The 72089-nt window shown below is 42.5% G+C and overlaps 1 protein-coding gene and 1 long non-coding RNA gene across 6 annotated transcripts; one reads left to right on the top strand and one right to left on the bottom strand.

Annotated features, from left to right (window-relative positions):
• Window positions 1-14733: 14733 nt before the first annotated feature.
• On the bottom strand, window positions 14734-48286 carry SOCS2 (suppressor of cytokine signaling 2). Of its 5 annotated transcripts, none has more exons than XM_027842505.1 (4): window positions 48190-48286; window positions 47886-48057; window positions 18591-18971; window positions 14734-16343 (listed from the first exon to the last, which is right to left on the bottom strand). In XM_027842505.1, the coding sequence occupies exons 3-4, from the start codon at window positions 18727-18729 to the stop codon at window positions 15886-15888; spliced, it is 597 nt and encodes a 198-aa protein (XP_027698306.1). In that variant the 5' UTR covers window positions 18730-18971; window positions 47886-48057; window positions 48190-48286; the 3' UTR covers window positions 14734-15885. The 5 variants fall into 5 exon arrangements, with proteins under 5 accessions (XP_027698306.1, XP_027698302.1, XP_027698305.1 ...); XM_027842501.1 differs by lacking the exons at window positions 47886-48057; window positions 48190-48286 and adding exons at window positions 19413-19543; window positions 21198-21556; XM_027842504.1 differs by lacking the exons at window positions 47886-48057; window positions 48190-48286 and adding exons at window positions 19413-19543; window positions 20472-20494.
• Window positions 36854-41152, top strand: LOC114028248. The gene is made up of 3 exons (XR_003567341.1): window positions 36854-37296; window positions 39453-39873; window positions 41014-41152. It is a non-coding gene; the product is annotated as an uncharacterized LOC114028248 (long non-coding RNA).
• Window positions 48287-72089: the final 23803 nt, after the last annotated feature.

Raw genomic sequence — 72089 nt, forward strand, 5'->3', positions numbered from 1 at the left:
CCTGGGAAGACTTTTGTGAACTGATGCAAAGTGAAGTGAGCAGAACCAGGACAACATTGTATACTGTAATAGCAATATTATATAATAATCAACTGTGAATAACTTGGCTATTCTCAGCAATTGAATGATCTAAGACAATTCTGAAGGACTTATGCTATCCATCTCCAGAGAAAGAGCCGATAGAGTATGAATGGTGATTGAAACATGCTGTTTTACCTTTCTTTATTATTCTTGGGTTCAATCCCTTCACTTTACAGATAAGGAAACTGAGGCTTGGAGAGTTGCCCAAGGTCATACAAGTAGTCATCATCAGAGATGGAATTAGAACATAGGTCCTCTGACTCCCTAGCCACACTATTTCCTTAGAGGACATGGAATCATAGTTTTACAAAGAGAAAATGGGATCATAAATCTAGACCTTGGAAAGGACCTTAGGGGGACCCCCAGTCTAACTGTCTCATTTTAAAGATGTGGAAACTGAGTCTCAGAGAACTGAAGTGACTTGCCTGAAGGCATACAAATAGTAAATAGTGGAAAAGGAATTTTAAATAATGGTACTCTGACTACAAAATCAGTATTCTTTAGACTGAGCTGTCATCTAGTGGAAGCCTCCAATTTTACAAATGGAGAAACTGAGATCCAGAGGTGAAGGAACTTGTTCAAGGTCACACACAAGGAATAAGCTGCAAAGCTGGAGTTCAATCCCAGGGCCCTATATCTAATGTAGTTTCTACTTTTCTGTAATTTTTACTTGTTAGAATCAGTCTCAAAGATCTCTTAGAGGATAATCAGTGAATATTTTCTGTCAACAGGTATTTATTTTTTCATTTAATTTTTATTTTGTTTTTTCTCAGTTACACGTAAACAAAAAAAATTTTGTTTTTTTTTAATGTTGAGTTCCATAATCCTTTCCTCTTTTCCTCCTTCTCCTCCTTGAGAAGGCAAGCAATTTATATAGATTATAGATGTGCAGTACTGTAAAACATTTCTTTATTAGCCTTTTTGCAAAAGAAAATGCAGACCAAAAACAACAAAACAAAACAACACCCAAGAATAATATATATGCTCCAGGTGATCTCAATCTTATTTCTCTTGAATTCCCATGACTTAGAAGTGAAGTAAAGGACTACAATGTCTATTTCAGTCAAGTCAGTCAATAAATATTTAAGTGGCTACTACATATCAGGCACTATGCTAAGCCCTGAGGATACAAAAAAAGCAAAAGATAGCCCCTGCCCTCATGGAGCTTACAGTCTAATGTGAAAGCCAACACATAAAAGGAAGCTGAAAAGCAGGTGAGAGGAGGAGGAGAAGGAATGTACACTTCAGGGCATGATGGAGAAGTCCAGAGGAGGATGTATGTGTGTATACACATACATATATATGGATATATACACATAATCCATACATACACACATGTATATACATATGGGTTCTATATAAACGTATATTAAATAGAATATATTTTACTAATTTTAGTGCATAAATTGTTTATATAGAGATGTGGATACATAAATTATTTATGCATCCATTTAACATTATATATTATATGATATATTAATATATGACATGTGTGTATGAATATGTGCATATACATATACACATCACCAGTATTTGTGAAAAGGTCTCTGCCCCTCCCCATCCTTCCCCTTTCCTCCCCCCAAAAATTTTGTTTTGTTTTGTTTTTTAACAACAGGAATAGTAAGCAACTAGCCCTGTAGTAACATCAGGGCTAACCCCAGGGTAGCCCTGCACCAGATCTCGGGTAACCAGATGGCTGATTTTTACTGAGAGAATATCAGAAATACCAGTTCAAATGACAGTTCTCTTTCTATTCATTACTTCACACAGTGCCTAATTTATGGCTAAATTAGAAGTCCTGCTCTTCTCTGAGTTAAGGTGCTTTTTCATCCTCAGCTTTATTAATGCATAGCTGAGGGGAACCCAAAATGAATGCTTTTTTTTCCCCTCTAAAAAATTTTTTTATGCCCACTTAAGAAAAAAGAAAAAAAAGCTTCAGCCCACAGCTTGGACAAGCATGACACCGAGTTCCTACAAACCAATCTAGAGACATCAAAAGAAGTTTTTTTCCTCGAAAGTGTGCCAAGGTAAGCCAGCCACCTGTTTGTGCTGGCAGCCATCACAGCAGACCTGACCTCAACACTATACATCCTTAAACCTTACAAGGATCATATGGGCTCAGTGTACATAGCCACGGCTCCAGAGTTAAAGAACCTAGGTTCGAATCCCACTTCCGACATTTATTGTATGTGTAACCAAAAGCAAGTCACCTCCCTGAGCCTCAGTTTCCCCTTCTGTTAAATGAGAGGGTTGGACCAAATGGATTCTGAATGCCTTTTTAACCCTAGCTCTATAATCCTTAATTTTAATTATTCTTAATAATCCTTAAATAAAAATCTTAACATGTATTCAGATATAGATATACATACACATATACGCATATATATTTAATTTTGCCTTCGAAATAACCCTGGGAAGTAGGTGTCATTATTATCTCCCTTTTATAGATGAGGAAACTGAGGCACACAGAAAGTAAATGCCTTGCCCACGGTCATAAAGATAGAAAATGTCTGAAGTTGGATTTGAACTTAGGTCTTCCTAACTTGAATTAATCCTACTCACAAAGTCACCTCAGTGCATCTAAATATTGGCAACTCTGAGAGAGATGTTCCCATTTTTTCAGAAAGTCTTCTCCACACAGGGGTGTGCTGGTAAACGTTTAACAGACAATTCTCAAAAAAAAATGTATGCCAGACATACTTTTAAGTTTAATATTCAATATTAATATTTTCTCTATCACTTAAGTCTAGATAATCAACAAAAAAAAGAAATCAAGCCCTGATTTTGCCAGATTCCAAGGTCTAAGTGCTCATGGTGAAAATTTAACCACTGACTCTTGCAAACTGGTGTGAGCTGGGCCCTATACGTTCCCGTCTCCGTGGACAAGTAACAGCAAGGACTTTCAAACTCAAAACCCACCACCACCACTAAGTTCCATGTTGGGGGATGGGAAGAGCTGGGGAGATCAAATACAGCAACTTCCAGGAGATATCTTAAGGTTGGTTGCAGAAATCTGGTCAGTCCCATATATCTTCTCTATCCACAGTATGATATGACACTGTGATAATTAGTAGTCATGATATACCTCTACAGTATTGCTCTCCAGAACTCCAGCCCTGAATCACCAGCTGCCCATTAGTTGTTCAATGACTGGTACCCAAAAATAGACAATAATAACAGAAGTAGCAATAAAAGTCAAAAAAAAATTTATTATAGCAACTATTATGTGCCAGGCACTGTGCTAAATGCTTTACAAATATTACCTCATTTGATTCTCACAACAATCCTGGGAAGTAGATGCTATTATTATCTCCATTTTCCAAATGAGGAAACTGAGGCAAATGGAGCGTAAGTGACTTGCCCAGAGTTACACAGCTAGTATCTATTTGAACTCAGATCTGCTCTATCTACTACACCACCTACCCGTCTATTAATAGTAATATGCCACTAATAAGTTGATCATTATTAATGCCATTAATAAGTTGATGTCAGTCTAGAGGGAAGTTACCAATGGAGTGCCGCAGGGACCTATCCATGGCCCAATACTCCTCCATATCTTTTATCAGGGACTGAGATGATGTCATAAATGGCATTCTTATCAACGCATGAAGTATAGAGGGAAAGGGAAACATGTCAGACATCAGCCAGGACCCAAAGAGATCTCAACAGATTAGAGCATCAGGCTGAATCTAACATGATGAAATTTAATGGGTACAAAAAAAAAAAAACTAACACTTTCCTAGGCTGTATTAAAAAGCCCAGAGAGGGTTGAACAAAGAAGAGATCTTTCTGCTGTCCTCTACCCCATTTAGGGCTTATGCACCCAGTTCCTGGTGCTCCATTTTGGGAAAGATTCAGGAAGACTTTGAAGTAGGCTCAGAGGATGATACCATATGGCAACTGCTTATAGAAACTAGGGGTATTCAGCCTGTAGGAAAGTTCCCATATCTGAATGGTTATTACATAAAGGAGAATCAGACTAGAAAGGACAGAGAGACCCCTTTTGGCTCTGAGACAAGGGATAATGAGCTGTCCAAAAGCAAAGTGGGTTACTGCCAGAGGTAGTGAGTTTCTCATCATTGGAAGGTTTCAAATACACCCTTAATGAATACTTTTTGAGAGACATTGTAAAAGGCCTTCCTGTCCAGGTTGCTTCCAGCTCTGAGATTCTGTGATTCTATAATTTCCTATTAAATATGGAACTGAATTACAATGTGGAGATGAAGAATTTAGAGCCATTAAGTCACATGAGAAACCCAAAAAGGAACCGTTTCACTTAGACAGCATGGAAGATGTTGGTAAAGTGGAAAGCACGTCTTGGCTTCTGTGTAGATATTACCAGGAGGATGCTTCTTCTGGCTTAAATATGACAGCATGCAGGGCTGAGGTTGAAAAAGAAAAATCACAGAAGACCTAAAAGAAAGGGAAATTTAGGAGGATTTATACACAATCCCAGGCCATAGGATCATAGAATTCAAAACTGGAAGGGACCTTAGAGGTTTTCTGGTCTAATTCTCTAAATTTGTTTTTCACAAATGAGGAATTTAAGGCTCAGAGAAATTAACTTTTCCCAAGGCACACACCAAGTGGTCCGATCTTGAATGAGGATCCTCTGTCTCTAAATCCGGAGCTCTTTCCACTGTACAATGTAATGGCAATGCTAGAAACTTGGGGACCCTGGAAAAAATGTCTAATAAAAAAAGTCTATAAAAAATGTTCCCTGGGTCCAAGCAGATCTATTAAGGAGTCAGGAAATACTCCAAGAGAGTAGCCTGAGGTCCTCCTTCTGCATATTGGCTCCTTTCCTTCCTGAGTTTTCCTTAAAAAAAAAAAATTAAAAAGTGATTAAATAATTAACTAATGATAATAGTAGTAATGAAATAATTATTTAAAAACCGTGGATAACCAGTTTCCCTGTGGCAAAGGGGCTGCTTATGTGGTATTTGTGGTATCTCTCTGGAGCAGGACATGCCTGGCAGTTTTCACTTTCTTCTCCTGCTCTGACTTGTTCCTAATTCTATACATTTGCCTAGGCCGTGTCCTATCCCCAAAGTCTACTCACTTCTGCCTCTCAGAGTCTCTGGTTTTCTTCAAAGCTCATCTCAAACTCTAACTTTTCCATGAGGCCTTTCCTGATTCCCCCAGATGCCAGTATCTTCTCTCCCACCCCACCCACCAATTATCTTGTATTTATGTATTTGGCTTAAGTTTAAGCTTAAGGGAGATGAGATGTATATCTATATAAACATAATTAAGATAAAGACGTGTTAAATACATAGATACAAGATAGTTGGGGGTTGGGGGGGCGTGATGATACTAACTGATACATAACAAACATCTAATAAGTATTTAATAAATGTTTTTGATTGATTGACCAATTATTAACTCATTTTACAGATAAAGAAACTGAGGCACAGTTAATGATGGTCTCATGACTAGTAAATATCAGATGGGAGGGTTAGTTTAAACCCAGATCTCTCCTGATCCCAAGTCTACTGCTCTCCATAATATTATGTTGCCTCTCATGTAGCTTTAGTAAGCAAATTCCTCCTTGGAAGACAGTTTCCAAAGGCCAGCATGTAAACGTGGTAACCCACAGACCTCTGTCTGTGAGAGCAATGCCCCTCAGGGAATCTGCTGAGCCTGAGAGAAATCAATTAGCTTTATTTCCAAGACTCCCGACTCTTGGAGTTCCTCCCACCCTGGGACATCTGTCTGTGCCCTTTCCTAGGCTGCTTTGACTAAGACCAAACCTGACAATTTGACAGTGAATAATGCCCTGAGAGTTTGGACTAAGATAGAAAGGAAAAGAAAACAGAAAACTAAAGAAATTGAGAAGACAGACTAGAAGCCAAGATAGAAATACATACAGTTGCTGGAAGATGCCTTCAAAAGTGCCTCCTTAAAGCTATCTGGGGATCATGCTCCTAATTAAAAGATCAGTTGTGAATTTGTATAATAATCAAATATGTGTAATGAATATACTAATAGATTAGATTTTTCAGAATTGCCTCTCTTGTGAGTCAGGCTCACAATTTGGGAAACCTGAGATGGGCAGGGACAGGAAAGAGATAGCATTCCAAAGATTATAGTAGAAAGATCAAATCTGGAGTAAGAAGAACTGGGACCCAATCACATGATCTCTTGGGGCCTAAGTTTCCCTCTCCCAATAGAATATAAGCCCCCTGAGAGCAGGGACTGTTTCTCTTTTGTCTTTGATCCCTCAACAGTCTACAAGCATTTATGGAGCACCTGCCATGTGCCAGGCATTGTCCCCCCAGTGCCTCAACTTTGCAGGGTACTATATAAATGTTAGCTATTATTATTTCTATTAGGTGAGGAGAAGGAGTTTAATAAAATGCTTGTTGGTTGAATGAGCTATAAAATGCTGGAAGTGGCCCAATGGCTGTTTTTTTGATTCTAGGTAAGGTATAGTTTAACAGTAAATAACAGGAAACTTGGTCAAACAAAGGAATAATGCCTTTCTTGCTTTCTTCTAGCCTTACTTCCTTGGTTTTCCATTATTTTCATGTTATCTTCAGCTCCCATGTCCAAGGTAACTGTGAAATCTCACATATGGATTTGGCTCATTACACACTTAATTCGATCTGCAATTTCATTTATGTGGGTATTTCCTCCAAAAAGCCAGATAGCAGCCCACCCACCCATCCTCTGCAATTTTTATCCATACCATCTAATAAATCCTTCAGAGGGCTCCACTCAACATGCTTTAAGCCTTCCTCTACTCTAGGGTTCCTTAACATTTTTTAATGTCAGCATCTCTGACAGTCTGACAAAGCCTATGGACCTCTTCCCAGAATCATGTTTGTTGCCTACATTCATAATTGAGGGAAATTATATTTTAGTTTGAAGGTTAGGGAAAATAAAGATGCAATTTTTTTCCCATCCAAGTTCAGAGACCCTCTGAAATCTATTTGTGGAACCAAGGTTAAGAACCCCTATTCTAGATTTCTTAACATTACCTGGGTACCAATGGAGTAGTCAGGCTGTCCATCGGTTGTCCCTTGACCCTACATAACTAACCAATTGTATGTCAATCAATCAACAAACATTTATCAAGTACTTACTATGTTTCAGGCACTGTGCTAAGTACTTGGGGTCTATAAAGAATGAATAAAAATAGTCCCTACCTTAAAGGAGCTTATATTCTAATGGAGATAACATAAATATAAATTTGTACATAGAGAATTATGGAAGGCAGCCTTAGAGAAGGCACTAACATGTGGAGGGACCAGGAATGATTTCTGGAAGAAAATGATGCTTGGGATATCTTTCTTTTTTTTTTTTTTTAAGGGAAACAATTGGGGTTAAGTGACTTGCCCAGGGTCACACATTGAGTATCTTAGGTCAGATTTGAACTCAGGTGTTCCTGACTCCAGGGCCGGTGCTCTATCTACTGTACCACCTAGCTGCCCCCTTTATATGAGTCTTAAAGGAAGTCAGGGATTCTAAGAATCAGAGGTGAGAAGGGAGAATATTCTAGGTGTGGGGAAGAGCCAGAGCACAGAGACAGATGTGTTTGAGCTATCTTATTTCTCTCTTTATGTCTTTTATATCACCTCTGGTATGGAATTCTTCAATGGTAATAGGCCATAACCTACTTACGCCCATCATGTGTCTTTCCATTCTCTTGTGGATGAAGCATTTTTTAATTCTTGGGAGATTGTGCTCTTCCATGATTTGCCTATTGTTCAATCTAGGATTTGCTAAGGGATAGATGGCCCAGAGAGCTGGTACAAGAGTACATGTCTTGGGCTGAAGGAAGAGAATGGACCAGGTATGTGGAAATGGAAAGTGACTCTGTGCTCTTAGTGGCCCTATGCATTGACTTGAAATAAACACTCATCTTTACAACACCAATATTCTGAGAGTGAAACTACATGGCTATACAACATGGAACCACGAAAATTTCACATGTATAGTAAGTACTGACATTCATATAGAACTTGAAGGTCTGTAAGTCATGTTTACTTAACATTATCTCATTCTATTCTCAAAACACCCTTCAATCTAAGTATTGTTCTCTCCAACTTACAGATGAAGAAACTAAGCCTCAGAAAGATTTAATGACTTACCCATATGGTGATAGTTAGTCAGAAACTGGATTTGAACCCTACTCTCTCCAGACTCTAGGTAATAGTGGCTAACACTCCGACAGAACTTTAAGCTTTGTGAAATATTTTAAATAATATTTTATTTTTCCCAATTGCTTGGAAAGACAATTTTTAACATTTGTTCTTTAAAATGTTTGTGTTCTAAATTTACAAAATATTTTAAAATTTTAATAAAATAGTACATTTTAAAATAAATAAAATTTTTAAAAATATTATGTCATTTTGTCCTCACAACCACACTAGGCGGTAGATGCCATTATTGCTTGCATTTTACAGTTGAAGAAACTGAGGCTGAAATAGATTAAGTGGCTTAGCCAGAGTCACACAGCCTCAGTATCTTCAGCAGTAAAACAAGGGAGATGTGACTCAGTGGCCGGACTTCCATTCTAGCCTTATATTTATGACCCTATGATACTCTGGTGACATTTACTGCCTTTTGCAGCTAAATCTAAATGAGAAAATACCTCCTCCCCATCTAGCAGAGACGTGCAACTCTCCCCCAACAGAAAATGACCCAGAAGGCTCCATTGCAGCTAGAAAAAAAATTAAACAGTCCTTGCCTCAAAAGAGCTTCCATTCTAACGAAAGAGATGACACAAATATAAATTAGTACATACGAAGAGAAACAAGCAGACAATGCTAGACTCCTTCTCACCTATATGTTACTTCATCATCGTCCAGGACATACAAGGTCACATTGAACAAACAGACTGCAGTATTTTCCCCCAAAGTAATAAAGTAATATAACTTTCTTTTAAAGCAGGGGTTCTTTTTTTTTTTGCTTTTGCTTTTTTTAGTGAGGCAATCGGGGTGAAGTGATTTGCCTAGGGTCACACAGTAAAGCAAGATTTCTTTATTTAAATGGATGTCTAAGACCATGGATACATCTCAGGGAATCCGTGATTTGAACAGGAAAAAAATTTGCATCTTCATTTTCACTAACTTTTGGTTTCTTACATGTTTTATTTTATGCTTTTATAACATTATTTTGAAAAATGGTTCATAATATAAATAAATAGAAGATTCTTGCTTAGAGTACTTTCTCATTCTACTACGACTAGGGGTTACTGGCATTGACTCTTTTCTTAGTTAGGGTGACCCCCTAGGCTGAGCATCCTTCTAACCCCACTCAAATAATGATGGAGAATGTTCCTCACATGCTCACAGCCTTGTCTCTACGGGACCACCTTGACTGGTCCCCAGTTCATTCCCACAAGGCACTATGGGACATTATGCAAATTTAGTATGCTCAAGAGAAACAAAGTATCTCCCCCACCTCACATTATTACGGGTCACACCAAAAAACAAATATAAAAATACAAACGCTGCATTTGACATTAGTTTGCAGGCTTCAAAGCCTGGAGAGAGTGAGTCTTAAGGTGTTCTAAATCACCCAATTACTTACTCAAAGAAAAATGTAATTAGCCCTGCTCTCTGCTGGAATACAGTCCTGACAGCTAGGCTGCATCAGAGGCTCCAAAATGACAACTCTGTGATTCAGGGAGGAGAAAACATAAACAGAAGGAAACTGTGACATTAGCAACCTTGAACTGGTGAGGAAGAACGGGAGGAGCCAAAGAGGATGGGTGTCACTGTCTGTCTCCTCTTTACATCTGGCAGAGTCCAGAATGAGACCACAAGGCCGCTCAGGATGGGTCTGAGAGCTTGGGAGAACAAATTTGGACAGATTAAGGTCTCGGATGAGTCATAAGCAAAGCCAGCCCGAGATAATGGAATCTGGCCAAAGATTCTGCTGGAAGGGAGAATCCAAAATCATCTCATGCATTCCCCCTCCCCCTAAAGCCCTGATTTCTTAATTGATAGTTAAAATGATTGCCTACTATATTTAAATAGCTGTCACCTATAAGTGATAGAAAAGGTAGACACAGGTAGTGTCAAATTTTTCTTGATTTTTCTTTTAAAGAGGGAAAGGATAAGGATTTTATAAATTTATTTTATTAAATTTGTTGTATGGTCATTTTCAGTCATGTCCGACTTTGTGACCCCATTTGGGGTTTTCTCGGCAAAACTACTGGAATCCTTCTCCAGCTCACTTTACAGCTGAGGAAACTGAGGCAAATAGGGTTAAGTGCCTCGCCCAGAGTCATACAGATAGTTAAGTGTCTGAGGCCACATTTTAACCTACTTCTTCCTTAGTCCAGCCCCGGCACTTTATCCACCAGCTGCCCCATTTTGTTAAATAAATACAATCAAATTCAAAAAAGCAAACATTAAGTGCCTACAGCGTACAAGAAAAAATACTGAGGACATGGGTTCAAATCCTGACTTGCCACTTACTATGTATATGGCCTTTTTACCCCTCTGTGCCTCAGTTTATTTATCTGTAAAATAAGAGTCAGATTCCATGTCCTCTGAGGTCTTTTTCCAGTTCTGAATCTATAAGCCCACTATGTTCCAGGTACTGTACCAAAATGAGTCTCCGTGTCCTCCAGAGGGATCCGAATCCTTGTTCTAGCTCTGCGATTAGCTAGCTATGTGACTTTGGGCATTTGGGCTCTCGGGGTAGAGCTGATTCCTTTCTCCAGACCTCAGTTCCCTCATCTGCTAGATGGGAAGTTGGACCAAATGATCCCTAGGAACCCTTCCTTGGACCCTAACATTCTGCGAGGGGAAAAGCGGACGGAGCAGAAAGCAGGTCAGTTCTGTAATCAAATGAGAGGTCAGAGATTAAGGAGAGTTTTGCCTCGATCCAGGCTTCGTCTGGCTCCTATCCCAAGGGCCATTAAGGTTTGTTAAAGGATGTCTGCAAGGTCACTGCTCCCTGATCTGAGTGTGCCAGATCTGGACCAGCCATCTAGGAGGAAAAGTTCTTCTTGGCAGGACATTCCATCCCTAGGATTATTTTTATGATGCCTTCTATCTCTGCATGATTTTTGTTATCAGGCACAATTTTCTAATACTTTTAAAGACTCCAAACCAAATGTACTCTCTAGCCAATGTCATTTTATTTTAGCCCGGATCTTCCATGTACCACCTGCATGGACTTGGGCACGCCACCTGTAAAACGGGGAGATTAGACGACATAGCCTCGAAGGTCCTTTCCAACTCGTGACCTAGGATCCCATGATTCTCTCAGCCTCAGTTTCCTTATTTATCAAACAAGGGGGATTGGACTAGATGGTTTCTGAAAGCCCACAATCCTATGATTTTCAGCCTCAGTTTCCTCATTTTTAAAACAAGAGGGTTGATGCCTCCGAGGTCTCTTTGAGCTCTAGATATAGTACCCTATGACCCCAAGACCGAGTCAACAACATGCCCGGCAAGAAATGTTGTCATTAATGGAACTTGTTTATTGACATTTTAAAGTGTTCCAAAATTCCTACATCACCAAAACAAACGAAACAAAAACAAAACAGGATCCAGGCTTTGTTTTTAACCTTGTTTTAAAACTAGACCAGAGATTAGCGTTAGCAAGAACCTGAATATCTGTGACCTTGGTTAGCAGAAACGCAAGCCAGGTATGTTTCAGTTTTAATGGAAATCTGGGTTCCCTATTGTATACTACTCAATAAATACCATGGGAAAGACATAGCTACATTGCAGACTAGATGTTTAGAGAGCTAGGCTCTGCCACTAGTTAACTGCATGACCCTAGAAAAATAATGTTCACTTCTCTGGCCTAAGTTTCATCTGTCAAATGAGGTTACTGGTCTATGCTATTGCTGAGGTCCTACATAATTGGACATTGTATGAGCCTCAAGGAAAAAATATTAGATATTCTCTCTTGCTCTGCCATAAACTTACTCTACGAACTCAGACGTACTCCTTACCCCTTCTTGGCCTCCATCTGTCATACGAGGGGCATCAATGCTTTGGGTCTCTGACATCAACCAAGGTAGCATTAGTAACTTCAGCTCCAATAGGTAATGGGGGCAGCTGGATGGCGCCATCATGGATAGAGTGCTGGGCCTGGTCTCAGGAAGACTCATCTTCATGAGTTCAAATGTGGTTTCAGACGCTTACTAACTGTGTGATCCTGGGCAAGTCACTTAACTCTGTTTACCTCAGTTTCCTCATCTGTAAAATGAGCTGGAGAAGGAAATGGCAAACCACTCCAATATCTTTGCCAAGAAAACTCCAAACGAGGTCAGGAAGACTCATCTTCCTGAGTTCAAATCTGGTTTCAGACACTTAACTAGCTATGTGACCCTGGGCAAATTACTTCACCCTGTTTGCCTTAGTTTCCTCATCGGTCATACGAGTTGGAGAAGCAAATGGCAAACCACTCCAGTATCTTTGCCAAGAAAACTCCAAAAGGGGTTAGGAAAAATCAGGCATGACTGAAAATGACTGAACCAAAAAAAAAAAAGGTTTTGACCCCAAATCAACAGAACACAAGAAGAGGAATTAACAACAAATCAGTTAGTTAATTGTGCTACCCTGGACAAGTGGCTTCAGCAAAATGGCTTTTATAGCTTGCTCTAACCTGTTCAACTAGACCCATTTAAAAATCCCTGGCAGCTCATTCTGGAGAGGACCTTTCCAGGAACCCAAGGGCTAGGACATGACCGGACTGCCTCTTAGATCTCAAATCCAAAAGGCTTCTCCCCAGTCAGGGGAGGGGAGCTTGAAATAAGAGAGTACCCATTTTCCAAACACGTGGTAGAGATAGGGTATTACAAACCCTACCCTACCCCCCACCCCACTCCTCTCCGATGTGGTCATCAGTCACTTGTCAGCAGGACACAAAACTCTGTTCATCCTTCCTTTGGATGCTTCTGCCCAGCAACCATGAAAGGCTGTATTGGGAGCTGCGAGTGGCATGGCAGGCCTGGTCTCCTGTCACCCACATACCCTCCAACCTGGAGACCCTCAAAAGAATAGGTGCTAACAAGAGGGAAAGAGCTACAAAAAGAATCAGAGAACATAAAATAAAACAAAAGAAAAACTAAGTGGCACAAAATTTGGGAAATTCTCACCCGGTTACCCTTATAAACATCCCATGTCAGACAATTCAAGGGTCCAAGGGTGGAAATATAATAAACTAAACATGAGTCCCACATTCTTCAAATCTCTCCACAGAAGGAAAGAGGGTTAGTTTAGAATACAAAGGACCTAGGTTCAAATCCTGACTCCAATACTTACTACCCATGTGGCCTGTCATCTCACCTATACAGGTGAAGCCTTAGCTTCTTCATCAGTAAAATGAGCTAGACTAGATGGTCTCTTCCAGCTCTAAATCTATGATCCTAGGACCTGGGTTCAAATCAAAAAGCACTGCATTTGGAGTCAGAAGGCCTGGGTTTGAATCCTGGCCCAATTTGCTATTTATTACCCATGTGACCCTGGGTAAGTTAAATAATTTTTCTAAGTTTCAGTTCATATGTAAAATGGCTTTTAAGCAAGATGGCTTTTAAGGTCCCTTCCAACTCTGAATCTATGATTCTTCACATATTCCCAAGATAACATCAAATTGACGGTCCCATTCTAACTTATTAGACCACAACTTAAACTCCATATAAATCCTTAAGAGTAAGGATTCTTTGTTGAAGAATGCCATCTGCACACACAGAGATGGATTTTCCCACTAACCCCACAGCCCTTTATAAAGAAACATTTCTCACAGGAGCCAAGGAGGATTACAAAGGGAAGGTATCATTCAACCCATTTCAAAATTGGAAATACTAAGGAAAATGACAGGAGATGTCCCTCCCAAAAGAATGTAATCTCATTGAGTGTAGAGGGCATTTTGTTTATCTTTTCATTCCCTGACCCTAGCACCGGCACATAGTATGAACCTAATAAATGGTTGGTGATTGACTGATAAGCCAACCCTTAGCACCCTAGTGCCTAACAGCTGAGCTTTCTAGGGTAGGTACATCATGATTCACCTACCATACAAAGTAGTAAATTAGGAAAAGGAAAAGGGGGAATTGTTAAGCACCTCAGATAAAAAGGAGTCTTGGGGTACACAATAGTCAAGGTAAGACCATTTAAAGAAAATGAGTAACAACTTTTGATTTTTATTTTGCTACCAGAACACATTTCTATTAAATTATTCTGTTAAATTTCTATTTTATTATTATTTTCATAAATATTTTATTATTATTTTATCACCCTATCTATGGTGCTTAAAAAAAAAAGCACAAGCCACTTCTCTCGGTCACAGCTAACAACCACAGACTACTAGACTTAGATGAGTCCTGCCTCGGACACTTACAAGCTACGTAACCCTCAGACTTGCAAAGTCTGTCTCCTTATCTGGAAAATGGGCATAACAATACCAACTATCTCATACGACAGTTGCGAGGCTCAAATGAGAAAACGAGGTAAAACAATTTGTAAACCTTAAAGTCCTTTATAAACATAAGCTACTATTATTATTATTTTTGAAAAGCCCTATCCACCTGGAGCTTTCCAGAAAGCCCGAGTCCCTTTTCTCTCTTACTTCTCAATGTCTGTTTTGAAGTGTGACCAGGACGGAGATTGGTACAGCCAGACTTTATTTGTGCGACGTTCTCTACAATCTCTACAACTCAAAAGGAAGGAGGGCAGCTTGTAAAAGGCGTTTGTTTTATTTAGTACATTCTAATCAAAGTTGGATACTTAGTAACAGCCGTGGATAAACACTTTGGGAAAAATAAAACAGGCCCGTTTTCCCCTGCATCTGGAAGAAAATGAAGTCCAAAGTACTCGACAGGGGAGAAGGCAGACAACTGCCGATTCTGTGTGGCCAGACAATTCAAGGACGACCCGCACATTGATTTTTAGAGCCATTTCCAAAAAAGTGAAAATGGCCACAGGTCAGGACTTTGGCTACCTCAGCAAGGACAAAACATTGTTTTCATCACCATGGTCTCAGTTGCACCTGTGGAGCGTGACATTCTTGTATTTAGCCTTTTTTTTTTTTTTAACAAAAACAAAACAAGGAAAATCAAGGTCCGTTTGCACCAGTTTGAAATGTTTCTGAAGTAAGGCTCCTTTTTTTTTTTTTTTTTTTTTTTTTTTAAATAAAGGGCTACAGTACTCTCCTACTCACACGAGATCGTCGGCCGTTTGGAGTCAGAAGACAAATACAAGATTTCACGGTCACTGTTGGATTTGGTGAATGGTATAAAACAAAAGATAAATACTGACAAGCATGTTCTGTTTAACAAGAACAACAAAAACTCTAAACAAGTACACCAGAATGTAAAATAAAGACATTCTAAGACACCACCAGGCAAATAAGTTGTGAGCAGCCCCATCTCGGCTTCTCCCTTTCCAGTTCTTTTGGCGCCAGCTCTGAGCTTTAACATCAGCTGAACACCTGGCAGCATGTACCCTTGACACCCCGACAGCTAAGAACTCACACACAAAAATGACCTATTAAAAAAAAAAAAAAAGAGGTTTCCCTGACCCTCAGGTTGGCAAATGTACCACCAAACACTGAATCATAAAAAAGGGAGAGAGAAAGACTCCTCTTGGTGTCGGGGTAAAGTCACTCAGATGAGAAAAGTGATGGAGATTTTAATATAGTTGACTTGTTCCCCCCCCCCCCCAGCCTTCCTTGGACAGTTAAATTAGTTTGACTACAGTTGTTCTTATGAGGAAATCCCATTTCTGAGTTGGACACGTGGCTAGCCAGGGCTATGCCGATTTGGCTCTCTTGACATAGCTGCATTCAGAGAGATTCTACATGAGGCGTGTTTAGAAAAAAGAGAGAAATTTATACCTGGTACTGATAGTCTTTCAAGTAATCTTTTAGTCTTGTTGGTAAAGGCAATTCCCAGATCTTAGTTGTACATTTGTTTATACAGAGTCTGCAGAGATGCTGGAGGGTTGGAGTGGACGTATAGAGGGGTTTTGTCAAATAGAGATGCACGGTTCCATTCCGAGGGGTTTCGGCACCCGTCCTCTTGTCCTTGCAAGTTCGCACGTAGTATTCAATTAGATGGACCACGCTGTCAAATTGTTTCAGCCTGGATTTGACGCAGATGATGGAGTCCAATCTAAATTTCCCATCCTGGTATTCTATCCGAAGATTGGTTGGTCCTGCTGAGGTTTTGACAGATATAGTAAGCAAGTAGTCCGAGTGAGAACTGTCTCTGATCAGGAAGGTTCCTTCTGGGGCGTCTTTTAATTTCTCTTTGGCTTCATTAACAGTCATGCTTCCCCAGTACCATCCTGAGGTTGATGTTTAAGAAGAAAAAAAGGAGAAGAAAGGTGAGGGGACTATTCTAACCAGTTATCACGGGAGAGAAATTGCTGCTAGGAAAACTCCTCCTCACTTCTACAGAAAGTTTGCAAGGGGAGAATGTGTTTCCTGCAGAGGCTGCCAGAACTTCAGCTTGGGAAAACTTTAAGGAAGTTTGGAATCTATTTGATTTTCAGGGATGCCGAATGGAGACTTTCTATCTCTAAATAAAAGCCTTCCTCTTAATGGACTTTTTCAAAGTTAAAAACTTAAAAAAAAAAAAACTTTTCAATGCTGAAGTTACTTTTCTTGCTGAAGACCTCCAACAGCCCCCAGTGCTTTTCCTACTCATTTCTGTGAAGTTACTAAGCTCAAAATTCAGTGACACATAGGCACAGAAAGTCCATTTTCCAACACTGGTAATTCTGCTGAAGACCCCCTGCCCTATCCTATCATCAAAGAACCATTTCACATTACCTCTGCTTTCATCTCTGGGGAGAATTCTAAGTTGTTCTATTTTTCTCCCCGAGAAGGATGTTTTAGTTATTCCTGTCTTTATTCAAGGAGGGCTAAAGCTCATTTCTTTAAGCATATCTCCCCCCCCCCCAAAAAAATCTATATATAATATACATTGCATATTATTATATATTATCATATGGTCTATATATCATGTACACATATGTATATTATACATATTAGAGAAAAAGAGAGCATAGAAAACCATTTTTCATTATTGCTTCAATTACGGCCACTTTTTTCTTTTTTTAAATCCCTTATCACTCCGTAAGAAAAAGCCCAGCGTGCAGCCTCCGAGAAAGCTCAGTACTTGCTCAGAACATTTTTACTCCTTTGGACTTTGCTTGGCTTCACCTCTTGTAAAACCCGACAGTAAACCAGGGCGGTCTCCTCTTTTTATCCGCCTGCACCCAGTTCTGCTGCTATAGCAGACGTAAACCAGAGTGCCTCTATGGTTTAGGAAGTTTGGCCTCTGTCTCTGTTCCCCTCCTGGCAGGCCCTTCTTCCCCTGCTGGAGGCTGAAAACCCTGCATGATTTGCAATGGAGAGGCTGCAGCAGCAGCTGGTTCTGCTGCAGGATCACCTACCTCTCTCCCTCCCTCCCGGGTGCTGCAAAAGTCTCCCAAGACCTTGGAAAGACACCACGGTCAGGCTCCCCACCCCCATGGTCAAACTAAATACCTGGGCTCAGCCAGGGGCAGAAAGAGAAGGCTCAGGCTGCAGGATATGTTGCAAAATAGTAATAATAACAACAACATATGTAGGTATAGATATTTTTGCTTTCTCTTTCAGATGCCAAGGGGGGATGATGAGCAGCACTTTAGGAAGGGGGTAAGGGGGCAGCAGTGAGAGGCACTAGCTTTTCCTGCTCTCCCCACCCTTATAATTCCATCCTAATCCACCAGCGCCCGACTGCAGACTGCCCCACTTCTGCCCGGACCATCGGGCTGGCCACAGCTCCAGCCCAGGAATTCGGCAGCAGCCTGGAAGCTGGAGCTCCAGGGAGCACCAGCACCTCCCAGTCATCTCCCAGGCTAGGCACCCGCCAAAGGGGCGGACGGCCACGGAGAGAGAGAAGCTAGGCAGACGACTCCTTCCTGCCCAGTTTCAGATTTATTTCTGTCCCCTCCCGGACACAAGATTCCTGGGGGAATGAGGCTATTCTAGGTCAAAGGGATGGCACGAGGCTGCTCTGTTCCTAAGCAATTCCCTCACACCCCTGAGTTCTTCCCCAGGACCTAATCTTTCTCTAACTGCCCCCTTTCTAGATCCCCAAGGATAATGCATGTAGACCTGCCCATCATTTTGCAGAAACTAAAGGCCGGGCAGTTTAGATGACTTATCAGAGTTGAGATTTGAACCCAAGTCTTTGGACTTCAAATGCTTTTTGGCATGTACCTTGGATCAAGCTGAGGAGAGGAGCACTTTCTCTTCCAGTTGCTAGAAGCTCTGAAAGTGGGCCGTCTCCCCCCCTCCCCCACCTTCTCCAGTCTCCCTTGATGTGGAGGGTGGGGCTGAGTGGGAGGGGGGTGGCGCTGCAAGGTGAAGCTGTGACTCTATCTCTGCCCTCTTACTCCCTTCACACCTTGATCCCGTTTCTCTGGCTAGCCCCCCTCAGTTTCCTGAGATGTCCATGTCTTTGCCCTAAGATTATCTGACCTGGAGTTCAGCAGACTGGAACCCTGACCCTCGCTCTTTCTTTGTCCCATCCCCTCACCTACCTGCCTGGCTCAATTCCCGCATGGCTGTAGCCAAACGCACCACCTCCGAGGGTTGCTCCTCTGCTGCACCTGCCGCCCCCCACTGGCTTCGAGTCCCTTCCGCACCATCCACCGTGGACTCGTGGGACCTTAGGGTCATGGGGAAAGGGTCACCACGACGGAGAAGCTGCCACCGAAACCGGGGCTCGGAGGAAGACGATGTGGGGTCTGGGTGGGCCGTCCGTCCTTCCTTGAAGTCAAGGGGATCCTCAAAACACCTCCCGAGGAGAAAACCAAGCTGGTGGGGAAGGGAAAGGGGAAGGGGATCCTGGCTGCTTTTCCTCCCCAGTGCGGGGTAGGAGGATGGCAAAGCCCCCCAGCGCACCGTCACCCTCTATTCGCCTGCAATGAGAAAAGAGGAGAGGGGACAAAGGGAGAGAGAATCAGAGTGAGACCTCCTCGTTGGGAGGTCGAGCAGAGACTCATTCAGGCTCGACCCTCACCACCCCGCCCTGCAGCAGCGGCGGCACTTCTAACCCCAGGAGCATCCAGGTTCCACCTTGGCCAAGGCGGCTGGGGGTGGGGAGCCAGATCGAGGGGTGAGGGATGAGGCACAGAGGTGGGGGGGGCGCCAGCCCGCCGCTGTCAGGCTTTCTCTGGAGGGAGGCGAGTCACCTGCAACCTCGGTGGGATTTCAAGGGCAAGTGAGGAAGGGCGGCCGATGGAAAAAAGGGAGCAAGGTTACCAAGGGCGCCAGCCCCCCACCCCAAAAGCAGCACTACACATGTCGAAGTACCCTGGGGACGTGGGGATGAGGGGTGGGGAAGGAAGCCCACTACAAACCTGGTCCCCAGCCCGAGAGCCGTCTGCGGTCTGCTGGACAGCGAGTCTCCTTTCTCACACTAAGGCGCCGATTTTCCCCAGGGAGGGGGGATCGAAGCCCATGACATTGAAAGGAACGAATGGTCACATCCCTGCCCAAGAGATTTCTCTGGTTTTCTCCCTCCTCCTCTCCTTCCTTCCTTTCCTCCCTCCTCCTCCCTCTGTCGGGCTCCCGCGGAGGCAGCTGTGGGAGCTCCAGCTCAGGCAGCCCGTGCTGGTGCAGCCGCCGGCGCTGTCGAGGAATCGACCCTCCCTAACCACATGGGGCTGGGGGACCAGGAGGCGCTACGGCCACGCGAGCGTGCGCCCTAGAAACTGAAATGTACGCTGTGCCCTTACCTCGGCCGCCGCCTTCCTCCTCCTCCTCCTCCTCCCTCTCCTTCTCTAACCCAGGCTGTCTCCCCAGTGGACATGGGGCGGAGGGAGAGGAGGGGTGTCTGCCCAAGCCCCCCCCCGATGTTTAATAGGGCACTGAGATGCCCTGGGAGGTGGCAGACCCGGAGCGTGGCAGTGGTGCTGACAGTGGCTGGAACTCCCTCAGCAGGCGACGGCCAAAAGCCCAAGGGACCGTGTCCTTCTTCTCCGCCACCCCCACACCCCCCACACTTTTTTTTTCTTCCCTCCCGTCTCCCTCCAGCAGCTTCCCGGGTTTCCCTCTGGCTGGTGGGAGGGGGGAAGGGAAAGGGGGTGGGAGTGAGGCTGGAAGAGAGGGAGGGGCAGGAGGTCAGATTATTAGAAGGATTATTAATTTGAATGGGAATTCGGAGTCAGGGGTGGAGAGGAGGAACATTCCCGGGAGACGTCGGGGACGCCAGGAAGGAATTGTAAAGAGGGTGGAAGTCCCGGGGGTGCGGGGGGGGGGGGGGGGGCAGAGCTTGCAGGTCGACCCCGTTGCAGGGGAGGCGGTAAAAACCGGGGAGCAGAGCGCTTCCGTCCCCCCTCCCCTGCAGGCGACTTAGCCTCCCCAGCCCCAGGCTGCCCTCCCGGGGCGGAGCCCTCCGGGAGTGCCCCCGTTGGTACCTGCCAGCAGCCCCCTCCAGGGCTCCCTCCTCCCGCTGCGGCCGCCGCCGCCGCTCGGGCCCCCCGGGAGGGGGTGGGAGTGCCGAGCGCAGGGGGGCCGGGCGCGCACCATCCGCGGCAGCGGCTGCTAGCGCGCGGGGGCGCATGCTTCGGGGGCTGCCCAGCGCAGCCGGCCGAGAAGCGGGGCTCGAAGGAGAAGGCGGTCGGGGCCTCGCGCGCGCGCGCGCCTCACTCCGCTCCGCTCCGGCCGCGGCCGAGCCCCCCGCCCCGCGCCCTGGCCCCACCCCCTTCCCTCCCGGGCTCGGCGTTCTCCCCACCGAGGCGGAGGAAGGGGCCGCTTTCCAGGAACTTTCCAGGAATCCGCGTCACGTGGCCGCAGCCGGTCTGCAGCTTTAAAGAGGCTCCCGAGAAGCCGCAGCAGCCGCCGCCCCAGCTCGGGCAACGCGGAGCTGTCCCGCCCGCCGACCCGACGTGGCGGGGGGCAGCCCTGCTCCTCCACCCGCAGCCATTGCATTATCCCCCCACCCCAGCCCGTGAGCCCACAAACGTTTATTAAACGCCCGCTATCAACTCAAGCGTCCGGCAAAGAAAGGCAAAGGAAGTCTCCCCCCTCGAGGAGCTTATGATCCAAAGTGCCCCCGAAGGGAGGGCACGGGACACCGGTCCGCTCCCTGCCCCCAGAACTTCCGAAGGGTGATGACCAACGCCCCCAGCCCCGGGGTTCACCGTAGCGGGTGGGCCCTGTCCAAGGCTGGAAGGATGCCCGCCAAGGCGACTTCCTCCTCCCTCCGACGGCACCTGCATCCTCGCCATCTCCTGGCTTATTTCACACACGCACTCCCCCAGTGTGATCCCCTGTGCCTCCTCCAAGACCGCTCCCATCCAGACTAGCAGGAGGCAGAAGATTCTCGGAAACACGGCCCCCTAGCCGGGGTGCTGGGGGGTGCGAGAAGTGCCACTCCTACATCCCGACTGAGTGGCTTCCCCCTCTACCCCTTCGGACGAGAAGGAGCAGGGAGAAACCGGGGCCGCCGCTTGGGCAGCAGGGAGGGTGGGGGGCCACTTTGACGCGGGTCCCTGGAACGCACCGCCGCCGGCCAAGCCCGAGAGCCGAGGAGACGCGCGCCTCCTTAACCAGCCCCAGCGGCTCCGACAGTCCCCTCCCTCCCTCCCAAACGCCCCCAGCTCCACCCTGCTCGCCCCGCCCCGTCCAGCTGCGCTGCTGCTCACCTGCGCCAGCGGAGCAGGGCTACGCCCATCCCTACCTAGGCTTCCTGGGAGGCCCGGGACGGGACCAGCCTGGCGCTCCCTGGAGTGTCCGTGTCACCCCTCTTCGCCTGCAGATAGCTGGGTGACCCAGAGGACGGGAGGATCCGAGAAAGCCAGAGCTTCCCGTCCCCCCCCCCCCTCCACCCCGCTATAGGAGGCTCAGGGCTTCAACTCATCACCTCTCCCCCGCACCCCCGCCCCCGAAGAGTGACCTACTTTAAAAGTGACCTACTTTTTTAAAATCCTAATACTCTCACGGGAAAACTGGATCCAGAATTTAGATAAGCATTTTTTTTCTTTGAAATATCATCCTGTTGCATCACTTTACTAAAGCCTGAAAGGTCAACAGCCACTTTGGGGGATGCTATGGTGCAGGAGAAAGCTGGGGCGGGAGGAAGACAGGCACAGCGGGTGGGGAGGGAGTAGGAATCCGATGAAAGCCTGTGCTTGGCGCCCCCTCTGCTGGCGGTTCGAAGGTTTGCAGCTGAGGGATTGGCTCTTGGCTGGGAAATGCGCAATTGAGTAAGAGACCCAAGATGTCAGAAGTGTCTCACCCTACCGTTTTGGAGATGAAGAAAGTGAGGCAGACAGGTTAAGTGATCTCCCCAGAGTCACGCAGCAAGTAAGTAGCTGAGGCTGGATTTGAACTCAGGTCTTCCTGACTCCAGGCCCAGCAGCTCTATCTACTGCTACCCCCCTTGATCTCTCTGGGCCTCGGGTTTCTCATCTGTAAAATGGGAAGAGAGCATTAGACCAAATGATCACAGGATCATAGATTTCAAGCTGGAACAGGCCTCAGAAGCCACTCGGTCTAACTGCCTCATTTTGCACATGAGGACTGACGCCCAGAGATGTTAAGTGACTTGCCAAAAGTCACAGGCTGGAGGAGGACTTGAAGCCAGATTTTCTTGCTCTAAGTCCCTTCCCTGGGACCTCATGCTTCTAAGACTGTGCAGGTTACCATCAAATGATGGCAATATATCCTCCAGCTGACCACTACCAGCTGTCCCAAGAATAGACATGTTCTGTCTTGCCATATAACCTTGTATATGCACCTCTTAAATCCGGGAGACACTATCTAGGATTAATTACATCATTACACCCCAAGCCCAAGAAGAGAACACAGAAAATAATCTTAGGAGAGGCAAAGTATGATAGCAGAGAGAAAGCTGGCCTCAAAGCCAAGAAGTCATGGTTTCAGGTTTTGCCTTTGACACAGGCTGGCTATGTAATCTTGAGCAAGTCACAACTCCTCAGTTTCCTTATCTTTAAACTGGGAATCAGAACTCTTGCATTAACTATCCACAATGGAAAAATAAAGTGGATGAAAAATACATATTACTCAAATTGTGACATTTAGGTGGACAGGCAACCCACCAATATATCAGACAATAGTTGGAATTCAAACATTTTCCTAGACAACTATTGCCAATGTAATATGCCAGGCCCAGAGTAAGAGGAGATCAAGCTGGTGGCTATCCCATGACACAAAAGTATCTTTTAAATGTTAATCTTTTTTCCATAATGCCATGGGTCACAGAACACCAGGATCAAATATAAAATCCTGTTTGGCTGTGAAGCCCTTCAATAAGCACCTTCCCCACCACACACACCTTTCCAGTCTTCTTACATATTGTTACCACCACCACCATCTACTCTCCAAAAGAGTGACACTGACCTCTTTGCTGTTCCTGAAACAAAACACTCCATCTCTCAGTTCTGGGCATTTCTCACTGGCTATCTCCCATGCTTGGAAAGTTCTCTCTCTTCATTTCCTCTCTCTGGTTACCTTCAAATCCCAGTTAAAAGCCCACCATCTACAAGAAACCTTTCCAAATCCTTCTTAACTCTAGGGCCTTTCTGCTATTGATTGCTTCCTATTTATCCTGAATATAGCTTGTTTGTACATTTTGTTGTTTTTCGGTTGTGTCTGACTCTTCATGACCCCATTTGGGGTTTTCTTGGTAAAGATACTAGAGTAGTTTGCCATTTCCTTTCATTGTACATAGGTGTTTATATGTTATCTCCCCCCCCCCCCCATATCATAAGCTTCTCAAAGGCAGGGAAAGTCTTTTGACTTTCTTTGTACCCCGAGCACTTGGCATAGTGCCAGGAGCATTTTAGGCACATAGTAAACACTTATTGACTGACCAACAATGAATGAATGATGATCTCTGACCAATTAATTATTGCAGTATCATGGATATCCATAGATTTTAGCCTATTCCCAATGACTCGCACTGAGGAGTGGTGTAAGACATTATCAATGACAGGTGTGACCAACTGAAAAAGGACATGACCAGTCATGTAGCAAGAGCCAGGGATGGCCAGCCCAAGTGTTGGACTGGTGTCCTCAGAATGTTAACAGATTGAGAGTAAGAGCTACCGCATCAGGTAGATAAAACTAAAGTCTTGTTTTCATCCTGGGATTTCAGCACGTAGAGATGGAGACTGGGAAGTAACCTATTCACTACATTTCTCGGGTCTCACTGAAATGCAGCTTTTTGTAATTCAGGTGCCTCTAAGGCTTTCCCCACCTCTGATGAAGATGGAACAATCTTAATCCTTCCTCCAGGCTTTTAATAAGCCCTAATAATTCTTTTATCTAAAGTACTTTTAAGTTTTTCAAAGAGCTTCCCTCATAATAATCATGAGAATGCAAAATTCTTCCACAGATTAAATGTCTAGCATAGTCTTGCACACAGCAGGCACTAGATAAATGTGTGCTGAATTGGTTGAATCTCACTGGTGCGGCTACTGCCTGATTCAATGCAGAGCTTAACTCCCCACATCTTTTTATCCTGTATGATTTTCTGTGTCTTCCCATATTTTCCACAAATGATCTATTAACCTGATTATATTGCAGGCTGGTGCAAAGTGAAGTAGGTAGGTTACAATGGTACACTGAAGAATTCAGAAAAGTTTTCTTTCCTGGGAAATTTTGCTCTAGCTCAACCTGCTGTTAACATGTTACTTGTTTCTCCCAAATGTCTTTCAACTCTGTATAATCCCTACTTGCCTTTTGTCTTCCCAATCCAGTCCAAAGGACTATAAAAATGTTGAGAATTTGTTTAGTTTTGGAGTGAGCTTGGCTCATTCAAATGTCTATAGTCTGGCTCTTCCCTTCTAGCTTAAGAAAGAAGGAAGTCCTTGACCAAACAAGAAAACACAGAGTACTGGATCAACTTTCCAATATTTCCCTATCCTTGACAACTCAGCTCAAATGTCACCTTCTCCATGAAGTCTTTCCTCAACTCACAATACTCCCAAATGTGGCCAGAACCAGATTAAAATGTAAGTGGGAAATATTTAACAAAATAAATAAAAATACAGTACAACACAGATAATGTTCATTTGTGGTTTTCTAAGTCAATATGATGCCAGGAGGGATCTGTTTTCATTTGAGTTTGACACCACTGTTGGGGAGAACTAAAGAACCAATGAAAAGGCAAAGGTGTAGTGGGTGGTAATTAACAAATGCTTCTTGATTGACTAATAAAGGTCACTGAGTCTGTGTCTAAGCAGATCTTCTTGTCCTTGCTTGAAAATAGTGCTTATGTCCCTTCATAATTGGATGAAAGTCAACAAACATTTATTAAAGAAGACTTGTATGCACAGTAAGATAAGTAGGAAGAACCAGAAGAAGAATTTATACAATGACAACAACATGCAAAAGCAAACAATTCAGAAAGACTTACAACTCTGATCAACCCAGTAATTAACCACGATTCAAAAGACTGATGATGATGATGATGAATGCTACCTCCCACCCACCTCCTCACAGAGAGGACATGGATTCAATATGCAGAAGATGAGACAATACATTTTTGCACACGGCCAATATAGGGATTTGTTTTGCATGACTCTTTATTTCTTACAAATATTTTCATTTTTTCTCTTTTTTTTTTCTCCTGGGAGTAGGGGAAGGAGGAAGGTAGGAAGAAGAAAAAATAAAGGCTTAATTAAATTAATCAATAGATAAATTAGCAGAATGGGTAGATATGAGTAGATATAAATGAGTGGATAGATACGGATGAAGGGATGGATAGATATAGATGAATGGATAGATTAAGATAGATGAATAGATATAGACTTAAAAATAAGCATTTATTAAATATTTACCATGTGCTAAATACTGAATATACAAAGCCAAAATAAAAGTCTCTGCCCTCAGGGAGATCACATTCTATATGGAGAGAGGTCACCTAGTCCAACTTCTACATTAACAAATGAGGAAACTGAGGTCCAGAGAAGCTAATGAGATTTTCCTAAGCAGCAGACACGGTATATGAAACTACATCACCTGTCTTCAAATCCATCCTTTTCATTATAGCCTTCCATATTCACACCTGCACTTGCTTTTCCTCCCCCCACTAATAACTGAAAAAATGCCACCATTTCTTTCCTGTGGCATTGTCCACAGACATTTATTACAGCAGCCACGGGTATGCCCTCACTTTCTAGCATAGATGAGTTCCTGAAATGTTGTGGGTAAGTGGACTCATTTTCCCATGGGTATGCTAGATTTTCAGGCCTGAGGGAGAGCTGTCAAGAGGGAGGAGGGATACTGCAAGAATATATCACCCAACTGTGTGAGTAGGAGGAAAAAATGACAAATGATCTTCAATGTAGGCAAAAGAAAATACATTTAGGGGGAACAAAGCTAGCACAAATGTGTTCTTATGATAACTAACATTTGGATTATGCTTTGAGGCTTGCAGAGTGCTTTACAATTCCCTCAAATGCATTGGATCTTCATTACAACCCTATGGGGCAGGTTCTACTGATGCTATTACCATTTTAACAGATGAGGAAACTGATGAGCAGCTAGGTGGCGCAATGGATAGAGCTCCAGTCCTGGAGTCAGGAGGACCTGAGTTCAAATATGGCTTCAGACACTTGAAACTTACTAGCTGTGTGACCCTGAGCAAGTCACTTCACCCCGATCGCCTCACACACACAAAAAAGGAAACTGAAGCGTTATGGGATGAAGTAACTCGAAAGGACACAATGTGAGGTGGAAAATGAGCTGAATTTGGAGTCAGACCACCTTGGTTCAAACCCTGGCTTTTGTGTCCTTGGACAAATCATTTTGGCTCTCCGAGCCTGTTTCCTCATCTGTAAAATGAGTGGGTAAGAAGAGATGATCTATAAAGCCCCTTCCATCCATAAGCCCAGAATCCACACTTTCTAAGATGTGTTTGAACCCAGGTCTTCCTGGATCTAAGTCCAAGGCCCTTTCCACTAGGCAACTAGGTGGCCAAGTGGATAAAGTATTGGACTTACAACTGGGAAGACCTGAGCTTGAATCCTGCCTCAGAAACTTATTAACCGTGTGACCCTGGGTAAGTCACTTACCCTCTGTTTACCTCAGTCTCCTCATCTGTAAAATGAGAGTAATAATGGCACCTACCTCCCAGGGTTATTATGAGGATCAAATGACATAATACTTGTAAAGCACTTTGTAAATCTTGAAGTGCTATATAAATGCTAGCTATTGTTATTATGCCAAAACTCTCTCCCCTGAGATGAAAAGGATTTAATAATTATTATAGACATGAACACATATATGCTTGTTGCATCTCTAACATTGTCTGGACCCACAGAGTTTGGGGAACTTGCTGGTATCAAGACCTAGTTTGAACTGGGTTCAGTCGTTGGGGAACCTGTCCCTCATGGCAAGAGTTAAGCTATCTATCTTCAAATTCAGCTCATTAATGCCTCCATTCCTGAGCCCCAATAACAGTTTCACTTATAGTCTTACACCTAGTACCTCCCCAGAATAGGGGGAATAAAAAAGAAATTCAGTGAATAATGTAAATCAGGTATGGGACAGCTAATTTATTCTTACACACAAAAGAAATGCTAAAAATAAAAGATGAGCATTCATTAACAAAACAAGATTCAGGAATGCAACTTATAAATACTGTTATAATCATCTGGAATACTACTTGAATTTCATTAGAACATAAAGCAATTTGCCAATGGGTGGACTAAACGACCTCTTCAGTCTCTCCCAGCTCTACATCAGTGCCCTTCTGATAATTAGAAGGTATCAGAAGAACCTAGATGTGGGTTAGAGAGAGGAAGGACTAGAGGCATTTAAGAATGTACATATAGGCTAGTTGACAGGTAATGACAGCCTGAACTTGGGTAGTAGAAGAGGGAGCTGAGATGGTGTAGAGATAGAATGGACAGAACTCAGCTATTGGTTGATTGTATTTTCCTGGGTGAATGGTGAGGAGGGGAGTAGGGAGGGCCAGAGGAGAGAGAAGTAAAAATCAAAGGTGATTGGGAGCATGAGAGCAGAAGTAATATAAATAGGGAAATTTGGGGAATGGGTTGATTAAAGTGGAGGGAGGGAAGATGATGAATTCCATTTTGTTCAGGTACCAGCAAGTAAAGGACATCCAGTTGGAGCTGTCCAGCAGACAGTTGGAGAGATGTAAGATTGGAGCTCTGGCGAGACACTGGCGATGGATACATAGAAAGTTGTCTATGTACAACAGACAACTATTAGTTCAACATAGGAAAGTGGAGAAAATCACTAAAGGAGAGAATGGAAAAAGAGTGAAGAGTCAATGGAGACTCCCACGCTTACAGAAAAGGAAAGGGATGATAAACCAGTCAGACAGGTAAGGGGAGATCCAGGAGAGAGTAGTATCATCCAGACCAAGAGAGGAGAGGATATCTGGACAGAAGGAATGGTCAACAAGGTTGAAAGCTTCTCAGTCATTAAGTGGGAAGAGGATTGATAGATCTCCAAGGGACAATGACCCATAACACCTACATTAGCTATCATTTTTCTCTCTCTTAGCCTCTCTATTAATTAGTTAATGATCCACAAAGCACTTCAGTACCCAAGGGAAGCTGTGATATTTAATTAATACTGCTAGGAGTCCTCCTCTCTTTCAAGTAAGTTCCCATCTTAATACTCTCACATGGGGCATTTAAAAGCATCTATTGAGTATCTTCTATGTGCCAGGCACTATGTGATAGGTGCGTGGGGTAATAAAGACAAACCCTCAGCACTCCTTCCCTGTAGTCAGCTTGTATTCTATTAGGAGAAAATAACATGTACACAGATAAGTAAGTACAAAATACATACCAAGTAAATACAAAATAACTGGGGGGGGGGGGGCATCTGAGATCAGAGTAGGCTCTGAAAGAGGTGGCATTTGGTCTGAGCCTTGAAGGTAGCTAGGAAATCTAGGAGGCAGAGCATTCCAGGTATGGGAGACTATCTGTACAAAGACCCTGAGAGGAGATTTGGAATGCCACTTGGGAATAGCGACTAAATCGTTCTGCTGGTACATGATGGGGAGTAATGCATAATAAGCCTGGAAAGGTGAGCTGGAGACAGTCTGGGAAAGGCTTTAAACGCTAAACAGAGGAAATCTGCATTTTATCCTAGTGACAATAGGGAGCTACAGAAGCTTCTGGAGCAGGGAGAATGACATGGTTACACTTGCAGATTCTCCCCAGGCTCAATCACTGCACCCCACTAGAATTCTAGAAGTAAACAGTCGACAAAAAAGCTTCTATCTTTATTGTAACTGACAGGCTCTAACGTCTACAGCCCAGTAGCTACAGAAATACATGGGGCATCACCCCCCAACCTCTACAATGTACTCTCTGACCTCCCAGATGACAGCTGATACCATTAATAGACCTGTGCTTGGGGCAGTTTTGAGTCATGATTAGGTTTCAAGGGAAGTTCAGGAAGGTCAAGGGTTGTTATTGATAGTGCAGTAAACAAAACAGGCAGCATTAAACCTGTCAGTACATAGTGAAGTTCAACTTCTGGCTGAGCTGGGAAATTCTGAGAAAGTTCATAAGCGGTTGAACCACCTGGCTTTCAGCAATCAGAGAGATGACTCACTTTAACCAAAAGGGCACAGGACATCCGGAAAAGCAAAATGTCAGAGCTGCCTCAGAAGATGCTGGCTCTGGACGAAGGCACTCACGACCCAAACCACGGGCCAATTTTTACATCTCTCCAAGGTGGGAAACATGGCAGATCAGACAACCATCTTCTGAGCAATGAGCATTTTCTAACACAAAAGAAAGCAATGCTATGACTTCTTTTTTCACTCCTACTCTTACCTGACACCCACAATGCACTTCTCACCCCACCTAATAAACCCCTGAGCTTCCTGCAAAGCCCAGCTTAGGTATAACTTCCCACACCAGACCTGGATAAGCCTCCCAGTTATTAGCACTTTCACCTGTCTGGGTTGCCATTCTGCATCTGATACAATGGATTACTCAGAGCCGGAAGGGTCAAATAAAACAATCCATTGAATAAAAATGTATTCAAATATCCCCTGTCCCAAGTAAAATCAGTTCCCAGGGTACTTAGAAATACAAGAAGATAAAAACCACCAGCCAGAAGTCCTGGGAGCTCCTAATCAGTCCTTAACAATTCATTTATATTTTTCTTGGCTCGGTCAGATAGATCCACTTGTGAGGGAGGGGAAAGGGGTGTGTGTACAAATTTAACCCCACCCATCCCAGGTCCACACCACTGCTTCTGGGCTCCCAACACTCTGGGCTGGGAGACTCTCCTAAGTTCCCTCAGTAGAATGCAAGTTTTCTGAGGACAGGGACTGTTCCATGCTCATTATTCTACCTCCAGCACCTAGTGCAATGTCTGGCATTTTGTACAATATATACTGAATAAGATTTCAGTGACTTACCTCAGGAAGATAAGTTACAGAAGGCATAATTATCCCCATTTTATACAATATCTGTTTAATAAGATCTCAGTGAATTAGCTCAGTAAGATAAATTATAGAAGGCATTATTATCCCATTTTACACATGAAGAAACTCAAGGAAAAGAAAGTTCTCATGGATCTTACTGTTTTCATTATCTTCAGAGTAACAACTAACATTTAATTAGCTCTTTGACATTTACAACAAAGCTTGTGGAGTATATAGGATGAGTTTTATTACCTCTTTTTTACAGGTGAGGAAACAGGTCCAGAAGACACTCCATCTCTCAGATCCAGGCATTTTTTTCTGGCTTCCATGAACTAGACACTCCATCTCTTGGATCCAGGCATTTTCTCTGGCTGCCCCCCCCCATGCCTGGAACATTCTCCTTCCTCCATTCCAACTACTGGGCTCCTTGGTTTTCTTTTAGTCGTAACTAAAATCCCACCTTCTACAGGAAGCCTTCTGCAGTCCCTCTTAATTCCAGTGTCTTCTCTCTGTTAATTATTTCTTATGTACCCTGCATATAGCTTACTTTGTATGTATCTGCTTACTTGTTGTCTACTCCATTCAACTGTAAACCTCTTGAAGGCACAGACTGCTTTTTGCCTCTTTTTGTATCCCCAGCACTTAGCATAGTGCCTGACACATAGCAGGTACTTAATAAATGTTTATTGAATTGAATCAAGTTGAACTTCCCCAAAGCCACACAGCTACAAACTTGAACACAGCTCCTCTTGTTCTAAAGTCAGTGCTCCCTCCTCTCCCTACCATGCTGTCACTCATCTCTAAGAAAATAGTGCAGATGACAGTATAGATAGAGCATAGGTTCCCAAAGTGAATGATACCACCCCTTGGGGGGTGCTGGACTAATCCAGGGGGGCAGTAGTAGCACTTGGTGCAGTTGGGGGATGTTGAATAAAAATACGGGGGTGGTAAAAGCATAAGGAAAGAAGAAAAGAAAATTCTGCAAAACTATTTGTACATGTTTCATCTGTTGTATAACAGAGTTAAAGTCATAGTAATTTCATTATTTTCCAAATAAACAACTAAATGCAAGTTATAACCAATCAGTGGTCAAGTCTGCTGACAGGTCTTAACAAGCAAGTGTTGGCGGGTAAGTGTGTCTCACTTTGTTGGGAAGTCCAGCATGCATCAGCAGGAATATGTGCATGTAATGACGTTTACAATACAACACTATATGGTTACATGATACAATATTGCATCATCAAAATTTCAATGCAAGAAAAATCCCACAAATTTACAATAAATTATTAAATTTAAGGTGTATCATTTTTAAAAATATATTTTTTTAAATGATGCAAATTAAAAAAAAAACATTAAAAGGTTAAAAGAAAGTAGATTTCCAGGGGGATGCTGAGTAATTTTTTTTTTTTTTGAAAAGGAGATGGTGGGCCAAATAAGTTTAGGAACCTGTGGTATAAAGTCTAGTATATCAATAGATATAACCAGGGATATGATGAAGGTAACTCTTACTGGCTCCCAAGAAATAGTTAAACTTTCAGGGTGCTCATTTGCCCTTCTAAACACTGGAAAATGCTACAAGCCAGGCCTTAATTTATTGTTTGATTGTCTAGACTTAAGAAAGTAGAGAAGATGTTAACATCGATTTAACTTAAAACTATGTCCTATATATATTCCCCCCCCACCCCCACGGAATGCCTGGTGTTAAACATTTATCAGCACACCATTGGTTAAAATAATGGCTTCTCTTCCCAACTCCTCGTGGCTGCGCTTAGAGCCCTGAGAGGATAGAACAGCTATACCCTGGGGTTCTGACTCCTCAGTGCCAAGGAAAGTTGTGATGGAGACTCCCAGAGACTATGTGGACTATAGGAAGGGCTTCCTCCGGGATACAAATACACACACACACACACACACACACACACACACAGCCCTTCACATTTGCAAAGATTACCCAGGATTTTGTTATTGGATACCATAAGATTTTAATTATTTTTTCTGTCTTTTATTATAGACTATAATTGAACAGTGACTTTTCAGGTATGTTTCATTAAAGCTCTTTTGAGACAACCTTTGCCTATTTGAATGCTCATGTACTGATATCTGTTGTATTCCTATAACCAGTACGAGTATTGCAGTTAATACAAGAAGTATGGATTCACATTCCTAAAATGCTGGTGCCTACTTGATTAATGTAATGTATTTCTTTTGATCTTAAAACATCCTAGAGTCTACAAGCATTAGTCAATTAACAAGCATTTCCTAAATTTCTTGCCATATTGCCAGCTCCTTAAGGAGTACAGGTCCATAGAATAAAGTTTACCTTCTAGTCCAGAAACCCCAGAAACTCTAGGCACTTGAACCTTTTCTGAGAGTTTTTTTTTTTTTAGGCAATTGGGGTTAAGTGACTTGCCCAGGGTCACACACCTAGTAAGTGTCAAGTGTTTGGTCTGAGGCCGGATTTGAACTCAGGTCCTCCTGACTTCAGGGCCGGTGCCCTATCCTCTGCACCACCTAGCTGCCCGCTCTGAGAGTTCCTAACAACAAAGACCTTATAGTCTAGATAGGAAAACACAGAGACACACACACAGCATAGAATTTAGAATTGAAAGGGACCTTAGAGATCATCTAGGTGGAGGCCCAGAGGACATCAGTAATTTTATCAAGGTCACACAAGTGGTGAACAAAATAACCAAGATATCTATACTACCTTACATCTGTCTATCTATATCAATGTGTGCATATGTGAGTATATATACATATGGATTTATATATCTATATGTTACATGGAACATAAAAACCTGAACACAATCCCAGTGACAGATTGCCTGTTGCACATCCAAAGAACAAAGAGGCTATAGTGGGAATTTGTGATTCTTGATTTCTTTTTATTAAATTTTATCATTTGGTCCGCAAATCTATTCTTTCTACAACTTTTGGTTAACTAAAAACCTGTTTTGTATTAATATTAACCTCGCCTGACCAGAACCCATCCCAATGGATGTGAAAGTTTACTTAAGGCCTTAAACATTCCTTAGACAGCAAGCTAGAGGAAGAATCTCAACTGTCCCTGACTTCTTGGCAGATATTTAAACGCTCCCCTTCAATCAGCCTGTTTGTGAACCCTTTAAATGTAATTTAATCTATCGCATGACTTAGTTTACCTATACAGTCTGTTTAACTAGGTTTGTTTATAGATGAGATTATGACTCTATTTAAATTTGTTTGACTTTTATGACATTGAAGGAAGGACGGGATCATGAATCTGTCTTTTCTTTAACTTCTTTGCCCAAAGATAGACATGCAAGATTGCAATATGGGAAAAAATGTTTCTCTGTCACTTTGAGGCCTCATTGGAATATAAATTGGGGTTCAGAATTTATTTTTTGCCTGAGTTCTGAACTTATGCTTAAGACTAAGAAAATCTAAAAAAAAAAATTTAAAAAACAAAAAAAGAAGAAGAAAAAATAAGAAAATCTACCTTTTTCTTACCTCCATAAATTTTGTGTTGTGGTAGATTTATTTCAGCAGCAGTTCACATTTCACAGTGTGTGTCAGAGGTAGGATGTGAACCTGGGTCTTCCTGGGTTCAAGACAGGCCCTTAACTCCCTTGTACAACAAATATTTGTAAGTATTAGTTGAATAGATTTTTAGGCAGAAAGACTGATAATAACTTGAAAACACAAGAGAAGATATTTCTCCTTTGACAAGGCCCATCTTAGGGTTGGCCTGAAGATGACGAGCTGTTTGGCAGCACTCAAACGACACCTCTAGATCATTTATAAAGGACTGGCCATCTACACTGATGGAGGGATCACTGGCATGCAATGATGAAGACTAGAGAATTAACATAAATGCCAAGTGGGCAGAGTGGTGGAGAGAGTAAGTCACGGGGACATACAATCCAGTCATCAGGAAGTTCTAAAAGGTGCTTGCAGGGGAGGAGATCAGCATGGGAGCAGTGACTCTGAGAAGCCAAGTAAAACGAGTTGAGTGATTAGGCATAGCCCTGGGTTCTATGGTTGATGTCTGTGTTGAGTTTGGAAAACCAGCAGCCTCTGGTCACTTTCCTGTAGGTACCTAGAGAGCCTAGAGGCAGCTGCATGACCCAGTGGATAGAGCCCTTGACCTGCAGTCAGGAAGATCTGACTTCAAATCCAGCCTCAGACATTTATAGGCTGTGCAACCTTAAGCAAGTCACTTAACCCTCGTCTGTAAAAAAGGAGTAATAACAGCCCCTACCTTCCAGGGTTGTTGTGAGGATCCAACAAAATATTTTTAAATGCTTAGCACAGTGCCTGGCACACAATAGGTGCTTAATAAATGTTTGTTTAAAAATTTTTAAGAGATAAAATGTCCTTAATCTGGGATATATCAACTTTCTAAAAATATCTTGATAACTACTTCAATTTTGCTGGTTTCCTTTATATTTCAATGGATGTTATTTTATTTTATATATTTAAAAATATGATTCTGAAGGGCAGCTAGGTGGCACAGTAGATAGAACACGGGCCCTGAAATCAGGAGGACCTGAGTTCAGATGAGGCCTCAGACCAAACACTTGACACTTACTAGCTGTGTGACCCTGGGCAAGTCACTTAACCCCAATTGCCTAAAAAAAAAATGATTCTGAGAAGGGGTCCACAGGCTTCACCAGATTGCCCTATGACCCAAACAAGGTTAAGAACCCTGCTGGAGCTCAGAGGATGCTAGGTCTAAAGCTAAGGGCACTTCAGGATCCTTCTATTCCAACGTCTTCCTTTTACAAAGAAACTAAGGCCTACGGAGATTAAGTGACTTGCTGGAAGTTACACAGGTAATAAGTAGCAGAGCTCTTTTTTTTTTTTAATTAAAAAATTTATTGAGACAACTAGATGCTGCAGTGGATAGAGCACCGGCCCTGAAGTCAGGAAGACCTGAGTTCAAATCCGACCTCAGACCAAACATTTGACACTCACTAGCTGTGTGACCTTGGGCAAGTCACTTAACTCCAACTGCCTTTAAAAAAAAAACAAACAAATTTATTTTTCTCTCCCTCCTACTTTTCCCCCTAATAAAAATAAAATAATAATAATAACTAACATTTATCTAACGCTTAGTATGTGTCAGGTACTTACACATAGTAAACAAAAAAACAAAAAAAGATGCTTGCTTCAGTTTCTTCATCTGTAAAATGAGAGTGATAATAGCAACTAACTCCAAGAGTTATTGTGAGGATCAAATGTGATAAGGGTAAAGCACTTTGCAAACCTTAAAGCAATCAGTTAATCGACTCAAATTTATTAAGCACTTACTATGTGCCAGGCACTGTGCTTAGTGCTGGGGATACAGAGAAAGGAAAAAACACTACATCAAGGCTAGATTATTATCATCATCATCATCATCGGTCTTTCTGCCTAAAAATCTATTCAACAAATACAAATGTTTGTTGTACAAGATGAAAAGCAGCCTAGTGTAGGAAATTAAGGGCTTGTCTTGAAGCCAGGAAGACCCAGGTTCAAATCCTACCTCCGACACACACTATGAAATGTGAAACTTAACTATTTCTATTGAGGGTAACAACATCCCTTCAAGTGACCCAGGACTGTGACCTTAAAGCAGGGGTAGGCTGGTAAAAGTTTAACAACCAGCTCTCCTGGAAAAAAAAAGTACATAAGGCACACTTTTAAGTTTAATCTGCATTCTTACCATTTTCTCCATCACTATCTTAAGTCTAGACAATCAACAAAACAATAAATCAAGCCCTGATTTGTAGCATTTGCTGATTTTCAAGGTATAAATGCTCACCCTGAAAATTTAACAATCAGCTCTCAGAGTTAATAGGAGCTATCCCCTGTTCACTCTTGCCTCAAAGCTAGTGCATCCCATTAGTTGCCAAGCTTTGGTGATCCTACCTCCTCAGGAAACAACATCCCTCCGATATCCTTCCTCTCCTTTCCACTTACAGTCACCATTCCAGTATCGACCCCCTTTCTCTCTTGCCTGAACAATAGCTTTCTATACGCTGTCTCTTGCTTCCAGTCTCTTCCATCTCTAATCCTCCCTACCCTCAGATACCAAGTTAATGTTGAAGAAAACCTTCAGGGGCGCCACACTGCTTACAGGATTGGTTAATTGTTTTCCTTCGTTCTCTAAGAGGTCCAGAAATGACATCACTATGTCAGAGTTCAGTTACATTGTGTCCAGCTGCGGCTGATGAAATCAATACCAGCTCGGAATGTTCTGCCACAGGTTGGGCACAAACAGTCCATGCGAACATTCAGGGTGGATTCTCTAAATCTGTGCATCTCCCCTTTCTTTTGAGCTACTTCAATTCTCCTTTGTTCACAGAGCACAGCACCTTCTCTGATGAGGGTGCGCCATGTTGGGCAGTCCTGTGCCAGTGTCTCCCACGTCACACAATCAATTCTAAAGTTCTTCAGAGAGACCTTGAGATGTAGGATGTGTTCAGGGAAGACGAGTACCTCTGGCATGAGGCTGCCTAGCCATTTTCAGGGCTGCTCACCACCTTTGGTTTCTACTTGATTCACTTAACTCTCACCTGTGACTCTAACAAGTTGTAGCCCGCTCAGCAGCCACATTCCAGTGAACCGTTTTGGCACACAGGCTACACCAGGGTGAGGGTAACCAAGGGTAATCAAATCCATCAGTGCGTGGGAGGTGTTTGTGAAGCAAAGCATGTGAAGACTTACTCTGGTGGGTAATGGGTGATGAGAACAATTTGTTCCAATGGCCATGAGGCAGCTGAAGCAGGCACTGTGGAGAGCTTAGAGCTTGGTTAGACTTGGAAGACTACAGTCACCCACTGCGTCCTGAGCTTACAGGATAAACACAGCAGGTGTACGTAACAAAGGTAGGAATGTGGTGGGTGGAGGGCAGAGGCTAATCCGGGCTTCATCTGGTCTTTTGTCCTTACCTCTACTTTCACTTATACACCAGTGAAGAAAGATCTTGGAAGCAAAAGTTGCCTCTTGACTCAATCCCTAGACAGCCACTGTGAAGGTTTTGGGTTTGGTTTTTTTTTGAAGCAGTAAAAAGCAGATTCCTCAAAATGGGTTTCAGAGATCCCAAGTCATAATCAAAGATTTAAAAGCTATTAACAACCATTTTCTACTCCCAAGTCAGATAGTTGTCTGGGTTTAAGGACCTCAGGTCCTAAGCAGCAGAAAAATAGGATGAGGACTGATCCTATGATTTCATTACCATATGGAACTCCCAGAGGAGAAAACCCCTTTCTTCCAATGCAAGGTATCACTTTGTCATAAACTAATCTAAGAGAATTGTCTGGGGTTACTTAGAGATCATACACTGTATGTATGTATGTTTGTGTGCATATATATATATATATATATATACACATATATACACATATATGCATATGTACTTGTCGCCCCTATTGGAATGTAAGCTCTTTGATGGTGGTTTGTTTTTCTTTTTGTAGCTGTATCCTTAGTGCCAAGAGCAGTATCTGGCCCTCAGCAGATACTTAAATAATATTTATTAATTGAAAATAGAGAGCCATCAGTGACATAGAGTTTCAGATGGCCCTGAAGACATTAAACAGCAGATGCCTGGCAGATGATGGCAGAAAACTCAGCAACCTTGAGACCAGTGGAGATAAACTCCCAGTCGATATGATGTGATAGAGACCAGAGATATGATGCCCAGAAGAGATGGCACACCCAGCAGACAGAGAAAGTGGCACCAGGCAAAAAATGAGAACTTCAGCAAAAAAGCATCTGTAGTTCTGTAGTATCAAAAGTGTGAACTATCCTTTTTACCATTACATCCTGGCCACATGTGTCCCCCCATTTGTGCCTTCAACACATTTGTTCTGACTACATGGGTTCCTTGCTTGTGCCCCTTCACACATGTTCCCTGGCTGTGTGTGAGACCTTCACCACAGGCGGTGTGGTAACCTATGGAAAAGTATGCCCACTGTGTGCATTTAGGGCATCTTTTCTTCATTTGTAATTTCATTTGATTAAAACTTTTTTTTAACTTATCTTACTGATAAAAGTAAACACACTGGTGAGGGCCCATGAGCACTTATTCCAAGTGGGTACAAACCCACAGAGTGCCTTGAATCTGTGGAATCTTCTGAGGGCCTGCGTGTAGCAAGGAGCATGAAATGCTTCATATGAATTCCTTAGCCTGGCATTTAAGGCCCTCCACAGTCTTGTGCCCACCTAACTTTCCAATATAATTTCCTATATCTTCTTCCTGCAGTTCCTCTTTTAGTTAAACTGGACTACCTGCTGCTCCCACTACTCCCACCACTGTGTGTTTGCACAGTTGATCCCCTATGTCTGGAGTTCACTTGCTTCTCACCTTTGCCTCTCAATTTCTTCAAATCACCATTTAGGAGTCACTTTCTACATGATACCTAACCTAATCCCCCAGTTGTTAGGTCTTTCTCCCTCTCAAAATTATTTTGTATCTCCTTGTTTTTATCCCTAATAGAAGGTAAGTTTCTTGAGGGCAGGGACTATATTGTTGTTGTCTTTGAATGCTCAGTGCCTTGCATAATTAATAATAATAAAGATAGCTAACATTTACATAGTGCTTACTATGTGCCAAGCACTGAAGTGAAAGCTTTACAATTATTTACTCATTTGCTTTCAAGTCTGCAAAGTATATACAATCTTATCGGAGCCTCACAACAACACGGTGAGATAGAAACCACAGGTATTATTATTCCCTGTTTATAGATAAGAAACCTGAGGTCTTTAAGTGACTTTCCTACAGTCACATAGCTTATAAATGTCAGAGACTGGATTTGAACCCAGCTCTTCCTAAGAAATTCAGCTCACCAACTACTTTGTCTGGTAGTAAACACTAAATTAACATGTATTGAACTGAACTGAGTTGAATTGAACTCAATCTGGCTTCAGAAAAACCTTCTCTGAGGAGTGTGAAAGTTACCTGTCTGTCATTTGGCAGGAGCAGGGGGCTACCTGAAGCCCCTTTTTACTCCATGATCCTATGGTTCTCTGTGTCTCTTTTTAGGTAAATAACACGACTAGGATCGTCAGATCATGGAGTCTTTCCCCTTTAAAGGAGAATCACACAGAGGAGGTCCTTGTCAAAAAGAAAATCTCTATGGATGCCAAAATATAACAGGACCTTTTGTGATTGTAAACAATAGTAGACAAAGTTGATGCCTATGGATTGGGAAACAGCTCAACAAATTGTGATACACAAATGTAAAAGGATATTATTATGATATAAGGAAACAATGAACATGACAAATACAGAGAAGCATGGGAAGACTGACACAAACTGATACAAAGTGAAGAAAGAGCAACCAGGAAAACAGAATACATAAGGATTACATCTGTATGTCAATGGAATGTTTTGAAATCAACAAAGAATAATCATGGCTCCAAAGACGAGATAGAAGATGCCTCCCTCTACTCTTTTTGCAGAGGTGAGTAAAACATTGCATGTAATATCAGGTGTATATATCTACACACACATATATATGTATGTATGTATATAGTTATAGATTTTGCTGGGTTTTTTTCTCTTTTTAAAAAATTGTTATAAGAGATGACTCTTAGGAAGGGAGAGGTAAAGGGAGAGATACAAGGAAGAAATTAGACAAAGCCAGAATGAAATACACACATCTAACAATCCTCCTAGAAAGGCTTGGCACTACTGCCTTGCAAGGGAGCCCAGGTCACTAAAGAGTAAAAGTTAAAAGTAAAAATCTATTTTTTTCTTTAAAAAGTACTCAAAATGAAAGAGAAACCGTCCTGCTTCTCTCCCCTTGGTTCTCACTCAAATCTGGCATTTATTGGGCACCCTTCCTCTATAAAGGAGAATGAGACTTTTAAGAGGCAAGAATTATGCTCCAATTTAAAAACAAAAAAGAAACAGACAAAAAACACCCGGAGGTTTCTGGAGATCCTGCCTCATCTGCCTGCTGCCAGCAAAGGGCAAGGTGATGGTGGGTGCCCAGAGTGATGTGACTGTCTCCAGCTCCTCTATGGAGACCAAGTTAAACAGTCCCCAAGTGTAAACAAATGTGGCAAAGAGAAAACAAATATATTTTTCCCCCAATGGGATTGGCTCATCTCTCTCAGTGGAGTCAGGTGAGGAGCCCTTGAAGGTTTTCATTAAGTCAGCCTGCTGACATAAAACAAAATTGTTTGTTTACCAACTCCTGACATTTGTCTTGTCCTTCTCTGCCCCAATGTGAATTCTCAGGGATGTGGGTTGGACTGCTGCCGGTGGGAGAAAGCCAAGCAAGGTTCTTTCACCTCATGTTCTTGCTCTTATGACCAAAGAGTAAAAATGGTGGCATCAGAAAGCAGAAAACAAGCTGGTGGTAAGGAGGGAGGGCATTCCAGACATGGGGCACTGCCTGGGCAAAGGTATAGCAAGTCAACCCTTTGACAAACCCAGGAATGCAGTTTGTTTCTAACAACCTTTTCTATAAGTCAGAGCTGACAAACAACTCTGTTTCATAGAAAACATTATATTTCATGGCCATAGCAAATTACAATTGGAGTCCTTGTTGGCATTAAGGTGTTTTTCTTTTCTCTGTTTGTTTTTTCAACATTAGAAAAGCTTGGATTTGGAATCAAGACACTGAACCCTACTTGTTGTCTTTGAGCAAGTTTCCTCACCTCCAAGAGCCTTATTTTCCTCATCTGTAACATGGGAAAGGGGAAGGAGAGGGAAATATGCATTTATTAAGCACCTATATGTTGTTGTTGTTTGTCCTTCATTCTGGAAGAGGACCATGACATCAAGGAGGTAATCACATGACATGCAAGTGAATTGGATATAAGTGAAGAAGGGTTGTGCAAAGTCACTAGCCTCACTTTCTCCTCCGGAGCCATCTGGGTCTAGTGGCCAGATCAGGACGACTGGAGATGGCCCCAGATGCAGTGGGAGACCTAGGTCTCTTTAAGCTAGTCTAGTTTGTCCATTGGCTATGTCCATTCAGTGATTAAGGCTAGGTAAGAAATGAGGCAAAGAATGGCCTCTTCTACCTAGTTTAAAAAAAAAAATCAATCTGGGAGGGAAAGACCCTCAGGGTTTCTGGCCAAAATAGAAACAATTGCTGTTTACATTCACTTTGAACCTTCAGAGCCCAAATAATGACCAAATGAGGCTTGGGTTAGGACCTATTATGGGCCAGTCAATGAGACCTAGAGTGCTTTGGATTTAAATGTTGGTCCTTAAAAAAGAAATCTAGGGGGCAGCTAGGTGGTGCAGTGAATAGAGCTCTGGTCTTGCAGTCAGGAGGACCTGAATTCAAATCCAGCCTTAGACACTTAACACTTACTAACTGTGTGACCTTGGGCAAGTCATTTAACCCTGATCGCCTCACCAAAAAGCAAAAAAAAACCCAAACATTTATTTCATCTACTATGTGCCAGGCAGGAAGTAGAATGATAAGAGAGCCAGTCCTTGAGTCTAGAAGCCCAAGGTTCAAATCTAGCCTCCGATAAATCACTTAATTGCTCAGTGCCCTAGACAACTCTTTGACTCTTATACCGCTGTTGATCTGTATTGGTACAGGGAGTTTCTTACCAAGAATTCCCTACTGTAATGAAATGATAGGCCTGAAACCTGCCCTCCCTCCCCCCCCCACTCCAAAAAAATGCAAGGTACTGGGTTCACACCTCACTGAGTTACTAGCGAACCAGAAGAAGGAGAGCACACTAAGAGTGGTGGGATCAGGACAATACTATCTGGTATAAGAACGCCATAAAGAGTATGGTACAGGGGCATAGAAGACTGGTCTTGGAGCAGAAAGACCTGGGTTCAAGATCTGAATTTGAGGGGGCAGCTAGGTGGTGCAGTGGATAGAGCACCAGCTCTTAAGTCAGGAGGATCTGAGTTCAAATCCAACCTCAGACCAAACACTTGACACTAGCTGTGTGGCCTTGGGCAAGTCAGTTAACCCCAATTGCCTAAAAAAAAAAATCTGCATTTGACATATACTACTGGCATCCCTGGCTTCCTTAAAGCCCCAAATGAAATCCCATCCTTTACTGGAAGTCTTTCCCAATCCCTCTTAACTCCAGTGCTTTCCCTCTGTTAACTATTTCCTATTTATCCTGAATATAGCTTGCTTTGTATATATTTGTTTGGCGTGTTAGACTGTAAGCTCTTTGAGGGCAAGGGATGTCTTTTGCCTCTTTTGTATTCCCAGCACTTAGCACGGTGCCTGGCACATAGTGGGTGATCAATAAATGTTTGCTGATTGACTGATAACAGCTTGGTGACTGTAGGTGAGCTATTGAACCTCTTGGTGTACCACATAACTCTCCAAGCTAAATCTTGAGAATGCTAAATGTGGAATCAAAAGACCTGGGTTCCAATCTCAGAGTCTCGGTTTCCATATCTGTAAAATGAAAAGATTGAACTAAGTGACTTTGTAATGTCCTTTCCAGTCCTAAATCTAATCTTGTACTGGGGTATTTTACATTGTAATCAGAGTGAAGTCAAAGGAATTTTCAGGAACCCGTGAGTCTGATCAAGGAATTCAGCTTGGGTTTTTGTGGTTGTTTTTGTTTCATTTTTAAATTTTGCTGAAATCAGTTTCTTTAATAATTTCCTGAGAATAAACATTAAGCTGAGTATAAAACAGGAGAATATGGGATCATAATTTAATGTTGGAAGGAACCTTAGCATTTGCCTCAGTTTCCTCATCTGTAAAGTGGGGGTGATGACAGCACTGACCTCATGGGGTTGTTGTGTATATGTAAGTACTTTGCAAATCTTAAAGCATTACATAAATGCTAGCTATTAAAAATTATTGAGGACCATCCCAATAATTTTTGTCTATGTGGGTTATATCTAGGGAGCATGGTAGTAGATATTTAACAATAGACTCTCCCTCCCAAAGAAAAATGTATAAAGAACATACTTTTAAGTTTAATTTGCATTACTATTAACATTTTCTTCATCACTTTCTTAGGTCTAGACAATCACCTAAACTAAATAAATCAAGATCTGATTTGTAGATTTTGGAGGTGTAAATGCTCACATTTAAAATTTAACAATCAGCTCTTAGGAGCTAGGTGGAGCTGGCCCCAGCACACCCCTGGCAATGTAATATGTATCAAATGCACCACATTAGAAATGAAAGCATCTTGGTATGATTATGAAAATAGTTTTGACCTCAGTTTTTGTTAAGTCATTTTTCAGTCATGTCTGACTCTTTGTGACTCTGTTTGGGGTTTTCTTGGCAAAAGATATTGGAGTGGTTTGCCATTTCCTTCTCTAGCTCATTTTGCAGATGAAGAAACTGAGGCAAACAGGGTTAGGCGACTTAACCAGGATCACACAGCTAGTAAGTGTCCGAGGCCAGATTTAAACTCAGGAAGACTCATCTTCAGACACTTACTATGCTGTGTGACCCTGGGCAGGTCACTTAACCCTGTTTACCTCAGTTTCTTCATCTGCAAAATGAACTGGAGAAGGAAATGGTAAACTACTCCAATATCTTTGCTAAGAAAACCCCAAATGAGGTCACAAAGAGTAGGACATGACTAAAAAATGACTGAAAAACAAGAATTCATTCCGTACCTAAGATTCACCCAGAACTATAAGAAGTAGTCAGTATCCATTTCAAATGATAGAGCATATTTGGGAGCTGAAGTGGGGGGGGGGGGTGAGGTGATATTTACTCATGATTAGCTCAAAAAGAAAAGCCATTAAAGTTTGGAGTCATTAAAAGAATTGAACAATTTCTCAAAGGCAAACCAGCTCACTCTCCTATCCCTGTTCAACTCTGAGCCCAGCTCACTATACCTTCTCAGTCTGCCTATGATATATCCAGCCAATACTAACTCTTTGTAGAATTCATTAATTAGCAATGAAGCCATGCTGTAAGCAAAACACTGTGGTAGGCACTGAAGTGTAGAGAAAGATAAGCATCCATTTTTTTCCACCAAACGAACATTTATTAAGTACTTCTTGTATGTAGAGTATGGTACTGAATGAGACACGGTCCTGGTGCTAGTCTGGTAACAGAGGTAAGATACATGCAGAAATAATTATAATATAAAATAGAATGAGAGGCACCTATGTGAAAACACAGGCTTATAGGATTCCTGAAAGAAAAAAAAAAAGGAAAATTCTAATTACTGTTGGCTTCATGGAAAAGATTAGATCTGAGCTGAGTCTTGAAATATGGTAGAATTTCATCACACAGAAGGGATGAGAGTGGGGGGGTGAGGTAGCACTCCAGTCACTGGGAAATGTAGATGTGAGAAAATATGGGAGTTTTCATGGAACAGTAGAAGAGTCCAGTTTGCCTGGAGTATGAAATGGAAGCAGAGAAGAAATGTGAGAATACCTAGAAATGTAACCTAAGGTCTGTTTGTGGAAGTTTTGAATGCTAGGCTAAGTAGTCAAGTCAACACGCATTTATTAAACACCTACCATGTACCAGACATTGTGCTAAGCACTGGGGATATAAAGGCTAAAAAAAAAAAACAGTCTATGATCTCAAGAAACTCACAGTCTAATGGATACTTGAAACTCTGTCTTCTCTGGCTTATTCTCTGTCTCTGTCTCACTCCTCTCTCTTTATCTCTGTCTCTGACTTTCTCTCTGTCTATCTCTTCTCTCTCTCTCACCTTCCCCTCCCCTCCTCCCCCCCTTCTCTCCTCCCCTCCTGTCTCTCTCTTTCTCTCTCTGACTTTCTGTCTATGTCTCTCTCTCTCTCTCTCTCTCTCTCTCACACACACACACAGACACACACACACGTAGGCATGTACGTTAGAACTGAACAATAGTCCACGAGATAAAACACACATGTTCTCAGGGCCAGTCACTATATTGTTTAGATACAGTTTGACCTTCCTGGAGGTTACCTCACCTGGCAAGTACGTCAGAATTGGGAAACAAAATATTTCCAATTAATCTCCTTTCTTGTTGATAATGCTATGGGTTGCTAGCAAGGTCTCCTGTTTGCACTTGCAAAGCTTCTAACTTCAAAGCAGCTTTATCAGTACAGGAAGGCACAGTTGGTTGGGGAGGGGCGTAGAGATGATGACCTCAAATAGTCACATAACAGGAAATCCTAAGCTCAGCTGTTTATAGTGAGAAATGAAGGAGACGTAAAGAAACAGGAGAAGACAAAAACTGATGCAAAGTGAAATACACAGAGGAAGGGAGAAAGGAACAAGCACTTATTAAGTGCCTACTATATTCCAGGCACTGTGCTTGACAAATATGATCTCATTTGATCAGAGGCATCTGAAACAGAATCAAGAAAACAATAATACACGACGACTACAGTAATGTAGAAAGAAAGAACAGCAATAATGAAACAGCAGAAACTGAATGTTTCAAAATGAGCATAAACAAGCTTGGCCTCAAAGAAGAGAAATGAGAAATCAGCTTTCTACTTCTGGGGAACTGCATATAATATTAATTTTTTTTTTTTTTTGCCACGCTGTTCTGCTAAGTTTTATAGACTTTGTTGTTTGTTCCTTCCTCTTTTATCTTTTCATTATCTGAGATGGCTCTCATGGAAGAATTGGGTAGAAGGATGCAATAGAAAATATATGTTATAAAAAAATCAATAAAAATTTATTTAAAAAAAACCTAGAGGAAAGAGAAACTGATTTTTGAAAGCATCCTGTTAGCATTCAGCACACTCAGTTATTTGCTTTGATTTATTGAGGAGGCAGGATAAGAGTATTGGAGTCGGTGTTAGGAAGACCTAAATTCAAAAACTACCTTTAATACTTAGTAAATCTGTGATGCCCAGTGGGTCACATCCACGTTAAACCTCAGAGTTCTTCATTCAAACAGTGGCCATATTAGTGGTTACCTTACCTCGCAGGGTTGATGTGAAGATCAAATGAGAAATGGAAAGGATTTTGCAAATGTAGAGGACAACACGTCGACTGTTATTAGTGACATAATTTCGTCATAATTACTATTATCATTATTTTATAGTGGTAGTCATTTAATGGAGACAGCCTTGGTAAGTGGTAACTTGGGGTTCCTACCTCCAACCATTTCCTATAGCTTTGGGGAGCCCTGTTTTACAGCAAGAAGCAAATACAATACCCAGAGGCTGGGCAATAACTTAATTCTCAGGGCTGAGGGAGTTTGTATACCTGGTGCTGAAAAAAGGTCAGAGACTTACATCCATCTATCCATCCTTATGACAGCTATTGATTACTTTTAATCCCTATTTCCATTGGTTAAAAAAACATGTGTTGCCCTTAAACATTTCTGATAAAAATCTGGCATCCAAAATCCATAAGGAAGTGACACCATTTATGAGTAAGATTCATTTCTCTATAGATACAAGTAGTTAAAAGATAAGAACAGGTTGTACTCCCCCCTCCCCAATAACCACATGACAAATTGCCCTAACTCTCTAATCATCAGAAAAATATAAATTTAAACATTTCAAAATACCATCATCCACCCATTAAATTGGTAAATATAGGGAAAAACAATAAAAATTCAATGCTGATGGGGCTATAGAGAAACAGGTATGCCACTGCATCACTGGGTGAACACTGAAATGCTGTTATCTTTTGGGAATTAAACAATAAAACTGTTCATACACGTTGACTCAATAATTCCCCTGCTAGGTCTATGCCTTAATGATGTTACTGCTAGTAAAATGCAGACATACTTATATACATATATGAAATTTTTAATGAAACTGTCATATTTCAACTGTATCATTTCCATATATAAAGAACAGACATAAAATTGCATATGAAGTCATTGTTTGGGCATCCCCACCACCATTGGCTCCGAAGGTATGTAAATAGCAATCGTTTCTGTTTTGGCCAGAAACTCTGAGGGTCCTTTCCTCCCGGATCTTTTCTTTTTTTTAAGAGGCCATTCTTTGCTTCATTTCTTATTAAGCCTTAATCACTGAATAGGCTTTGCCTCAGTCAAACTGAGACCTGCTAAGGACCTTTACTTGAAAAGGCCAAGTTCTCCCACTGCATCCAGGGCCATCTCCAGTCGTCCTGATCCATATCTGGCCACTGGACCCAGATGGCTCTGGAGGAGAGAGTGAGTCTGGTGACCTTACACAGGCCTCCCTCACTGTCCTGGCATCACCTTCCTGATGCCACGGTCCTCTCTGAGAACAAAGAACAAACAGCAAGTGGCAGCACCGAACAAGCTACACAACCAACCACTCACAATAATGACATTTTTAGATCTTAAGCACCAACATTTAATAAGGTAAAGAAAAAATATTATAGATACTAACCTGTTAAAGCAAATACATAAATAATTTAATACATATGTATATAATGCTATGCAAAACATATATTATTACATTTATAATTAAATATTCCAATTATAAATTTATAATATTATGTTTCTACATATATAAACCTAGATCATACTCTTCCACCAATGCACTCAGCAGCTATGGGGATCAAGGGGCACACAATCATAGGAACATGGCAGGGAAAACTCACGTACTTAGTACAACTCTGGACTGCAGGCTTTGATGTTACTGGTGTCTTCAGGAACGTCTGCCCACCCGAATATGCTTCTGTGCTCACCGATTGACTTTTGAGCCTCACCACTCTTCAGCTGGGGGGACCCTCTACTTGAACACAGCCTTTATAAGCTCTTTCAGTCAAGCACCATCCTTCAAATGGAGTATAGAAAGTGATAGCTCTTAATGTAAATAGCAGCTGTCTTCAAGCCAGCCAACTGCCAAAGCTCATCAAACTGGCAATCTCTGGGCAATACAAACCAGAACATCCTGTTATTTACTCACCATGATGCTGCCCTGTTCAGGGAGCTCACAACAACTCAGTTCAAGTTCACTCTTTAAGCCTTCTCACTCAGCTTTGTAGGAAGGCAGGAAGGCAGGAAAGAAGGCAAGAAGGCAGGAAGGAAGGAAGGAAGGCAGAAAGGAAGGAAGGAAGGAAGGAAGGAAGGAAGGAAGGAAGGAAGGAAGGAAGGAAGGAAGGAAGGAAGGAAGGAAGGAAAAGAAGGAAGAAAAAGAAGGAAGGAAGGAAAAGAAGCAAGGAAGAAAAAGAAGGAAGGAAGGAAGCCAGGCAGAAAGGAAGGAAGGCAAGAAGGCACGAAGGCAGAAAAGAAGAAAGGAAGGAAGGAAAAGAAAGAAGGAAGGAAAAGAAGGAAGGAAAGAAAGAAAAAAAAGGAAGGAAGGAAGGATTCTGAGAGTGAGGTTACATGGTAAGGAGACAGCATATGCCTAAAGAGTAAGAGAATCTGGGTTTCAATACTGGGTCGCCTACTGTCTGTGTGGCTTTGGGCAACACTTTTTCCTGTCCTGTCCTTAATTTTCTCAATTTATATGCTCTCTAAGATTCTCTCCAATTCTAAATTCTACCATTCATGGTTCATTCCAAGCTCAATAACACCTCCAGGGATTCCCCAATTTTTTTCCCTAATTCCAGCAGTCTCTTGGCCTTTCCCCATGCCCATGGGCTGTCTATTCAGCCAGATCAAAGCTGGAATAGGTGACAGAGAGGATCCTAGTGCTAGTTTCCTTCTTCCCCCCTCCCCTTCCTTAACCCCCTTCCCTTTTGGGCTCCGGTTTAGCCATGCAGCTGTATCCTCTGGTCGGTTGTTATTGTTGTGTGTTTTGGGGTTTTGGTTTTGGGGTTTGGTTTGATTTTTTTAAGGCTGAAGCACAAGTAAGTAGGGAGCTCTTTTTTTTTAAAAGGAAAACATAACATTTTAACTCTTCCTTTTATAAGGATGCCCACCAGAGACAGTCAGCTCTTCTATGAAACCTTCCACTATCTAGCCCAGCCAATAATGATCTCTTCCTCCTCAGATCTCTTAGCGGGGTACAGTGTAAAGAACCCCAGATTTGGACTCAGGGGACCTCAGTTTGAATCCCAGCCTATGTTACCCTGAACAAGTGGCTTCTTTCCTCTGGGCCTGTTTCCTCATCTATACAAATGAGAAAGTTTGGTCTAGACGACTTCTAAGGTCCCCTCCTACTAGCTCTAAAATCAAAGATCCCTGATACAAAAGTTCTGGGAGAATTTCACGTCATTCTTCTCCAGTCTCACTCTTTCATATATCGACCTGCATGTGTGTCTTATCATCTCCTGGACTACAACGTCCTCCAGGGCAGGGACTGTAGGGTTTTTTTTTTTCCTATTTCCCCTAGTGCCTGGCACACGAGACTACGTTGCACCTAGAAGCGATTCAATAAGGAATCAGCATTGGAAGAGACCTCAGACCCCATCTAGTCCAATCTGTATCCTCTCCACAACATCCCTGACAAATGGTCATACAGCAGATGGTTTTTGAATGAATGGTTGAACAGGTTTCAGTTTCTTCATCTGTAAAAAGAAGAAGTTGGAGTAGAATCAGGGGTTCTTTAACCTGGGGTCTATAAACTTGTATTTTTTTAAAAAATCTTTTGATCAATATCTTTAGGTGTATTGGGTTTTCAATCCTATGTATTTTACTTCATGCATTTAAAAATGTTATTCCGAGAAGGAGTACATAGGCTTCATCAGACTGCCCAAGGGATCCAGGATGCAACAAAAATGGTTAAGGGGATTCCTAGGGCAGGTCATCTTGAGGGTCCCTCCCAGTTCTAAAAGCTCTGAGCCCCTGAATGAATGCTGAGTGGGAAGTGTTCTACCTAAGTCTCTTGGTACAGAAGCTGTTTGGGAAAGAAGGCTTCCAAGTGAACTCTTCATCAAACACAACAAAGACAAGTCTTCCAAATCACCTCCTGAGCACGTCAGAGTTCTATGTTGACTGACTGGCAGTGAGTCCACAATACTGACATACGTGCAGCCCACAGAATAGGGAAGGGCTAAGGTGCTGTTGGCAGGGCTGCTTCTATCAGTGACCTTGTCAAACAAGACAGTGATCATCACTTAGCCCGTTGGTGTTTTCTGTGCTTAAGACTCCAAGAAGCTAACAGGCCACTGTTGACCTCGGAAAATGCAGTCTGGCTGGTTGTGGTGGAATACATCTGTAGTGTCCGAGGCTGGCGAAGCAGAGGCTGGTGGGTCTCCTGACCTCTAGAGCTCAGAACTGGAGTGGGCTAAGCTAAAAGATGTCTGCATCTGTTGGGCATTAAAATGGTGAGCCTCTAGGAGTGGGAGGTCACCTGGCTGCCTGAGTATGGATGAACTGGACCAGATTAGAAAACATGGCAGAGGTCAAAGCTCTTCTACCAACCAGTGATGGGAATCAGTCTGTGCATGATAGCTGCACCACTAGTCTGGGTGAGATAGGGAGACCAAGTCTTTAAAAAAGGGGCAGGGAAGGATGGGAAGGGAAAGGGAAGGGAGGAGAAACAGAAGGAAAAGAAATGAGGAAGGGGGGAAGAAGGAAGGGAAGGGGGAAGAGGGAAGAGAAGAGAGAAGAAAAGAAAAAAGAAATAAAAGAAAAAATAACACCACTAAAGCAGAGGTTCTTAGGTGTTTTGTTTTGTTTTTTGTGGCTGGTATCCCTTTGGCAGTGTCTGTCAAAGTTTATACAGCCCTTCTCAGAATCCTGTTTTTAAATAGTTGAAGGAAATACTAACTTTCAGTTGGAGATTAGTGAAAATGAAATGTCATTTTCCCCCCACCTATGTTTATAAACCCCAGGTTAGACACTCCTGTGTGAGGGTATTGGGGTAGAAGCCCGTTGAAAGGGGTTGAGGAGAGGCTGGGCTGCACGTAGGCAGCTTCAGGTGAAAAGAGGTTCATGTCTCCTTAGGTCTATTGGCAACAAGGCCCTCCTGCCCACAAGCCGCCCCACCCCCCATCACCATCAATCACCCCACCTTCCTTGGTAGGTCCAAGGTTCCTACCTTGTACTAACAGAGCAAATGACAACTAGCAGTGTGGCTTAGTCAGAGCAATAACATGACAGTGTTAATATGGGAATCCCTGATAAGATCTAGGGAATGCCAAAGAATTTGCAAGAAATAAATACACCAACCCATTTTAGAGGAAAGTGCCCAGGGGGCTGCAGATGTGACTGTGCTTTTTCCTGCGCTTACTGAAAGAACCCTCAAGTTTGGCCTACAATCAATTTTTCTGGCATGGTTTTTGTCTTTTTTTCAGGGAAGTAAATCTAGAGGGATTTCTGAGGGTCCAAAATGACTTGTCTCTGCATACTTTCCTTCTTTATTTTTCTGGCAGACTTTCCAGTAAAAAAAAAAAAATTTGAATCTCCATTGAGCTAAAAACTAACCCCACCTCCCTCCAAGTTAGAGGTTGATAAATGAATTAATGAATGAAAATGCATTTATTAAATGCACTGGAGATACAAATGGGAAATGCTACACACAGTCCCTACCCTCAAGGAACTCACACTCTAACCGGGGAGAGATAACACATAAAAGAAAGTTCAGCTAAGGGGTAGATGACAAAGCCCAGGGCTCCGAAGGTTACCTGAGTAGGTCAAATGACAGCATGGGTGGTCTGCAGAGCGTGGAGATGGGGTGGGAAGGCCTGAAGGACCTTAGGAGGCAGTGTCAGGGTAGGTGTGAGGCCTTCATGGAAAGGAATAGAGTTGGTGTCCCTCTCAGACAAGCCACGTGAGTAGTCAAACAGCCAAGACTGGTCCTAGGCAATTCGGGGCCATGGGAAGGAAATAAGTATTTACATAATGCCTACTATGCGCATGGCACTGTGCTAGGTGCTTTTTTTTTTTCCACAAATATCTCATTTGATCCTCACAATAGCCTTGGGAAGTGGATGCTATTATTATCCTCATGTTACAGTTAGGGAAACTGAGACACATGGAGGTTAAGTGACTTACCCAAGGTCACACAACTAGTGTCTGAGGCCAGATTTGAACTCAGATCTTCCTGATTCCAAGTGCAGAGCTCTAGTTACCTCTAGGATAAGGATGGAGGGCACCCATACTGGTAGCAGTTCTTCTTAATACTTGGCTATCCTGGATGGTCATCCTTCTTTTGATGAATTCACTAATTCATAAATTACTTTTATTTCCTAGGTAACAATGTCTAAGCTTGTTTATTTGTCTGTTTCAAGGTTAATTTCAAACACACACTAAAGCTAAGGAGGTCTACACTCAGTCTTCCTCCTCACTGCTGCTGCTCAGGGTAGGATTGGAAAGGAGCAGTGCAAATTAAAAAAACCTCAGCCAGCAAAGGGGCTCAGTACTTTTATCCCAGAAATTATTCAGGAAAATACATGGGGCTTGCTTTGGACTGGGAGGATCTGGATTCAATCGGAGTTCTGCTATTTATAACCTGAGTGAACCTGGGCAAGCCGCTTACACATTCCCAACTTCAGTTTCCTTATCTGTAAAATGGGGGTGAGGGGAGGGGCTGGGACGAGGTAACCCATGAGAGACCTCCCAGCTCTGAATCCACAATCCCATAAACGCACGCAGAATTTCAACAGTGCTCGAGTTGGAAGGGGTTCTTAGCAATCCTCTAGTTGGACTTCCAGATCGAGATCCTCTCAACTCCCTCATTTTACAGATGAGGACACTGAGGTCCACAGAGGTGAAGAGGTTTGTCAATAAATAGCTCATAAGCAGAAGAGCTGGGACTCCAGCCCAGGTCTTCTGACTCTAAGAACACTGTTCTTTTCACTATTTCATGCCCCCAACTGTGGGTATCCCCCAAGGCTCTGTCCTGGGCCCTCTTCCCACTTCTCTCTCTAGCCTCTCTCAGTGAACTCATCAATGAGCACCTCCCTGCAGATGACTCCCAGATGTCTATATCCTGCTTCAGTCTTGAATCACCAATGGCCAGGCGGACATTTCCAGTTGGGTGTCCTGTAGGCATCTCAAATTCAATATGCTTAGAACAGAACTCATCATCTTTCCCCCAGAGCCCTCTCCTCTTTCCAGCATCCCCCTACAACTGTCAAGAGCACCACTATCCTCCCAGCAAGTTGCATCAGACTCCTCATTCACTCTCACAGACCTAATCCAGTGCCAAATCTCATCATTTCTACGTCCACAACATCTCTCATCTGTGTCCATTTCTCTCCATTCATAAACCCTGTGTTCAGGGCTTCATTCCCTCTCTCCTGGAGTGCTACAAAAGCCTTCTAAATGATCCCTCTGCTTCAGGTCTCTCCCCACTCCAGCCATCTTCCACTCAGTTGATCAAGTGATTTCTCCAAAGAGTCAGTCTGACTACCCCACCCCACTGTGGCTTCCTGTTTTCCTCAAATAAGAAGCACTTTCCTGAAGCCGAGAAGACCTGAGTTCAAATCGGATCTGTTATTTACTAGCTGTGCGACCTTGGGCAAATCACTTAACCTGTTTGCCTCAGTATCCTCAACTGTAAAATGGAGATACTAATGGCACTTACCTCCCAGGGTTGTTGTAAGGATCAAACTGCAAAGTGCTTAATACAGTGCCTAATATATAATAAGGAGGGAGGGGGGGAGGAGGCGGAGTCGTCGTCAGCTGGTCTATCCACTGTATCACTTAGCTTGCCTTACCAATCTGGGCCTCAGTATCCTCACCTATAAAAAGAGGCTGTTGTACTAGATGACCTCCTAGATCCCTCTGCCTCTAAAGGAATGGATATTTCACCAAGGCAGGGATGCATTTTACAAGTAAACACTGAGGAAATGGTCCAGCGTCATTCATAATGAAAGAAGTACAAATGAAAACAGCTGCAGAGATGTGAACTTTATCCCATTAAACTAACAAAAGTAAGTAAGAACCATAAAACCCAAGGTTGGCTGTGGCCTCACCCAGTGCTGGTGGCAAGCCAGACTGGGGCACTTTTTTCTGGCAAGAGCACAAGAGTGTTCATGTCCTTTGTCCTGGTGCTTCCGTTATTGGGAATCTATCCTAAGGAAATCATGTGATCCCAGAGGTGCCAGGGGATAATAGCAAAGTATAAAGTAGGTCATGGCATTCAAGATTAATAGCTAGAAGGGACCTTGGAGGCCAATGAATCCAATCCTCATTTATTTAGATGAGGGTACTGAGACATAGACAAGTTAAGTGCCTTCCCCAGGATCACACAGCTGGTAATAATCTGAAGTGGGATTCGAACCCGGGTCTTCCTAAATTCAAATTTCGTGCACAATCCACTACAACCACACAATAAACGTATCCTTAATCAATTTGGGAGGATTATAGGGCTTTGGCTAATAGATGAAGGCAACTGACACCAAACAGGAAATACCTTATGATTGGTTGGGAGAATCAGTCATGCCCCTTGGGCCTATATTAAAATAAAATGCATTCGTCGATGAACCACAACACAGGAAAAAGAAAAGACCCATAATGTACAAGGAAGGTTCTGAGTTACACAATATACAAATAGTAATAGAATAAACTAGAAAAGACCCAAATGTCCAGCAGGTAGGAAACAGACTGTAGGTTCAAAGTCTCAGAGGGGTCATCTTCCACCAGAAGGAAAAAGGCTTGGTAAAAGAGGATGTGGGATTGCCTGGGAAATTTCATATGTTTCTTTACATAATTCATTTTTATCACTGTATCCCTGATGCCTAGCATAACGTCTGGCACGCAGGAGGTGATCAATAAATATTTGCTGATTGATTGGTAGGCTGTTACAATATCCCCTAAACGGAGGCTACATCTGGTTTCCAAGGCAGAGGATACATGTCTGCACACTGGTCTTGAGCAGATGATATCAATCATAGGTGACGGAGAAAAAGCAGCAACATGGGATCGTAGAAGGGACCTTACGGACCCTCCGGTCCAACGCCGTCCTTTTGCCAGTGAAGAAACTGAAGCCCAGAGAGATGAAGTCACTTGCCCAAGGTGAGACATGTAAAGAGCAGATCTGGGATTTAAACTCAGGTCCTCCAATTCCAAATTTAGAATTAACCTTTTTTTAATCATGAACTTAACAAACATGGTTATTTCAATATACAAAGAGCAGAAAAGGGGACTATGTATAACACTGTGAATCTCTACTATGTACAACTTGCTTTTTTCCAAGTGTATATTAAATTTAATAGGAATGAACCTGAGTTCAAATACAGCCTTGGCTACTTACTGTGTGCCCTTGAATAAGTCACTTAACCTGCATTTGCCTCAGTTTCCTGAACTGTAAAATTAGGACAATAATAGTGCCAATTTCCCAGGTTGTTTCGATGATCAAATGAGATATTTGTAAAGCACTTAATGCAGTACCTGGTACACAGTAGGTGCTAAATAAATGCTAGTGATGATGATGATGATGATGATGATGATGAAGGATGAAATATTCAGCACTTACTAAATGTAAAGTCCACTCCCTGTTCTCAAGGAGCTCACATTCTGAGGGAGATAACACATATGGAAAATGGCAGCTGCCAAGTCAGATGGAAAAATCCCATTATCCTTAGGGTGCCCTGGCATGACATTGCCTTATACTACCACAGGTTCCTCAAGTGTTCTTTGTGAGAAGAAATGGGACTTTGCCTTAAGTGTGTCCACTCTTGAACTTCCTTCTCCTCTCTTCTGTGCATTTTAAAAAATGGTTCACTGACATTCTTTTCTTTTTTTTTTTTTTAATTATTGTGGCTTTCCTGCCCCCTCTTAAAAAAACAAAAGCCTTCTCTCCTAACAAGTACAATCAAGTAAAACAAATCACCCGTTGGCGGCATCCGCTGTCTGTCAAAAGGTGAGTGGGTGACCTGCTTCCATCACCAGTCTTCTTGAGCTCTTAAGTCTTTCAAAGTTATCTTTTAAATTGTTCTCCTGGTGCTTCTGCTTATTTAATTTAGATCAGTTCGTACAAGTTTTTTCAAGTTTTTGGTTATTTTGTTTTTTGTTTTTTTCTGAATCTGTTCCTCATATTATTCATTATGGAACAATAATATTTCATTTTATTTATATGCCAGAATTTGTTCAGTCATTCTCCACTTAATGGACAGATACCTTCCTTTGTTTCCGGTTCTTTGCTATAAAAGAGCTGCTATAAATATTGTGTATTTATGTGTCCTTTCCCTTTCTATTTGGTCTTTTTGGGCTATATGCCTAGTAGTAGCATTCCTGGGTCAAAGAGTATGTGTGCAGTTTAGTGACTTTTTGGATTATTTTCTAGAATGGCTAGATAATTCATATCTCCATCAACAGGGCACTATTCAATTTGATAAACATTTATTAAATGCCTACTGTGTACCAGGGACTGTGCTAAGCACTGGGGATATGAAAAGGGGCAAAAGACAGTTCCTGCCCTCAAGAAGCTTACAATCCAATGGGTACTAACATGCTCATTCTCCCATAGCCCCAACAACAATGATCCTTCTCCCTTTTTTGTCTCAGTCTGATGGGTGTGAGATGGAACCTCAGAATCATAAATTGCATTTCTCTCATTCTTAGTGGTTTGGGGCATTTTTATTTTCAAATGATTGTTGACGGCTTGTAGTTCCTCTTTTAAGAATTGACTGTTCATATCCATTGACCATTTATCAATCAGGGAATGGCTTCCATGGCTTTTTCCACTGCTCCACACTGCCTCCTATGTACATAAGGGTGACTTTGAGATCTGGTATTTTATGCAAAGCATTGGCTAGATATGTTCATAGAGGATGTGATGGGGGCGGTGTGTGTCCTGCTTGCTGGCTTTTTTTTTTTTCTTGGCAGCTGATTTTAGGTTGTGGAGCCAGATTCACTAAAGAGAATTCACCGAAATGAAGTCCTGTAGGGACGAGAGGGTCAGGAGGATCGGCTTGCCTCTCTTCTCTTGCTTTTCCCCTTCCTTCTCATCACTGTGCATTGCTATTATTCATTCCTCTGCTTTCCCTTCCAAAAGCAGCAGGCTCTCCTCCCTTTCTTCCATGCCACAAAAGCTGCTGGTGGGCTGTTTCTGGCTCTCTCCTTTTGAGAGGTTAAGTGCCTGATCTCTCTCTGTCTCTGTTTCTGTGTGTCTCTCCCCCCTCCTTCTCTCTTTATCTCTCCCTCTTTCTCCCCTTCTCCTGTTCCCTCACTCCCTCCCTTCTCTGTCTCCCTGTCTCTTTATCTTTCTTTCTCTCTCTGTCTCTGTCTCTCTCCCTTTATCCCCTCCCTCCTTCCCAGAGGCCTCCCTTTCCAAAGCATATTTTCTACATATTTTTCCCTTCTCTCTTTTCTTCTCCCTCTCTCTTTTCATTCCCACGATTTGAGATCTAAAAGCTGTCAAGCCATTGGGCTTACCATTATTCCAGCTGACAAGACATATGAAATGCATCTATTTAAAAATCCATTTCCATTTGCATAAACATGCCTGAATGAATTTTTAGGATTTTGTGTTAGAAAATATCCACTAAAGTTATTTTTTTTCCCGATCTGCACATTTATTTAAGCAAAAAAGCCTCTAAAATACTTGATCTGTATGTTAGTTGTGTGTGGGTGTTTATATTTTCCCTCTCTTTCAAAGAGATCTGTATTATGGGGTTTGGAGAAGAGGTGGGAGGAATCAGGGGTGTGCTACTAAATATTTAACAACTGACTCTCTGAGGAGTAAATGTAGGACAACACACTTTTAAGTTTAATCTTCATTATTAATATTTTTCCCATCACTATTTTAAGTCTAGAAAATCAACATAATAATACATCAAGTCCTGATCTGTAGTGTTCAACAATTTCCAAGGTGTATATGCTCATAATGAACATTTAACAATCACTCAGGAGCCGGTAAGAGCTGGCTCCAGAATATCCCTTGGGTCTGGGGTGGGGGTGGGGGTGGGGGCAAAGTACTCAAGGGAATAAATTTAAACATTTAAAATATTTTCTATCCAATCAGTTTAGAGTCTAAGGGCACCAGGCTGTCTTTTCAGAAGACATAGGTTCCCCAAGTGTTCTTTGTAAGAAATGGTAAAACGACTAGCCACAGGTTCCCCACCCCTGGCTAGACCTCCACCTCACCTTAATAGCATCATAGCAAATCACCCTTACAGGAAAAAGCAAACAAATTAAAACAGCAACAGCAATCAAAGGCTAACCATGCTGATCTTTATGACTGAACAAACACATATCTATGTGGTCATAATTATGCCTACAGTACTCCCAGGTCTATGGTTGTTCAGATGGCATAATTGGATAACACCCCTTCCATTCTTAATGCTAACCCACTTAGCTACCGAGACGCTACCAATTACAGTCTTTCCAGAAGCAGAGAGACTGGGGGCATTCTTTGAATGCAACGTCCACCTTGGGTCAACATGGTGAACATCCCTCATGGGGACACCTGTCAATGTAGTGGTGAATGTGGCATGTAAATGGGGCATTTTATCTGTGACAAGTATTTTTTCTTGTGATGATGACAGCAGGTTTTTTTGTTTTGTTTTGTTTTGTTTTTTTAGGTGATAATCCAGTCTTTATTTAGGTTTTGAGATACCGTCTCTTGGAATTCCTGTATATTGCACCCTAGAAGAATCTGTCTCTCAACTCTTCTGCCTAGGATGAGGGGTTCCCATCCTTCTCTTTGGGTTTCTTGGCAATCTGGTGGAGTCTATGGACCCCTTCCTTTTAATGCAAAAAAAAAAATACATAGAATTTAAAGGAAACATTATATTAAAGTACAGTTATCAGAATATTTTTAAAAAATACAATAAACAAAGTCACAGACCTCAGGTTAAGAATCTCTCCCTTTAGGTAGTTGTCCTACCTTCAAATCCTCCCTTAAATTTTTACATGATATACTCCCATGAAACTGCAAATGAGCTCTTCCTCCTCTGAATTCCCAGGGCACCCTATCTGTATCTCTTGTATTTATTCATCACATTCAGCCACAGCTCACTGTGTACGTGCTGGAACACATGCCCTTGCGGGTGTGGCTGAGACAAGAGAGGGGCATGGTGGACCCAGCTTGGGAACATGCCAGCATGGTGGTGGCACATAAGGCAGAGGCAGAGATTTCAAGAAACCTCTGCAAGACACCAACGCATTGGGGAGGTGTGCTGCTAAGACAACCAGCCAATTCCCCCAGTGAGCCGTGTCTCTTGCCTCTGGACCCAGAACTGACTTTTCTCCCTCCAACCTTGAATTCTCTATACGGCAACAAGTTTTCTGGGCATCTCAGTCCCTTGGACTTTGGTAATGGGAAGAAACCACCCAGTCTGACATTTTGCTTTCTGCTTACTTGGCTCCCAGTTCGGACCTTGGTCCTTCTTTCCCTAAGGCATGAACTGCCCTTCTCACACCTCAGTGATTTGTCTAATTTCAAGTGCCAACCTCGTCTGACTCCATAAATAGGTTGCCGAGGAGTACTTCTTGTAATGGGGGCCTACTATGGACCAGCTAGTGTGCTACGTGCTGGGAATACAAAAAGAGGCAAAAGACAGTCCCTGCCCTCAAGGAGCTTACAATCTAATGGGGAAGACAACAAGCAAACAAGTATGTAGAATCAAGATATGTACAGGATAAGTTGGAAATAACAGAGGAAAACAGGGCAATAGCAGAGGAGAATAAGAAATTAACAGAAGGAAGGCACTAGAATTAAAAGGGATTGGGAAAGACTTCTTGTAAAAGGTGAGATTTTAGTATGGAATCTGGAAAAAGTCAGGGAAGTCAGCAGGTGGAATTGAGAAAGAAGAGCCTTCCAGGCCTAGGGGACAGCTAGAAAAAATGCCTGGAGCATCTGTGAGCATTAAGTGAGAAGGAAAGGATAAAAGCCCAGCTGGGGAGAGAAGCCTCAGCCTTTATTTTTCCACCGAGGCCACCACTATGTGACTCTTAGGTGACTGAGTATCAGAGTAGGCTATGACCTTGTGAGCTTAGAAAGATCAAGGGTGTTTGTGGTCTGCCAGCACAACACAAAGGAGTGACCAGGACCCAGCCCGGCCGCAGACTGACCTCACACACATGATGCTGGATCCTATAAGAGGGAGGAATGCCTCCACTGACTAGGCCACATTCTGAAGTGAACTTAGGGGAGCAAATATTTTGTAAAAACAGCTGTAAGTTCGAGTCCCAGGGAGGAAGAAAAGGTGGAAGAAGAGAAAGATGGAGAAAGGAGGAAAAAGGAAAAGGAAGAGGAGGAAAAGGGGGAGGAAGAGGAGGAAGGAAGAAGAGGAGGAGGAAGAAGAGAAAGAGGAAGAGGAGAGGGAGAGAAAGAGGAGAAGCAGAAGAGGGAAGAGGCAGAAATAACAACTCTGCCATCACCACAGATCCCTGAATACCTTCTAGTACTGGACCCGCTATTTCACACCTGACCTGCTAAAGCAGCTGATAGGCAACATCTCCCACATTGGACCTTCATACTTGTTTGGATGTGGAGGGAAGAACAGAAGGCTTTTCAGACCTCACACCACTTGGTTTGAGCAAAGCCGTCCCTTTGTCCCCACCTGGGTTGGTCTTTCAGAGGTTCATGAAGGGTTTTTTCAAGACCTGCCGGCCTAAGAGGGCAGTGAGAGCAGTGCTCAATTGTTTTCTTCTGTACTCCCGGGATTAGGAATGCCCCAGTGCCTGATGGAAGGGCACTCTCTTCCACTGTCTGTGCCCCTGGATTGGGAGGGCAGTGACTGTGTCCTGGTTACCATCCTATCTCCCCCAGTGCTGAGCACAGGGCTTTGGATAGAATAGGTGCTTGGTACATACACGATGAATGGTTGGAACCAAGAGCAGTGGGTGGAAATGGCAAGGAGGCCAGTTTAGGCCTGATATCCCCCAGAAGCTTCCTCACAATTAGAAGTATCCCATGGTGAGACAGGCTACCTCAAGAGACCAGGGATGCCTTCTCCTTAGAGTTCTTCGAGGCTGGAAGAGCACTTGTCAGGAGGGATAGCAGGGATCACTTTGGCATGTGGGCTGGACTCCATGGTCTCTGAAATCCTTTCCAACTCTCAAAATCAGAGAGTTTGTGTCATTATTCTTTTTTAGGGCATTCTTCTCCTCATTGGCTTTTTGGACCTCTTTTGCCATTTGGGTTAGGCTATTTTTTAAGGTGTTATTTTCTTCAGTATTTTTTTGGGTCTCCTTTAGCAAGCTATTGACTTGTTTTTCATGATTTTCTTGCATCACTCTCATTTCTCTTCCCAGTTTTTCCTCTACTTCTCTTACTTGCTTCTCAAAATCCCTTTTGAGCTCTTCCAAGGCCTGGGATCAATTCATATTTTTCTTGGAGGCTTTCATGTAGGAGCTTTGACTTTGTTGTCTTCTTCTGGTTGTATGTTTTGATCTTCTTTGTCACCAAAGTAAGATAATATAGTCTGACTCTTTTTGCGCTGCTTGCTCATGGTCCCAGCCAATTACTTGAGTTTTAAACTCTTTGTTAAGGTAAGAGTCTGCTTCCAATGTGGAGAATGTACCATCCCAAGCTTCAGGGGTTTGTACAGCTGTTTTCAGAGATACTTCTAGGGACCTGTAAATTTTCAGTTCTTCCAAGGTGGTATGATAAGGAGAGAGGTGTTTCCCCTCCACTGCCACAACAAGCTCCACCACACCAGCACTCCTCCTCGCCCCAGGACTGCCCTTCAGAACTGTGACCCAGATCCAAGCACGGGCAAAGCAAGAGATCCCTGCAATCCCCCTCTGATCAGCCACTTGACTCCCCCTCAGTCTGTGGGCCGGAAGCTCAGGAGGCAGCCGTCACCCCAGGGACTTGTGGCTGAGACCTAGCTCCTTCTCTCACCACAGTCACAGACTTTTCCCACTGACCTTCTAAGTTGTCTTTGGCGTTCAAGGGTTGAGAAATCTAGAAACCACCCCAGCTGCCTGCGATTCAGCCCTCTGAGGCCTGCTCCAGGTTCGCTGCGGCCTGCGCGCCCACGCAGAACTGCGCTCCTCTCCCCGCCCGGCATGATATACCTTTCTGACCAGCCATCCAGGCTTTTTTGGGCTGGAAATTTGTTTCACTCTGTCTTTTTGTGGGTTCGGCTGCTTTAGAATTTGTTTAGAGCCATTTTTTTACATGTATTTGGAGGGGTTTGGGGGAGAGCTCAGGCAAGTGACTGCTTTCACTCAGCCATCTTGATTCAGCCCCCTGTGTGTCATTATTCTTAAAGATGAAGCTAAAGTAGACCTTCAGATGCCTAAAGGAGACATCTAAGATGACTTGGAGGTCATCTAGAGCCAGGGGTGGGGAACCCGCGGCCTTGAGGTCACATGTGACCCTCTAGGTCCTTGAGTGCGGCCTTTTGACAGAGTCCAAGTTTTACAGAACAAATCCTTTTATTAAGGGGATTTGTTCTGTGAAGTTTGGGTTCCGTCAAAGGGCCACCCTTGAGGATCTAGAGGGGCATATATGGCCCCAAGGCCACAGGTTCCCCACCCCTTCTACAGAAGCATATATTTGGGGCTGGAAAGGAACTTAGAGGCCATAGTGGCCTCCCCCCACTTTACAGACAAGGAAACTGAGGTCCAGAAAAGCTAATTGACTTGGCCAAGGTCACACAGCTCTTAAATGACAGAGCTGATATTTGAACTAAGTTGTTCTAATTGGGATCTAATCCTTTTACAAGTATATAAACTAAGGCCCAGGGAGTTGACTGGTGACACCATCCAGATAAGGTGAGAAGGTAATGAGGTTAGGAAAGCACTTTAGCAGAGTAGTGCCTGAGCTAAGCGATGCCTTTCATATCTGGCCTCATTTTAATTTCTTTCTTTTTCTTTATTGTTCCTCTGACAGCCACTTGATCTTGAATAGGAGACTATAAAAGGGACATTTACAATAATAGCTAACATTTGTACAGTACTTTAAAGCTTGTAAAGTATTTTACAAATAGTATCTCATTTGATTCTCCCAACAGCGATTCAAGGAAGGTGCTATTATTATTATCCCCATTTTACAGATGACAAACTGAGGCAGAGGGGTTAAAAGATTTGTCCAGGGTCACCCAGTTTCACAAGCTTTTGAACTCAGGTCTATCTGCCTTCTATTCACGCTGCTATAAGGCTGCAGAGTCTAAATGTAATCAATACTTTAAAGTTTGCAAAGTCTTTGAAAACATCATCTCAAACAATAGCTCTGTGAGGGAGGCAGTGTAGTGAAGATCCAGGATTTGAACCCAAGTCCTTGGACTCCAAATCTGGTGTTCTTTCCTCTGCACCTCTGCTATCTGAAAGGAGCCTTGGATTCAGAGTCTAAAGGACTCGTGTGCGTTTCTCATTGGTGCTACTTATTTTCCGTGTGACCTTGGCTACATCATCTCACTTCTCTAAGCCTCAGTCTCTTCTTTTGTAAAGAAGAGGGGTTGAGGCTGGATGATTTCAGATGTGCCTTCCAGCTTGAAATCTCTGAATTCGCTTCTTTCATAGGCCTAAAACGGGGGATAACAAAGCCTGCTGCAACCTACCTGGTGGAGATTCAAATGAAATAATGTTTACATACGTATGCCCACGTGATCAAGGAGGGACTCGAGAGGAAAGAAAAAATGAAGAAAGAAATTAGAGTAAGACTCAGTACAAAATATATTGCTTAGTCCAAGAAGCTTGCAATCATGTTGTTGTGGTGCAGTCGTTTTTCAGCCGACTCTCCATAACCCCATTTGGGGGTTTTCTTGGCAAAGATATTGCAGTGCTTTGCCATTTAGCTCATTTTACAGATGAGGAAACTAAGGCGGAGTTAAGTGACTTGCCCAGGGTCACACAGCTAGTAAATGTCTGAGGACAGATTTGAACTCAGGAAGATGAGTCTTCCTGACTCCAAGCCCGGCATTCTATTGCACCAGCTAGCAGCCCTTGTAATCATAGGACCAGGGATAAAAGATTTAGAGGCAGACGGTTCCTTAAGGCTCATGTAGTTCACACCCCCCCCCCCCCCCCCCGCTTTTATTTTCCACTTGAGGAAATTGAGGCCCAGAAGGGCGAAGGAATTTACTAAAGAGTATTTCACTAACTTCATTACCTTCTCACCTTCCTTGGATTTCAAGGCCACCGGGCAGAAATGTCAATATTTATAATAAAGCCGCTGCCTAGGTCTGCTCTGTTACTTATGATGGGCATGACGTTTCCCCTTCCCTAAAATCCACCTGGTCATAGAATATGGCAGAAGTCCATGGGGAGAGTACAGGGTTTCGTGTCTCCTCTAGGTACTCAAGGGGGTTCCAACCAAGTAGAGAAGACACATGGCCTTCTAAAAAGCACAGAAGACAGTGACCCCGTATTTTATATGCATTGACCATTATTGTTATTGTTACTATTATAACCATTCAGAGGGATAGCTCCAAACATTAACCCTTCATTCTAAGTTAAATATAGGATCTGAAGTTAGAAGTCCTGGGTTTGATCCCTGACTCCTACTTATCTTAAGATCATAGATTCAGAGATGGGAGGGCCTTTATGGGTCATCAAGTCCAACCTCATTTTAAAGATCAGGAAACTGAGGCCCAGAGAAGATATGTAACTGGACCAAGGTTCTACATGAACAATAAGAACCGCTGATGCCCCAAGGAACAATTTAAGTGACTCATCATGAATCACAAAGCTAATAAGGGTCTGTGGCAGGATTCAAACTCAAGTCTTTCTGACTCCAAGTCTAACATTCTGTCCATAATTCCATAGTACCTCTTGTCAGTAAAATGGCAGGATTGGGCTAGATTATCTTTAAAGTATCCTTCAATTTTAAACTAGTGTCTTAATATTTCAAAACTTCAAGGACCCATGATTGTTGGCATGGATACTCCTTTCACCAATGCCCCTTCATCACCCTTTTATGCCTCACCAGATAGTGTCTGAGAACTGTTGCTGCCAACAGATTCATCCTGGCATTCTATTGCACCAGCTAGCTGCCCTTATAATCACAGGACCAGGGATAAAAGATTTAGAGGCAGATGGTTCCTTAGGGCTCATGTAATTCACCACCCCCAACCCCTGTAACTTACTCGGTGATGACGCTCTCCAAACTTAACTAAGCTGATGTTTGGCCAAGAGATCTACAGACAGATACATGATCCATCCCTGGACGCTTCCCATAGGCCTCTCCAGCTTGATAGGACCTGTCAGAGTTGAGAACCCAGGAATCCATGAAAATTGATGAGATCATCTCTCAAGGAACTCTGACTCTAATTAGTGCAGACAATACATAGAGGAAGATTTAGATTCGGGGCTGACAGAAAGATCAGGTGGAAAGTTAGGGCCAGAATAGTTAAGGGACTTACCCGAAGTCACACATGTAGCAAGTGGTGGGATTTGAACCCAAGGCTTCTGACTACAGAGCCAGTACTCCTTCTACCAAGGTAGGCTGCCCTGAAATAAACAGCAGATCTTTTTGTAGCAATTTTCAATTTCCAAATTGCTTTCCTGAAAACAACCCTAGGAAGTAATAGAAGCATTGTTACCTCCCCCCTCTTCCTTTTTATAGACGAGGAGACTAATATGGAGTTAAGCTAATATAGATTTACTAACCTCAACAAGAATTTTGTCCTATTATTGTACAAAATTGTCTGTGAGTGGAAGGCAAAGAAAAATTTAGCTTGCTAAAGAAACTCAGTAATTGCTGGTAGCAGAGCTAAGGGGGAAAAGGTATTGTGTGAAACTTTCATCCTGCGGGGTTTTTCAGGAACAGATTAAAAGGAACCAAGCTTTTTGTTTAAAAGAAAAAAACTCTTATCTGTGTTGAAAGCTTATCCATGTGTCATAGGCCTTATAAGGTTTTTTCCACTCTTCCCTCCCATGCTTTTTACATTTTCTCTTGAAATGAGGTAATCCCATAGTCTAAGAAACAATCAAAGTGACTCATTGGAAGAGATGATCTTTTACCCATATTTGGAATTGCCAAAGTCAGCAAATGCCTCAAGAAGACCTAATTTCTCTAAACCAGTAATATCACAAGTCGAGACTCTATCCAGTATTTATTGCTAGACTTTACTTATATGTCCATGTTGTCTCCTCCGATTAATATAAGCTCCTTGGGGGCAGGGATCAGTGGTTTTTGTTGTTCTTTTTTTTTTTTTTTGTAATCACTGTACCATGTGTAATACTTGGTACATAGTAGGTGCTTAATAAATGCGTGTTGACTGGTTGACTTTCCTGATCCATTAGAGAGCTAGCTCAGGTGACCTCTAAGGTCCCCCCATTCCAATTTTACACCTACAATCTAATGATGTTGAACATGTCACTTCTCTTTGGGGTTTACGTTTAATTTATCTTTATTCTGCATATATGTATATTTATGTATTCTATAAATATATACTATACTCCTCAATTGGTAAATTGTCAAAATCCCAGGTCCACTCCCTATTACTCTCCCTATACTTATATACACATGTGTACTCTCCACTGATTGACTATAAGCTCCTTGAGCAGGGACTACTGTTTGTCTCCATATTCACAGCTCCAAGCACAGTGAGACCATCAAGTCCAATCCCCTCATTTTATAAACAAGGAAACTGAGGCACAGAGAGGATAAACAACTTGCAGGGGGCCACATAGCCAATAAGGGTCTTGAGTGGGATATGAACCCAGGCCTTTCCAACTCCAAGCTCTATCAACTATGCCATGCTGGCTCCTCACTCTATTTTCACAGATCACCACCTGTTTGTTCATGGTCTTCAAGAGTCTTCTTGGCCAAAAAATGGATCAGCTTTCCAATGATGAGCCTCTCAGTGCTTAGCTAGGCTGGTCCTCCACCAACAGAAGACTGGTCCCTGAAGTCATTTCAGTTTGGTGGGACCTTCCCCCATGGCCTGGCCTTCAAGGATACAAGGCTCATCTCCAATCCAAGATGAGGCACCAGAGAAGACATTAGTAAAGTATAACTCAAAAACCCTAGGTAAACGGCTAAACTTTTTGTGATGGCAAAGAACTAGAAACAAAGCAGATGTCCATCACTGGAGACTGGCTAAGCAAATTGTGATACACAATGTAATGGAGTATTGCTCTGCTGTAAGAAATTATGAATGGGATGAATGAATACAGAGAAGCCAAGGAAAATTTACATGAACTGATGCAAAATAAAGTAAGCAGAGCCAGGAGAATAGTATACACAATGACTATAACAAAGTAAATGGAAAGAACAACCACAAAATAATCAAAAGTGATTTTCGCAAAGTTATAAAGAACAGCGTGGCTCCAAAGAAGACATAGGAGAAGATACTTCACCCTACTCCTTTGTGGAGGTGGGAGGTCTGTGGGAGTGATACACTATACACATTCTAGTTTTTTTTTATGTATTGACCAATATTTTTTTCCTTAAAAATATTGTTTATTGTATGAGATGGCTCTCTAGAGGTAGGGAAGGATCCTGGGGAAATTTTTTTATGAAATTAAAAAGATATCCATAAAAATTTATTTTAAAAAAATTAGTTACTATTGCATACATCTTATCTCTCCTGCTAGAGTTCCTTGAGGGCCAGAGCTATTTCATTGATTTTTCTCCCCAAAGTGAATGGCACAAGGGTCTGCTCATACAAGGTACCAAATAAATGCCAAACTTAAAGAATGTGACAAAATTAAACACATCTCATGACAATATCACATTAATAAGCAAGATCCCCTTGCAGAAAACTCATGTTTGAAAACACTTTGCCAACAGCTGTCTAAGCACTGTGATGATTTTGTGCCTGTGTCCTGTGCTAATGAGGTTCACTAGCAGCTGGAAAGATATTTTTACACTTTGATGGGCTTGTAAAGGCTATGTTGGGCTTAAATAGAAACCCATTTCCCTTTTTGACATTAAAAGCATTCACTAGGAAAGGAAAAAAAAATCCTAGAATTATTTATGGTCACTCTTTCATATTCTGAGGGCTCCAAATGGAAAGCCCCAGACTAAGACAATTCACCAAACTGAAGTTAGCTTTTTCTTGGGTAAATCGAGTTACCATTGGAAGGAAGGCTTTGTCAGGAGCCAAGAAAGAGTAAAGGTGGAGTTCCATGTATGGCTCAGAGACAGACCTAACAGTTGCAGGCAAAGCATGATTGCCAGAGCCTACAACAGCAATCTGTCAGTCAGGGCAGAAAGAAGAAATGCTTTTTGGTGCAAAAGAAATCGATGACGGCAGGAACCCCCGGGGTCCTCGTTGTTGGCAGCACTGAAAAGAGCAGCCGAGTGTAAATGTGTACAATGGCAAGCGGATGCCTCCAAGGTTAGTCAAAACAGGAGGGAGGTGTTGACACATAGGTGATGATGTTGCAGCCTTGAGAGGCTAGATAGCAGGACGTGGGCACAGCAGGGACTCAGCCAGGTCCCTAGGGATGAGGACAATCCCTCACCAGAGCCAGTAACTGTGAGTAGATCTGTACGTGACCATGTCAGAAGACTGACTGCACTCATCCATCTGGAGACCAGTCCAACTAGTTCTAGAGAAACCAAAGGAGCGCTATTGATGTAGATTGGTGGGAGATTGGGTTAGTGTAACAAATACACTTGAGATACCAGTCTTCTACTCTTATACATCTTGGTGTGGGAGCTGGCATGACCCCAGGATCTCCCTGCATAATGTTTAGAACTCAGGGGTAGGTGATGTCTGTCTGTGTTCTAGGAAAAGTAGATCCGAGACGTATTTGCCATGTTCTTCAAGGATAATGGCAGCGTATGTGACCCAGTCTTCTCAGACCACAAGGGGAAAGGGCCTCTAAAGGCACTCTAGCCACAGGCTGAAATAAGACCTTACCCTCTTATTCCTAGAGAGGGCAGTACTAACCCCAAAAAGGAGCTCTTGTTCTTATTCAAATTGTTGACTTTGTTCAGTCATTTTTTTCAGTCACCTCCAATGCTTTGTGACCCCATTTGGTGTTTTCTTGGCAAAGATACTGGAGTGGCTTGCCATTTCCTTCTCCAGCTCGTTTTACAGATGAGGAAACTGAGACAAACAGGGTTAAGTGACTTGCCCAGGGTCACACAGCTAGTAAGGATCTGAGGCCGGATTTGAATTCAGGAAGATGAATTTTCCTGACACCAGGCCCAGCAATCTATCTGCTATGCCACCTAGCTGCCCCTTATTCAAATTACCTTATCCTCTTCTTAATAATTTAAACTAAATTTAAATTTAAAGACTGGCATTTAAAGATCTTCACCAATGGAGTCATTTATAAGAAAAAAAAGGCCACTTATATAGTGAAATACTTATAGTAGGATGTTTTGTGATAGCAAAGGATTGGAAACCAAGTGGATTCCCATAGATTGGGGAATGGCTAAACACAATGTGGCACATAAATATAATGGAATATCATTGGGCTGTAAGAAATGATGAATGTGATGAAAATAGAGAAGCTCAGAAATATTTACACGACCTGGGGCAGCTAGGTTGATGCAGTGGATAAAGCTCCGGCCTTAGAGTCAGGAGGACCTGAGTTCAAATCCAGCCTCAAACACTTGACACTTAGTAGCTGTGTGACCCTGGGCAAGTCATTTAACCCTGATTGCCAAAGCAAAAAAAAAAAAAAAAAAAAAAGATTTACATGACCTAATGCAAAGAGAAGTAAGCAGAGTCAAAAAATATATACAAAATGACTACAGCAATGTAAATGGAAAGAACTACAAAATAATCAGAAGTGAATGGTGTAAAACCCCAGAGAATAAGCATGACTACAAAGAAGAGATAGGAGAAGATCCTCTCTCCACACAACTTCATAGAGGTGGGAGGCATTACTGATGTGGTATGGTATACATCTTTTCAGACTTTTTTTGATGTACTGATCAGTTTTGCTGATTTCTCTTTTTCTTTAGACGTATTAGTAGTTTATATGGAGTGGCTCTCTGAGGCGGGGAGGGGAAGGGTCACTAAGGGAAATTTTTGTGATGTATGTTAAAAAAAAAAACCCAAAAGATCTCAATAGAAAATTAATTTTAAAAAATAAAAAAGACCTTTACAATCTGGCTCTAAACTCACTTTCCAGGCTGATTTCACATTATTTCCCTTCACAAACTCTTTTGATATTGTTCAGTCATTTTTCAGTGATGTCCGATTCTGTGACCCCATTTGGGGTTTTCTTGGCAAAGATACTGAAGTGGTTTGCCATTTCCTTCTCCAGTTCATTTTATAGAAGAGGAAACTGAGGCAAACAGGGTGAAGTGACTTGCCCAGGGTCCCACAACTAGTAAGTGTCTGAGGCCAGATTGAACTCGGGAAGATGAGTCTTCCTGACTCCAGGCCTGGCACTCTATCCAGTGGGCCACCTAGCTGCCCCCAAATTCTACACTCTAGCCAAAATGGCCTGTGTGCTTTTCCTCCATACACATTAAATCTCCCTCTTCCATGCCTTTGCATAGGCTCTTTCCCCTACCTAATATGCCCTCCTTACTTATGTCTGTTCCTTGGAACCCCTAGCTTCCTCTAAGGTTTAGCTCAAAGAGCTACCTCCTTCACCTCCAGGGAGAGAACTGATGAACTCTGAGTGCAGATTAAAGCATACTTTTCTACTTTATTTTATTTGGGGTGTGTGTGTGTGTGTGTGTGTGTGTGTGTTTTCTTTTGCAACATGGCTGATATAAAAATATGTTTTGCATGACCTCATCTATATAATCAACACCATATAGCTTGCCTTCTCAATGGGTGGAGAAGGGGCAAGAGGGAGGGAGAGAATTTGGAACTCAAAATTTTCAAAAATAAATATTGAAAATTTTTTACATGTAATTAGGAAATATTTAATGAAATAAAATATATTATAAAAAATAAGACTATAACTTACAGAAAAATCGTAGCTCTGTATTTCTGGATGGATTTTCCACACCAGGAATTCCCTGCACCAATTAAATCACAAGTCTGGCCTAAAAGAGAAAAAATGGATTGTCGCATTAGTGGCCGACTTACTCCTTACTGGTTTAGCTGATACTCAATGAACATATGCAAAAGCCAAGTTAGGCTCTTCAGGCTGTCCATCCCTGGGGTGTCAAACTCCAATAGAAATGTGGGCCACTGATCTGTATATAAAGGTCCCCAAAGGCTGCATAGTGACTTAGAAAACCACACGACAGGACCCACTGGGCTCACGTTTGACCTTCTGGTCCAGCCTATACACATGTCCAGAGCTACAGAGTTGTGTTATATCTGGACATCACTTCATTGCCTTTATTTTCACTATGTTTATGAGTGTCATATGCTCATGATTTACAATCTAGTAGTCAGGAATATCTTATGCAATTTTTAAGAGATCCTCCCTAGTCACACAGCATCACAGGTGGGATTTGAACTTAGGAATTCTGCCTCCAAGTCCAGCACTCTACCCACTATTACACGTTGCTTCTCAGGAACATTTTATAGCCACTAGATAAAGAAAATGACATTTGCCTGGCTTTGAGCACAGAAGACATTCAAAAGGAACTTTGAGCTTCATGAGTCAGGAGAATTTTGTATTCTTGTCCTAACTTATTTCTTCACCTATAAATTGGGCCCCAGCTTAGACTGGCACTGGGAGAACTGAGAGGCACTTAAGGGCTCTTGGAGAGAAGAGTATGAATGCTGGGAAATACCATTAACTCAAAATGAATATAGGACAGCTAGGTGGTGCCATAGTGCACCAGGCCTGAAGTCAGGAAAACTCCTCTTCATGAGTTCAAATCCAAACTCAGACATTTACCAACTATGTGACTCTGGGCAAGTCACTTAACCCTGTTTGCCTCAGTTTCCTCATCTGCAAAATGATCTGGAGAAGGAAATGGAAAACCACTCCAGTAGCTTTCCCAAGAAAATACCAAATGGGGTCACAAAGAGTTGGACACGACTGAAACAACTCAATAATAACAAAATGAATACTGTCCTCTCTTGGCCATTGCAGAAAGCACGTCAATAATTTCTCTGATTTTCTTTCCAATGGATTATAACTTCTTCTCCTTGTGAGAGGTCAAAGAGCACAATAGAAAATCAGAGCAGTGTCCCAATTGCTAACATATAATTAAGCCAATCTTCTTCTCCCATTATAATATTCAATTAG

The sequence above is a fragment of the Vombatus ursinus genome, unplaced genomic scaffold (assembly GCF_900497805.2).
Source record: "Vombatus ursinus unplaced genomic scaffold, bare-nosed wombat genome assembly UNPS02014874.1, whole genome shotgun sequence".
Classification (NCBI taxonomy): domain Eukaryota; kingdom Metazoa; phylum Chordata; class Mammalia; order Diprotodontia; family Vombatidae; genus Vombatus; species Vombatus ursinus.

Excerpts from the sequence above, each read along its gene's own strand:
- SOCS2 (XM_027842505.1), bottom strand. The coding sequence starts at position 18,729 with ATGACCCTAAGGTCCCACGAGTCCACGGTGGATGGTGCGGAAGGGACT. Across the intron at positions 16,344-18,590 it reads GCGGGAATTGAGCCAGGCAG|GATGGTACTGGGGAAGCATG; the intron begins GTAGGTGAGGGG and ends CATCAACCTCAG.